Here is a 69,896-nt window from a genome sequence, read left to right as displayed (position 1 = left end):
CTGCAGTGGAGTGAGAGGATAAATACCCCTTCTTGCCTGTGGGGCTCAAAGGAGCAGAGTGTGTGGGGCTGGGGAATGAGCTGACTGTCCCTTCAGGACACCCCTCCTTTAAGACCCTTGACCCTCCCTGGGCTGTGCTGCTGGACTGTGCGCTGCTGTGTCCTGCTGGAGGACATGTGTGATAGCTGAATGTCCCATGCAGAAGCCCCAGAGGTGCTAAGGAACTGGAACTGCTGCTGGCGGTGGCTGTGTGTGGGCAGCTGAAATAAGCCCTGTGTGTCTTTGGCTACAAGCTGAGTGTTGAGAGCTCCCTCTGTCTCAGAGCCACATCACCAAGTCCTTCTTCTGATCATCAGAGCCATGAGCTTTGTCACACCCTCTCCATCACTCTCAGAACATGTGAGCTGAGAAAGGGAGGTGAGTTTGGAGGTGTGCGCTGTGCAAGGGGACACCACTGTCAGCACAGGCCACTTTCCTTTCAGGGTAAGTTGTGGCTGAGATTGTCCTCTGGCTGAGCGAGGTGCACGCCCAAGGCAGCAGTTTTTCTGTAAGGAGATGTTTTAGTTCCAGAAAAGGTATAAAAGGGGATTTTTTTTTTCCAACGCTTTAACCATGTGAGTTAGACAGCAGTATATTTTAGTGAGTATTTGACAAAGGGCACTTTGGACACATAGCGACATTAAGATTTAATCCCGAGATATCACAGCACAGACTGGAAAAATCATAACTTTCTCGGTTTGCATGTTCGGCTCAGCTTGAGAGCCACCAGTGTAGCCTTGCTAAATAATTCCCTCTTTATAAATACTGATAGACATCAGCATTATCAGCCTTTGAATCTTATGTCTGTTTATTTCTTACAAATGCAAAACAGATTCATGAGACTTCTTACTCTTTTCCTCTTTACATGGTAGAGATCCCCACTCCTGGGCTCTTCCTACCACTAACCACCGTCATTCACACAGACGTGAGGCCAGTGGCAGGACTCCCCTTGACTCTAGAAGGGCCAGGGCTGCAAGTCTGGCCTCTTTCTTGTGAGGAACAGGAACAAAGTATTCACTGCACTGGTTAAACATTATTGGCTGATGGTTCCTGTCTTAAGGTCGTATCGCTTCTACATTTGATAAGATGAAGATAAAGCTCTGCCAGATTCTCTCCAGCCTCGGTTAGGGACTGATTGCCATCTTCCCCACAAGATGGTGAACATTATCATGTCAATGGCATTCAGAGGTCTCCGACTAACTGAAGTAAGAGAGATCAGGTTGTTATGGCTCTGTGGCTTCTTCATCCTCCTTGGGCTTGAAGAGTTGATTCTGGTATGTTTAAAGAATTTTGCCAACTCACAGCAATGTTAAGGGTGCATATTCCTACCCTGCAGAGCAGACCAACAAGCAAGATCCCTCCCCCACTTACCCCCCCAAAGTGGCGCTGTTACTTGGGTGGTCAACATGCCTCTGAACTGGATGTGGCTGAACAGCCCTCCTACATCATAGCAGGACTGATGCCTCTGGAGCCGTTGGGCAGAGGTCCCTGCTCCTCATGGCACGCTCAGCCAGCACAGACTGGAGCTCTGGACAGGGAGTGGAACAAAGGTGCTGCTGAGAAGGAGAAAAGCAATGTGTGTGCGGAAGTGAGTGGGGGGGAATGTCTGTAAGAAAGGGAAAGAATTTTGTCCAGAGAGGGTCTTTCCTGACTTGTCACTGTCTTTTTTCTCCTTGGACAGTCCTACATGCCTGGAGAGAGCAAAATGTCCAACAGCAGCTCCCTCAATGAGTTCCTCCTCCTGGCCTTTGCAGACACACGGGAGCTGCAGCTCTTGCACTTCTCGCTCTTCCTGGGCACCTACCTGGCTGCCCTCCTGGCCAACGGCCTCATCATCACAGCCGTAGCCTGCGACCACCGCCTCCACACCCCCATGTACTTCTTCCTCCTCCACCTCGCCCTCCTCGACCTGGGCACTGTCTCCTCCACTGTCCCCAAATCCATGGTCAACTCTCTGAGGGACACCAGGGCCATTTCCTACTCAGGATGTGCTGCCCAGCTCTTTTTCTTTGTCTTCTTTTTTTCAGCCGAGTATTCTCTCCTCACTGTCATGGCCTATGACCGCTATGTTGCCATCTGCAGACCCCTGCACTACGGGACCCTCCTGGGCACCAGAGCTTGTGTCAGGATGGCAGCCGCTGCCTGGGCCGGTGGTTTTCTCAATGCTCTCCTGCACACTGCCAACACATTTTCCATTCCTCTCTGCCAAGGCAATGACATGGACCAGTTCTTCTGTGAGATTCCCCAACTCCTCAAGCTCTCCTGCTCACAATCCTACCTCCGGGAAGTGTGGGCGCTTGTGTTTAGTGTTTGTTCAGGCTTTGGGTGTTTCGTTTTCATTGTGCTGTCCTACGTGCAGATCTTCAGAGCTGTGCTGAGGATGCCCTCTGAGCAGGGAAGGCACAAAGCCTTCTCCATGTGCCTCCCTCACCTGGCTGTCGTCTCCCTCTTTGTCAGTACCATCATGTTTGCCTACCTGAAGCCCCCCTCCATGTCCTCCCCAGCTGTGGATCTGGTGGTAGCTGTTGTGTACTCGGTGGTGCCTCCAGCAGTGAACCCCCTCCTCTACAGCATGAGGAACAAGGAGCTCAAGGATGCCCTGGAGAAACTCTTGCAATCAGTGCAATGTTAGCACCGATAACTGTCCCATGTGCACCATCTCATCAATCCCAGGATACTTTTGGTCACAGCTATGACTTGTTCACTTCTGTCTGTCTTACTTTTCTGCATTATATTCATTTCTAGAGGAAAATGTTTGGGTTCATCCTGCTTCTTCTCCTCTTCTCCTCTCCTGAATCTGACCCAGAGACCATGTTGAAGCTGGAAGTCAGGCTTCCCCTTCTTCAGCTGAGATGGGGGAACCTCAGAGCCTACTAGTCTGAGCTCCCTCGGATGCCCCCAGTGCAATGAGGGGAGTTTCCCTTTGCAGGGTCTCTTTTGCCACTGACACCACAGGAGCTCCCAGGCACAGAGTTAGGCTCAGACGGGTACAGGTCGGGTGAGACCATGGGTCCCGTGTCCAGTAGGAGAGCTCAGCTCCAATGGCCACAGTCAGGCTGTGATCTCACACCCCTCTCCTGCAAGGGTGGCAGCTGGCTGTCATCATGGGCTGATCCCTTCCCTCTACAGAGCTCCAACACTCAAAGCAGAGTAGGAGTGGAGGGGAGGAGATTCGAGACAAAACTTGTGGGGATGGACCCTCTGCTGCACAGGACCGTCCCCACACCACCACAGCAGGCATTTGCTGGCTGCAGCCTTCCCTTGGGGGCTGCAGCTTTCCTGCAGACGTGGCCACCCACAGCAGCAGATCCTTCTCTTTTCACAACTGCTTCGTCTCATTTCCACACTGACCTAACGTGCTCTGATGTGTGTTTATGGTCCAGGAGTTCTCGTAACCTGGGAGTGGTAGAGTTGTATTTTGATGTTCAGGTGTCCTGTGACTACAGGCAGGACCAGGCCATGGGCACCTTTGTGCCAGACCTGGCTTCCAAAATTGATTCTGGAATAAAAGGGATCTCCCTTGTGCCGTGCCTGAAGTCTGGCCTTTCTTCAGAAGATGGAGTCAAAAATATGCCCAAGGGATTGCACCATGAAAGGGCCTGCTGCTCTGCTTTTGAATTCCATGGGATCTAGGGGATGAGCTCAGAGGCCCTGGGTGATCTTTTGGGCACTGAGGACTGGATTCAGGGCTCATCTCTTGGTGTTTAGCAGAGACAGTGAATGGTCTCTGAATTACCTGCCTGGGGCTGTCCCACAGGTGACAGTGCTGATGAGAGCTGCCCACTGTTGTGGAGGGGAATCTCCAGGAGATCCCCAGAAGAGCTCAGGGGATGTCCAGGGACAGCGTGTGCCTGGGGTGGGCAGTGGGTGGAGCCTCCAAAAATCAAGAATGGTCCACAGTGGAGTAACCAGAAGGTAAAGCACTAGATCCAGGTATGCTTGGGGAAACAAGGGCTCTGCAGTCCCCAGAGAGACAGAGGGGACCCAGGAGGGGCAGGGAAGGGGGACAGGAGAGTGATTCCTGCACCTCCAGTGAAACACCACAGGCTGGAGCTATGGCACACCCAAACACATCTCCTGCCTTGGGCAACACCCTGGGCATCACTCTGAGCACTGTCCACAAGAACAGCCACATGCCAGCAGTATCAGTGGTGGTGATCCCTGTGCAGCTGGGTCTGCTTCCCACCCCAGCCAGCACGGCCAGAGCTGAGTCAGGAGTCGCCTGATGGCCCTTTGGCCCTACAGCCGCTCACTCTACAGAGCAGCACCACCAGCCCATGGCCCTGCGGGTATCACAGGGGAGGGGATGCAAGAACAGCCAGGCCAGCAGGGACACACTGGCCTGGAGAAAGGCTCTCTGAGGAGCAGGGATGTCCCAGGAGAAAAGCAGGGCAGCAGGCAGAGAGAGAAAATGAGAACGAGAAACAGGTTTCTCTGGGCACCAGCTCGGGGCAGGTGGCTCTGTCCCCGGGGCAGCAGGAGGTGCTGGAGGGGCTGCAGGGCCAGGGCTGTCGTGGTGTGCTGGGCAGCAGGGTGGGCATGGAGGGGCTGGAGACAGCCAGGGAGGGGGATCTCATGGGCACAAGATCAGGGGAGACAGAGTGACCAGCCTCACTGTGGGGCCTCGTCCCCTTTGCCGGGGAGCTGCTCCCCTTGTCCTTGGGCCGTGTCGGAGTTATGCTGTTGTGGCGGCCCATGCCAGTAGTGCACGTGCACCACGAAAAGGGCATGTTGGATAGCAGTATGTGCCACTCAGAGATTCTTTAGCTGACCTGGGGGTTGCCTTCTTGAGGTGTGAGGGGGTTTACAAGAGCCAGCGCACACAACACTTAACAGTAAACAAACTTTATTCCTCCTCTCATAACAGTAACTGTATATATATGTGTGTGTATATATATGCATATATACATAGACACACTATTTATATACTAGTACAGAAATGAAAATTGACAATAATGACATTATTTCATATCAAAGTGTGCAGCAACAATAAAGAAACAACCTTTAGAAAGGGGAACAAGGTCGTGGAAGGGGATTGATGCCCAAGCTACTAGATGGCTGCGGCTAGAGCTGAACCGACAATGAACACGGCTGGGGGGCAATAGCCCCAGAGGGAAGAAGGGACACCTGCATGCAGGGCCTGCTGCAATTATCCCTCCGGACGGGGTATTCTCCGTTCCCGGGGACGGAGCAGCAGCTCCCTAGCAGGACTGGGACACACGGCTCTTGCCGGAAGAAGCAGCACTCAGAGACCTCCTGGAAGACCCTCCGGATGGGGTGACACCTCATTGTAGGAGTCGGAGAGGGAAAGGTCAGGCTTCCTCTCCACGTAGTGTGGTGCCCTCGCACGGCGCCCCGGTTGAGGGGGTGTTGGTGACGAAGTCCCGTGGAGCATCGTTTCCACCGCTCTGACGGTGGCCAGCTGCAGCAGCTCGGCGTCTTCAGCCGGGGAAATGTGCCTGTAGGAGGCGGCTGGGCGACTCGAGAGCTCTGACAAGAGCTGCCGCAGCCTCTTCTTCCCCGGCTACATCGACCTTCGGCGAGTGTCCACCTGCCTTCGCGAGTTCAAGCTCTAGGTCTCCAACACGCACACATGTGCTTTTATCCGGGGGGTTTTATAACTAGACTTATCCAGTATGTAGTCACCCAGGAGGACTAACCTGACCAATCAAAACATGCACTTTCAATCCGGCCATTTGCATACCCGCTGCCTTGCCAGCCTCCCAGAAGGTTCCTTTGGTCGACAGCCCAGACCACCTGATCTGGGATGCCCAATCAACTTAAAAGGAAAGTAGTGGGGACCTTTTGGTGCGGTATCGGTCCCGCTCCAGGTTATAGATAGGGCACGGTGATTGGTAGTTCATCTTCTAGTATGTTCCTATGGTGGGGAGGGGAGATAATTCACCACAGCATCCCATCACTCCATCCCATCCTCTGCATCACTCATAAAGGCAAACAGCATTGGCTCCAGTACTGGCCTCTGAAGAACATCACTGGTAGCCATTAGTCCGTTGGACTTTGCACCACTGTTCTCCACCTTTGGAGCCAGGTGGCCTCCTGGTAATTTCCTGCATACTCCAGTGCATATGGCTCCATCCCACATCTGCCCACTTTGGCGACAAAGGTGCTAGGGAAGACCATGTCAAAGGCCTTCCTCCATTCAAGCTATACACAAGCTATGCACAGCACTCCCCTTGTCCACACAGCCAGTCATCCCATTACAGGAGGCAATCTTGGGGGGTCGGGCACAAGTTGCCCTCCATGACTTCATGCTGGCTGATCCCAATCCCTTCCTGGGGCTGGAAATCACTCCCACGAAGATTTGCTTTGCAGGGCCTGAGGTGACAAGGAGCAGTCTGTCCTTTCCCAGAGGCTTTTTCTTGTCCTTCTGGAAGGTGGATGTCATGTTTGGGGGGAAGGTGGGGAGGGCTGGGACTGGAGAGCAGCCCCATGGCCCCGCTGTGCAGGCACCGGCCAGGGCAGGGTGTGTTCAGGGCTGGGGACACGTCCCCCCAGCACGGTCCCCACCACAGCCCTCGGTGCCCCGTCCCCTCACAGCCCTCCTGCTCTGGCACCCTCCCCCAGCACCCGGACCCTGCCCAGCCCCAGCCGTGTCACACGCGGGGTCAGCGCACAGCCATGGCCCAGGGTCTGCCGGGGTTGGGGCTGGGAGAGAGGCCGGGCAGGGCCAGCCGTTCCCCTCCATACAGGCACTGAGACCAGCAGGACAGAGCAGCAAACCGGACGCACCCCGAAACCTGGGATGGGCGACCAGGGTAGGGGGGATGTGTGTCTGCCGCCCCACCAGCCTCCCAGCTGGAACTGGCCCCAGTAGCACCAGGAGGCAGGCCACAGGGACACTCTGGGTCCCTCCTTCTGGTGTCCAGGAGATCCCCTACCCCCAGCCTGCCTGCAGCCCCCCGGGCCAGCCCCTCTCTCCACGACACACCAAGACCCCCTGCCCTGGGGCTCCTCCGGCCACTCCTGCTGCCCCAGGGGCACAGCACCCTGCCCTTCCTGGACACACAGAGAAACACGTTCCTGTTTCTCCTCTATTCCTCCTTGCCAGTGCACAATTGCTCCTTTCCTCTTCTCCACGGACCTCCCTGCTCCCCACAGAGCCTTTCCCCACCTCAGTGTGTCCAGGCTGGCCCGCCCATCTGTTCCCGGACCCTTCCCTGTGCTCCCCGCAGGGCCCCAGGCTGGTGGTGCTATTTGGCAGAACAAGTGGGCTGTGGGGCCACGGGGCTGTGGGGTGACTCCACACTGGCTGAGGTGGTCACGATGGGAAGCAGACCCAGGTGGATGGCCATCATTGCACCTGACAACCTCCACCAAGGGGTCTGTGGCCATGGACAATGCTCTGGGCAATCACAGGCTATCTCCAATGGCTCAGGCTGTGTTCAGATGTTTCCCGAGATGTGTCCCATGGTTTTTCATTGAAGGTGATGTGAAGGACTCTTTAGGCTCCCTTCCTGTGCCTCCTGGGTCCCCACTGGCTGTGGTGCGATTTCAGAGCTCTCACTCACCTGTACATTCATTGGGTTTGCCCTTTAAGTGTGGGTGACTGCACTTGATTTTGTGAAGCTCCATTCACTGCCCACCCCAGGGCACATGGTGCCCTTGGAGATGCCCTGGGCTCTCCTGGAGGCTCCATACTGCCTTAGAGAAGGACAGGCATCCGTCTCCAGCCCTGTCGGATGGGAGATACCACCTGACCATCCACCACCTCCAGGAGCCCTGGGCACCCACAAGTGACAGCTGAATCCAGCCCTCCTTCCCTAATGCATCACACATTGAGCTCATCACCTTAAGCCCTTGGAGAGCCCTTGAAAAGCAACAGGGCCTCTCAGGGTGGAAGTCTTCAGGCACATTTTTGACTCCAACTTTGGAAGGAGAGCCCAACCTGAAAGCATTGCACACAGGAAATCCTCTTTTATTAGAGCTAAGCCAGCTCTGGTACAGTGAAAGACACAGGTTCACAGCAGGTGTCTCAGCAAAAACATGGGGTTCGTGCTGCTGGAGAAGTGGGATGAATTCAAACTTTCTGTACAAACATGATTATCACAGACAGAAAGCATAAGAGTTTTGTGAGATTAATTAGTTACTGCTTGTGAGGAGAGATGGGCACCTTATTTGTGCTGAACTAGAACCAGTTGAATCAGTTTCCTCAGAGCATCTTTGAGATCCTGGTTCCTCATGCTGTAGATAAGTGGGTTCACTTCTGGAGGCACCACCGAGTACACAACAGCCACCACCAGATCCAGAGCTGGGGAGGACATGGAGGGGGGCTTCAGGGAGGCAAACAGGACAGTGGTAATATACAGGGAGACGACAGCCAGGTGAGGGAGGCACATGGAGAAGGCTTTGTGCCTTCCCTGCTCAGATGGCATCCTCAGCACAGCTCTGAAGATCTGCACATAGGACAGCACAACGAAAATGAAACACCCAAACATTGAAAAGACACTAACCACATTAAGCCCCACTTCCCTGAGGTAGGAATGTGAGCAGGAGAGCTTGAGGATCTTGGGAACCTCACAGAAGAACTGGTCCACGACATTGCCTTGGCAGAGAGGGATGGAAAATGTGTTGGCAGTGTGCAGGAGAGCATTGAGAAAACCAGTGGCCCAGGCAGCTGCTGCCATCTTGACACAAGCTCTGCTGTCCATGAGGGTCCCATAGTGCAGGGGTCTGCAGATGACAACGTAGCGGTCATAGGCCATGACAGTGAGGAGAGAATACTCTGCTGTAAATAAGAAGACAAAGCAAAAGACCTGGGCAGCACATCCTGCATAGGAAATGGTCCTGGTGTCCCTCAGGGAGTTGGCCATGGATTTGGGGACAGTGGAGGAGACAGTGCCCAGGTCGAGGAGGGCGAGGTGGAGGAGGAAGAAGTACATGGGGGTGTGGAGGCGGTGGTCGCAGGCTATGGCGGTGATGATGAGGCCGTTGGCCAGGAGGGCAGCCAGGTAGATGCCCAGGAAGAGCGAGAAGTGCAAGAGCTGCAGCTCCCGTGTGTCTGCAAAGGCCAGGAGGAGGAACTGGTTGAAGGAGCTGCTGTTGGACATTTTGCTCCCCCTGGGCATGGGGACCTTTCCAAGGAAGAAAGGACAATGACAAGTTAGAAAAGACTTTTAAAAATAATCAATTAAAGAAATAAAATGTTCCATTTCTCATTAAAAACACCACATTGCCTCTCTCCTTTATTGGGAGGATCTCTGTGCAGCTCCTTACCATGAGCTCTGCTTTAGGCTGGCAGAGTGTGTCGGGAGGAGCAGGGACCTGTGCCCATGGGCTCCGCAGGAGTCTACCTGGCTGTGCCGTAGGGGGTACATGGCAATGGGGGGAACCATTTCTGTCGAATGAAATCTGTTGTCTGAGTTTTGCAGAAATTACTTTCAGGGATTTTTAAAATATTTTTTATTTTATTTGAGATGTCAGCATCGGTGTCTGAAGTGCACCTGTAACCCCCCAGTTGCAGAGATCCTGAGAGCAGGAGGAGCCCCATGGAGAGGAGAGGAAACAGGGGGCAACACCATGATCCTGCTTCCGAGGGAGCAAGGAGAGAGACAGACGGGCATTCACAAAAGCCTTCACCTTGCCCACCTGGGCATGCTGCCTCGCAGAGAGCGAACTTGCAGAGCAGTCGCTCGCAGCCCCTTTTTTGGGGAGCACGAAATGAACCCGTGGCAGAAGAGATGCCCCTCTCCTCTGCTGGAGGTCTGGCTGCAGAGGAGGCAGCTTGTGCCCTGTTCCCCTTGGCTGTCAGGGCAGAGGCTCTGCTGGGTGGGAGAGGAGACATGGGGAGCTTGCTCAGAGGAAGCTGTTTGTGTTAGAAGGACTGACCATGACTTGCTCAAATCCATCCTCCCATGATGATTCTGCTAGCAGTTCCCTCTCATTCCCTGCCCATCTCTGCTGCCTGCAGCTGCCCCTGCTGGGAGCTGTCTCTGTCCCTACATCTTTTCCCTCTCAGTGATCACAGACCCCATCCTACCTGCTGTGGGCTCAGTGCTGCCCTACAGAAATGTTCCGGGAGTGAGAAATGGGCAGGGGCATCTCTGTGCTTGCAGGTCCTAAGGAGCAGGTCACATAAACCTTAAGGAAGTCCATAAAGGTGATGCTGGTTCTGTTGTAGGTTGAGGCTGAGGTGAAGCTGAGCTTTCTCACAGACCTCCTGATCTCTGAGGGAGAAAGTGTGAGTCCCAGTTCCTTGTCAGACCAGAAAACCCTTTCTTTTTTTCTCCCTGCCCAAATTAGGAAAAGGAAAGCCCTGGGAGGAAAGATCTTTGCCTTTCAAGTAGCCCTCTTTTTTCACCTTCCTCTGCAGGGCAGGGACACTGCTCTGAATCACCATGCAGACCTGTGTGCACATCCTGACTTCACAGCCCTGCAGCCTTCTTTGGCAGAAGGTAGCAGCATGCCCTGTCCCTGTGATGGGGTGCCAGGGAACCTCTGCTCTAAAGCATCTCCTCCTCCCCTGCACAGTGCAGAAGCAAGGAGGACGACACTTAAAAAAAAATCAGTTGTGGGATGGAAAGGGTTTAGAAGACCCCTCCAGGAACCTCAGTAGTGTTGTCCTTCAGCCAGAGACTTACCGTGTCAAGCCTGTGAAGATGTCTTCCACAATGAACTGTCAGCTGTCCTCCCACTCCACACTGCCTTTCACTTCTCTCTGCCTTCTCGCAGCTCCTCTCAGCAGCAGCAGGCAGTGCCCACAGCCCTGCTGCTCTTGGCAGAGGAGCTGCTCCTGCACACAGCTGGGCACATGGGCACTGCTGCCACGGTGCCACCAGCTCCCTCTGTCCCAGGAGCCTGGCCCTGGTTACGAGCAGAGGCCCAGCTGAAGGCATGAATTTCTCTGTCCCTTGTGCTCCCTCCTCCTCCTCCTGGGAAATGTTGACTGAAGTAGACCAAAATAATCACCTTTGCTCTCTCTCTGAACAATACAGGGAGACCAGTTACAGCAGTGTCATTTGTCTCATCAGAAGATGGTTATCTGCTAGAGGGGGAAACATCCTACCTAGGAAACCCATTTTCCCATGTCTTAACTAGGCAGGACACCTAGAAGGGGACAAGAAAGGAGTTCATTTTCCCATGGTTCGGGTGTTGATTCAGATGAGTCAATCTAGGTTTCTCATGCCTGTTTAGAAGACCATGCGCTGGAGTGGGGTTCAGATCCCTCCTGTGAACTCCACAAACATGCAGAAGGTGGGATTCCCCTTGCCCAAGCTGGTGTACACAACAGAGAGGTCTGCATGCGAGCTCCTTGTCTAGGCTAGCATTATAATCCCTGGAGATGGAGAGTGGGAGTCAGTTGCTCACACACCAACACCTGGGGACATTGGAAGAGACAGAGGTGGTCCAAGGCATGTGCCAGTGTCTGCTTGCTCTGATGGAGCAACTGGGGCCCCTGTATCCTTCTGGAGCATCAGGTGGCTCTCTGGTGGGAATTTCTTTGGCCATCAGAAATGACACTAGATGCCTAGGACAACTAGAGCTCCACTCAGGAGGAAGCTGAGACATATGAAGATCCCTGCATTGCAAAACAGCTGATGTAATTCCATGCAGACACTTGAGGCAGTGACACAGAAATAGGCTGGCAGGGCCATGTCAGATGCCTGGGCTGTGCAGCACAACTGCATGCTTCTAGCAGGTACTCCATGGCCCCTGCAGGAAAGCCATGCTCCTTTGGAGTGCTTGCTGGCCAAACACCTCAGGGCATCTCATGTTTTCTGCCTGTGCCCAGACTACTGAATCCCTCCACAGCCTTTAGGGAAAGTCCATCCCATCTGCATTCAAGCGTGCTGTATAAACACCCCAAGGTCTCCCCTCTAGTCTCTGCACTCTCCAACCCTTTTAGCTCTCCTGTCCCTGAACCTCTTCTCACCCCCGCACTTGAAACGACCAGGCACTGGGCTAATGGTGACCTCAGGGTGGCTGGATCACAGGCTGCCCAGGCCCAGGGACTTCTTCACTGGCATCTTGTCCTGCCTGGATTGTTTAACATCTATCACAGGCTCCAAAGAGTCAGCTCACGCAGCAAACCTCTCTCCTGCCGTTCCTGCACAGCCCAGCTTTGTTTCTCCCTGTCTTTGGGCACTGCAGGGTTTGCTCTCTGCGTGGGAATCTCCTTTCACCATTACATTGCCACTTGCTTTTTATGCCCACATGTCTCTATTCTGAAGTGGGGCCATTGCACACACAGTGCCCTTGGTTCTTGGTAAAATCTTTCATCATGACCAGTTTGTTCTCTCTGCCACAGTGGAGGCTCTTCAGGCCAAAGATATGCAAATGCATGCAGCCTGGGGCACAGCCAGGAGCAGATGGAGATACGCAAGCTGTCACAAGACTGAAACATGGTTGGAATAGCTGAGATGTGGTAGGATCACTCACATGCCTGGAGGGCTGTGCTGGTAGGGTACTAGCTCTTCAGGAGAAACAGTCAGGGAAGAGGAGGTGGGAGGATGCCCTTTGTGTGAAGGAGCAGCTCAGAGCTCTTCCATGGGAGAGGCAAGGGGGTGGGTGAGAGCTTGTGGGTGAGCATTAGAAGAACGGTGACATTGTGATGGGAGCTGCAGACCACCGAGTCAGGGTGAGGAGGTGCATGCAGTCTCCTTTAAGGAATGTGGTCAAATCTGTGAATCACAGGCCCTGGTTCTTATGGCGGGGTGGAGGGGGTGGTGGGGGGTGAAAAAAGGGAGTCCCAGATGCTGAGGGGAATGAGGAAGGATAGTCATGGAGCACAGACTCTGGCCTTCAGAGGAGCAGACTTCGACCTCTTCTGGGGAGTGGTCAGGGAACCCATGGGAAGCAGCTTGGAAAGGTGCAGGAGCTCAGGAAAGCCGGCAGATCTTTGAGGACAGCACCTGCCAGGGACAAAAATGAACCATCCTGACACTAAAGAAAACTAGCAGATACTGCAGGGGTATATACCAACTTGGGTAATCAGGGACCTCACACCTTAGCTCCAGGGCAGTCAGGCAGCATCCTGGAAGCAGGAGGAGGGAGAAGCTTCAATACAAGAATATAGAAATATTGTCCAGGATCACAGGCAGGGTGTTAGGGAAGTAAAAGCTCCCGTAGGATTGACACTTGCAGGAGATGTGAAGGGCCTGAAGAAGAGCTGCTACTGCCTGAGTGAGAATCAAAGAATCCAAAGGAGAAGGCTGGCTCACTGCTACATGGGGCAGGGAACCTTGTAGCAGCAGATGCAGAGAGGTGTGAGGAACTCAAACCCTTGTTAGCTTGAGTTTTCCCAAGCAAGGTCTCCCAGGCTGTTGTGCCTTGGCTCAAGACTCCAGAGGACAAAAACCACCAACAGTGGATGAGGCTAGTGAGGGATGACTTGGGAGAACTCAAACCATGCACGCCAATGGGGTTGGATGGGCTGCAGACGAGGATGCTGTGAGAGCTGACTGCTGTCACAGCAAGGCCACTCACTATCATCTTGGAAAGGTTGTGGAGCTGGGGTGAAGTCCCACTGACTGGAGAAAGGCAAGTGTTACCTCCATCTTCAAGAAAGGCCACAAGGACAAGCTGGGGAGCTGCAGACAGTTCAGCTTCCCTTTGGTGAGGAGCGTGTCATGCAGCGAATCTTCTCGGATCACATTTCTGGGCGCATGAAGGAGAAGAATGCGACAGGGAACTGTTTGCATGGATTTACACAGGGTAAACTGTGCTTCGCCCACCTGATTGCTTTCTCTGATTCCATAACTGTGTTTGTGGATGGAGAAGAGGGAATGTCTTTCACCTAGATTTCAACAAGGTGTTGGACACTGTCTCCCACAATAGTCTTGCATGCATGTTAGAAGAGTAGACAACTGTATGGGTAAAAAGCTGCTTGGCTGATCAGGCTCAGAGGGCAGTGGTGAATGTGTAGTCCTATTCCTGGAGGCCAGGGAGAAGGGGAGCACCACTGATCTCTCCAGGAACTTGTCCTATTTAACTTCTTGATTAGTGACACAGAGGAGGCAACACTCCTCACGCTTGTAGATGACCCCAGGCGGGAGGTGGGGGAGCCCAGTCCTTTGCTGGAGGGCTGCCATTCAGAGGGCCCTAGACAGGCAGGAGGCATGGGCTGTCAGGAACCTCCAGAAATTCAGCCAGGACAAATGTCAGCTCTTGCCCCTGCAGTAAACCAGCACCCCGCAGTGCTACAGGCTGGGGTCAGAGGGCCTGGGGAGTGGCTGTGTGGAAAAGGACCTGAGGGTCCTAGTGGACAGGAGGCCAAAGATGAGGCAGCAGCGTTCCCTGGCAGCAAAGAGAGCCAGAAGTATGGTGGGCTGTAGGACCAGGAGCATAGCCAGGAGGTCAAGGGAAATGATCACTTTCTAGGCAGTATGCATTAGACCCCAGATAGAACGCTGTATCCAGGTTTGGGTCCCCAGAAAAAGAACGAGGTTGATAACTGGGAGCAAGTTCAGCCAAGGGCCCTCACAAGAGTCGGGGAGCTGGAGGACTTGCTGTGTGAGGAAATGGGGCTTGTTCCACTTGGAGAAGAGATGGCTTTGGAGGGATCTTACAGGCAGCCTTCCAATGGCTACAAGAAGGTCCTCAAGAAGATGGAGGCCGGCTCTTCACCAGGGTGCATGGTGAGAAGACAAGAGACAATGGGTCTAAGTGGAAAGAAGAGACATTTGTGCAGGAGGCAAGGAAAAGCTTTTCCACTACGCGGATGGTCAAGCATTGCAAGTGGTTGCCCAGACAGGCTATGCAGTCTCCTCCCTTGGAGGCTTCTCAGACTAGCCTGAAGGAAGCCCAGAGCAACCTGCTCTCACCCCAGATCTGGCCCTGCTGGGAGCAAGGAGATTGCACTAGAGACGTCCTGAGCTCCTTTCCACCCGGAAGGAGTTTGTAATTCTTCCCATTCTCAATCTTCTCTTGCTGATGGCAGGGAAAGCACGCATGTTCCCTGTGAGAGTGGAGGTAGGCCAGCTTTCTTGTCCTCCTCCACTCAGAAGTATTCAGATGCAGGGCTTCTTGGCAGGAATCCCCAGAACAGCCCTCATCAATCCTTTCCTTCACTTTTAGTTTCCCTTTTTTTTTCTTTCCTCTCTTCTGAGTTTGTTTCTTTTACCAACCGGATCCCTTCCCAATATACAATTGGCCCTCCCCTGCTTGCCCTTAACCCATTGGTGCTGTTTTGGTTTTTGGTTGTTTTGGTTTGATTTTTTGTTTGTCTGGACACAGAAGAGCTTCAGTCCAGAAGGAACCTGAGAAACAAAGGTGATTCAGAGAAACAGACACCTCATGAAGATTTACTAGAGAAGTGTCAAGTCCTGCACCTAGGTGGGAATAACCTCACCCGTGAGGAGAGGTAGAGGGACCTGGGCTTCTTTATCCTGCTGAAGCAGAGAAGAAGACCAGGAGAGTAGTAGACTGTGACTGCCTGAAGAGATGACAGAGCTTTTCTTGGTAGTGGGAAACAGCATGAGAAAGAGAAAAAGCCACACACAGCAGCTTGTGGGGTTTAGATGTGACATTAGGAAAAGAAAATGTCACTTGAAGGGTAGTGCTGTGGTGCTACAGGCCACCCAGAGGGACCATTTGGGAAAAGCAGTAGTTTGGATAGGAGACATGTATGGACAACCTTCCTCCCCACCTCCCCAGCCCTGACATTTCTCTCCTCAGCCCCTGGGGACTTCCCTCACTCGGCTTAACATCTAGCCTTTTCCCACTCAAGCCTGTAGCTGAATGTTACAGCTCCTGGGCACCAATTCCCACCTGCTTTCCTTAGAAAATCAGCTGCAAACAGACACAGAAGGATTTGTCTCAATTCTGATCAGACCAATATAAACATGATGCAGTGTCCTAAGAAATAACATACAATCCTCAAGTGTATGTCAAGGGCAAGTTGCCTCCAGGGAGGTCCACAGTCTGCAAGGAATAGCCTTCCTTGACATGTTCTTGACAAATAGATGGGGGAGGCTAGTTAGAAACACAGTGAAGGAGTTGGTTGACGAGACAATGAGAGTGCTGAAAGACGAGACAAGCTTCAGACTCCCTGAAGCTCAGAGCAGCGACTAGGGAGTTGAGAGGTGCCTGAATGATACAGAGGAAGGGGAGGAGGAAAACTGGGAAACTATGGGAAGGGCATAAGCCCAGATCGTCTGATGCAAAGTTGACCCCAGAAGTGATCAATGTAGGCAGGACATGTGAAAACGTGGGAGATGACTGAGATGCCATCCACAGCCTAATACACCGAGCAGTGGAAACACAAGGTCGAGGGCAGATCAGTATTTCTTCTCCTGAGATTAATATCCTTCCTGAAGATTTCCACTCTTTCATCACACAAAATCATTGACATTAGAATCAATCAATCATTGGAGCTAATAAAAGTGTGTTCATATTCCTGAATCTTTCAAACCAAGTCTTCCCCTTTCCAGGCAGATCTCAGGTGCTGAACCACAAACACCCAATGGCACTTAGAGAGGCCACCAGATGTCCACCACACACACACACACACACACACACACACACACTCCCCCTAAAAGACCACTACATTGAAAAAGAAATCAAGAAAGACAATAGGAACACAAAAAAATTTAAAGCTGGAAAGTATAACAAAACATTTCCTTGCTTCCAATCTTTTTCTTTCTGGTTTCATTTTTCATGCCATTTTCCAAACATTTCTGTTATAATCGGGCCTAAACCATTAACAAAGAACTTTTTGTGTCTCGCACAGAGCCCACTGCTCAGAAAACCTCCCCCTGACCACAGCTGTCCCTGCCACCCCTCACTCTTTGCACAGAGCGAGTCACCCTCTGACATGCCGAGCTCTCTCACCTGATAGAGGAAAGCAGGCTGACCAGCTTCAAGAAAACACTGTATTCTTGGAAGGCCACATCTGCACAAATCTCCACATATCTGTGTCACAGTGACGTCCTACAGATGTCCCAATGAGTCTAGCCACACTCCCTTCTCCTTCCCTGCACGGTCAATGAAGTGTGACTCCATCTGAGGTGACAACAGGGCTGAGACTGATCTCACCCCATGCCTGACCCCCCCCAGGGCAGGTGTCTCTGCCTAACCCAGGTGTCTGCCCTTCCCTTTCTAGTCATGGGAATTCAGCGACCCCAGGGCATCTCAGGCAGCAACAGTCTCTATACGAGGGCAAACAAATAAAGGCCTGAATGAAAATGTTTAGCCATAAATTGCAACCTATGCAAAAAACAACTCTATGCCAAAACTGAAAAGAACACACAGCCATTTCCAGAAGGTCAAGTATGTTTTACCAGTTCTAATGAATCTTGTCTTTCTTTCTTTCTTTCTTATTAGCAGCACCAAGTGCATGCAGTGCAGTATTTCCTCCTTCTAGTGGAGTATAGATATTTGTGTCCAGTTATTCAGCCCAATACCTTTTCTACCAACCCTCTGAATGCAGAAGCTTTGTTCTGAAGAACTATGTCCTCCTTGTCCTTTCTGCTTCCTCTCACTGTTCTGTCTTTCCAGAGCTCTTCAGGGAAAGATTCACTGAATCACAGCACTTAGGGTGGACGAGACCTCTGGACCCACCCCCCGCTCACTCCGAGGGAACTAGACAAGTTTACTCAGAGTCCTGCCCCAATTGTACCTAGTCCACAAACATACATAGAGTGCGCTCCATCCCATGGTCCAGGACGTTAACGAAGACATTAAACAGTGCTGCTCGACATGTTGATGCCTGAGGGATGCTGCATGTAACCAGCCACCAGTTGGACCTTGTGCCACTGGTCACAGCATTTTGGCCCAGTGGTCCAGCCCATTTTCCACCTGCCTTAGGGTCCATTTGTGCCGTGCTTTGGACTGGCTGGTCACCAGCTCTAGGGCAAAGCTCTGTGCACTCCAGCCACCCCTTTGCTCAGAGCACACCTCCACTTCCTTGCTATCCGAGCCTGCCTTTCCCAGGAGCCCATTTTCATCTTGCCATGCAAGTTGTCCCACCACACGGGTGTAATCCCATAGGGACAGGGGAGAGGGAGGTGCCGGGTGACACAGCTGTGATGTTGATGGTGAGGTCACTTCTTGTACAGGAACCTCATTGGCCTGCATCTGGAAGAAGCCATTCTGAGGACAAGAAGCATATCACACCACTACTCATCCCAGCCATGTGCCTGCTCCTTGCCCATCACCGGCAGAGACAAGAGTGACCTCACAGTCAGGCACTCAAACAGAAAGGATTTCATAGTTTCCAACCCATGTGCTTGCTCCTGGCCCATCACCTGCAGACACACAAAGTGACCTCACAGTCATCTGCATGGTCCTGGGTCTCCTAAGGCCCTACAAGATTCTGAGACACAATCCTTTCCTAAAACACAAACATAATACAAATAGATGTTTGCCCTGTCAGTGAGAAGGACCTCTGCAGGCTGGAGATATGGGCAGGGAGGAACCTCAGGAAGTTGCACAAAGAGAAATTCAAGGTCTTGAACCTGAGGAAAAGAACCCCATGCACCAGGTCACTCTGGGTGCCAACTGGCTGGAAAGCAGCTTGGCAGAGAAGGGCCTGGGGGTCCTGGTAGACAACATGAAGCAGCAGGAGCCAGACAAGTGTTTTTGGTATTCAAAGGCTGCATCAGTTTCCTGGGCTGCAGTGGGAAGAGCGTTGCAGCAGGGCGAGGGCTCTGTGCCTGCAGGCTCTGGGTCAGCAGGCTCTGCGCCTGCTGTCTAACCACATCCTCAGGCAGAAGTGACCTCACAAACACCTGCCTTAGGTCAGATCCAAACGCTCACCTCTCAGCTGCTCACATAGAAGTCACCTCACAATCATCCACCAAGCCAAGGGGCCTACTGCTGGCCCTCCAGCTTCTCTCATGCACGTGACCAGCTATGTGCCTGCTGCTCTCCAGTCAGGTCCTAAGGCAGAGGAGGCTTCACAACCAACATCCAAGCCGTGTGCCTGCTGCTGGCCTATCACCTGCAAAGACAGGAGACACCACAAAATCAGCACCCTAGCCCTGTGCCTGTGGGTAGCCTATTGGGTACTCAGGCAGCAGTGACCTCACCATGAGCATCCAAGGAAATGAGCTGCTGACACATCCCATCCATGGGCCTCCTAATGGTCTACCAGATGCTTGCACAGAAGTGATCTCACAGCCACTTTCCCAGCAATGTGCTTGCTGCTGGCCCATCACCTGCAGAGACAGAAGGGACATCACTTTCACCTTTACAGCCATGTGCCTCCTACCATCCAAGGAGCTTCTGAGAAACAATGGCTCTCACCACAATGTCCCCTCCGGTTAGACTTTTGGCCTACCAGCTGACCCTTTACCAGTAACCTCACAGTCTCTTCCAAGCCCACCTGCCTGCAGGAGGTCTGCTGTGTTGAGGGGGATAATGGCTCCCCTTGTGTGGGTGGCCACGCTCCTCCTAAGGCAGCCCGTGGTCATCTGGCCTTCTTCACAATGAGTGTGCCCCACTGGCTCATATGGCATTTCTCACAGTGCCCACACCCTTCTCCTCAGGGTCACACCGCAGCCGGTAAGGTCCCAACCTGCCCTGATGCATGGGAGTTACCCTTCCCCAGGGGCAGGACTTGCCCCTTCTCCATGTAAAACTTCATGAGGTTCCTGTTCCACAAGTTTCTAAAGGTCCCCTAGACTCAAGCTCTCTTGTGTCAGCTGTTACTGTGTGTGTGCAGATGGCTCCCCCTGCCTTGTGGTGCCTCTGAGAAGATCAGAGCATGAGGAATCAGTCAGGGGGGAATCAGTCTGCTGCCTTTCAGGAACTGTGAGCCCTGGAGCCCTGGAACCATCTTGAGGGCGCACAGGGGACAGAGAAAGTCACGTCTTCAGCTGGGCCTCTGCTCCTGAGCTGGGCCTGGCTCCTGGGACTGCCGGAGCCCAGGGCAACCTGGCAGGCGCTGCAGAGAGACAGCTCTGTCCAGGTGCAGCTCCTTTGAATGGAGCAGCAAGACTCAGGGCACTGCCTGCAGGGGCCAGGAGGAGATGAGCGACTCAGAAGTTAAAGGCAGTTGGGAACGGGAGGACGGCTGAGAGCTCACTGCAGGGAGGAACCTTCACAGCCCCTAACACAGTAAGTCTCTGGCTGCAGGGCACCGCTGCTGTGGTTCCCGGAGGGCTCTTCTGCAGCTGGCACCTTCCACAGCTGAGAGCGTCTGTCCGGGTGGCTCTCCCAGCTTCTGCTGTTTGGAGCAGGAGGTGCTTGAGAGCAGGGATGCGCTGCCGCACGGTCAGAGGGACAGGGCATGAGGGCTACCTGCTTGCAGGGACAGGGCATGAGGGCTACCTGCTTGCAGGGCTGGTGCAGGGCTGTGAAGCCAGGGAGTGCCCCCAGGTGTGCGCAGGGCTGTAATTCAGAGCAGAGCCCTGCACCCCAGGGTGCTGTGTGCCCGGGGCAGTGACTCTGCTGCCTGCGTGAGTAAGCCCTCAGCCTGCCCGGGGAGCTCCCCACAGCGCTGTGGGGAGAAGGTCTGGGTGGAAGGAGCGACCGCCTTCAGAGCAGGTTCATTCTGCTATCGAGAGGGTGCTGTGTGGGTCAGGGCTGCTCTCAGCTCCAGCTCACCCCCACGGTATTTCCAAGGGACCTTTGCAGGAGGTCACTCATGGCAGGGGTTGCCTTGAAGATCAGGAGCTTTCCTGAGTCTCTGCTTTCCGATTCCTGCTTTCTGCAGGTGGGAGGGTTGGAAAAGGAGCTGCCAGGTTTGGACAACAGACTGATGTTCCTAGACTTGACAGAGAGAGATCAAGAGGTCTGCGAGGAACCTCCGAAAACTCTTTCCCCACTCTGCATGGGGTCTGTGAGCGCTGACAGGGAGAAGACGAGGGATAGAGAAGCAGCTCCCATTTCCCAGGAGGAAAAGCTCTGAGCAGGGAAGATCTGATCAGTGAAAGAGAGGAAGCTGGAAACATGAATGCTGTGGGAGGGGGAATGTGGAGACCTCCCCGTGAACCTCTTCCGTGCAGACATGTTCCTCTAAGGAAGCCCCTCTGTGTCTCCTCTCCCACCCAGCAGAGCCTCTGCCCTCCAGGCCAGGGGGTGCAGGGCATGAGCCCCCTCCTCAGCAGCCCGACCTCCAGCAGAGCTTTGTTTCTCACTGTGGGACAAAGGGGCTGAGAGTGACTGTCCTGCTCTGGTTGCTGTCTGGGAGGTGGTGAGCACAGCTGGGTGAGCTGAAGGCTTTCCTGAGAGCCCGTCTGTGTCTTGCTCCTTGCTTTCCTTGTGGTCGGAGTGTCACAGTAGTCCTCACAGTTTCCTCACCTCTTTGTGCTGCTCTGGTTCTTGCTCTCACGCTCGGTGGGGTTAAGGAGGGGGTTCAGCTGCAGCGGAGGCAGGAACTTCCCACTCCCCTGACAGTGCCTGAAGAAAGAGTGCAGAGGGTGAACTGATGTGAGGGCAGGGTCCATGTCAGTGGGGCAGAGAGGTTGAGGAAGGGTTGGGTCAGCCCCTGCCTTCACTGCACTGTTTCTCTCCCATGCTGGAGTGGGAGCTGGTGTGACTGGTTCAGATACAGGCAGCTCTGATCAAGAGGGCAAGGTTGGGAGAGATGCGTCCCCCGCAGGGACCTTCTCTTCCAGACACAGCTGGCATGAGCGCTGTATTCATCTCTCCCAATGAGAAAAACAGAATATTCCCCTTGCTTCCCAGACCAAATCCCCTTCACCCCGCTCAGGGTGCCCATCCCCAGGTATCTCCACCAACTGCACAGGACAGTCTGACACCTCCATTTACAGGCCCAGGTGGAGCAGGGCTGACTCCTCTGTAGCCCATGGGCAGAGGTCCCTGCTCTGCACCACACACTCAGCCCAAAGCAGAGGTGAGGGAAGGGAGTGGAACAAGGTAAAGGAGAGAGGCAATGTGGGGGTTGCTCTGAGGAGGGGAATAGGTTTGGCTCAGAGAAGCCTGTTCCTAACTTGTCAATGCCTTTTCCTCCTTGGACAATGTCCTGAAGCAAGGGCACAGCAAATGTCCAACAGCAGCTCCCTGAAGGAGTTCCTCCTCCTGGTGTTTGCAGACACACGGGAGCTACAGCTCTTGCACTCCTCGCTCTTCCTGGGCATCTACCTGCCTGCCCTCCTGGCCAACAGCCTCATCATCACTGCCGTAGCCTGCCACCACCGCCTCCACACCCCCATGTACTTCTTCCTCCTCCACCTCTCCCTCCTCGACCTGGGCTCCATCTCTTCCATGATCCCCAAATCCATGGCCAGTTCCCTGAGGGACACTAGGGCCATTTCCTACTCAGGATGTGCTGCCCAGATATTTTTCTTTGCCTTATTCATGTCAGGTGAGTGTTCTCTTCTCACAGTCATGGCCTATGACCGCTACGTTGCCATCTGCAGACCCCTGCACTATGCTATGCTCATGGACACCAGAGCTTGTGTTAAAATGGCAGCAGCTGCCTGGGCCAGTGGTTTTCTCAATGCTCTCCTGCACACTGCCAACACATTTTCCATTCCTCTCTGCCAAGGCAATGTCCTGGACCAGTTCTTCTGTGAGATTCCTCATGTCCTCAAGCTCTCCTGCTCACACTCCTACCTCCGGGAAGTGGGGCTTATTGTGGTTAGTGCCTGTTTATGCTTTGGGTGTTTCATTTTCATTGTGCTGTCCTATGTGCAGATCTTCAGAGCTGTGCTGAGGATGCCCTCTGAGCAGGGAAGGCACAAAGCCTTCTCCATGTGCCTCCCTCACCTGGCTGTCGTCTCCCTGTATATTACCACTGGCATGTTTGCCTACCTGAAGCCTCCCTCCATCTCTTCCGCAGCTCTGGATCTGGTGCTGGCCGTTCTGTACTCGGTGGTACCTCCAGCAGTGAACCCCCTCCTCTACAGCATGAGGAACAAGGAGCTCAAAGGTGCCCTTGAACAAACTGATTCAGCTGCTTCTAGTTCAGCAGCACTAAGCTGCCTATCTCTCCTCACAAGCAATTTCCAGTTTGTCTCAGACACCTTTTGTGCATTGGGCATTGTCTCTCTGATAATCATGTTTGTACAGAAGGATTTGAATTCATCCCACTTCTCCAGCAGCCCGAACCCATCCTGTTTGACACAGAGGAATCTGTGAATGTCTGTCACAGGGTCAGAGCTGGCTTAGGTCTAATAAAAGAGGATTTCCTCTATGCAATGCTTTCAGGTTGGGCTCTCATTCCAAAGTTGGAGTCAAAAATGTGCCTGAAGACTTCCACCCTGAGAGGCCCTGTTGCTTTTCAAGGGCTCTCCAAGGGCTTAAGGTGATGAGCTCAATGTGTGATGCATTAGGGAAGGAGGGCTGGATTCAGCTGTCACTTGTGGGTGCCCAGGGCTCCTGGAGGTGGTGGATGGTCAGGTGGTATCTCCCATCCGACAGGGCTGGAGACGGATGCCTGTCCTTCTCTAAGGCAGTATGGAGCCTCCAGGAGAGCCCAGGGCATCTCCAAGGGCACCATGTGCCCTGGGGTGGGCAGTGAATGGAGCTTCACAAAATCAAGTGCAGTCACCCACACTTAAAGGGCAAACCCAATGAATGTACAGGTGAGTGAGAGCTCTGAAATCGCACCACAGCCAGTGGGGACCCAGGAGGCACAGGAAGGGAGCCTGGAGAGTCCTTCATGTCACCTTCAATGAAAAAGCACGGGCTGGATCTTGGGACGCACCTGAACACAGCCTGAGCCATTGGAAATGCCCTGTGATTGCTCAGAGTGTTGTCCATGGCCACAGACCCCTTGGTGGGGGTTGTCAGGTGCAATGAGGCCCGTCCAGCTGGGTCTGCTTCCCACCATGACCACCCCAGCCAGCGTGGAGTCACCCCATGGCCCCGTGGCCCCACAGCCCACTCCCTCTGCACAGCAGCACCGCCAGCCCGGGGCCCTGCGGGGAGCTCAGGGAAGGGTCCAGGAAGGGCCGGGCAGGCCAGCCTGGACACACGGACGTGGGGAAAGGCTCTGCGGGGAGCAGGGAGGTCCGTGGAGAAGAGGAAAGGAGCAATTGTGCACTGGCAAGGAGGAATAGAGGAGAAACAGGAACGTGTTTCTCTGTGTGTCCAGGAAGGGCAGGGTGCTGTGCCCGTGGGGCAGCAGGAGTGGCCAGAGGAGCCCCAGGGCAGGGGGTCTTGGTGTGTCGTGGAGAGAGGGGCTGGCCCGGGGGGCTGCAGGCAGGCTGGGGGTAGGGGATCTCCTGGACACCAGAAGGAGGGACCCAGAGTGTCCCTGTGGCCTGCCTCCTGGTGCCACTGGGGCCAGTTCCAGCTGGGAGGCTGGTGGGGCGGAAGACACACACCCCCCTGCCCTGGTCGCCCACCCCAGGTTTCAGGGTGCGTTTTGCTGCTCCGTCCTGCTGGGTTCAGTGCCTGCATGGAGGGGAACGACCAGCCCTGCCCGGCCTCTCTCCCAGCCCCGACCCCAGCAGACCCCGGGCCATGGCTGTGTGCTGACCCCCGCGTGGGACACGGTCGGGGCTGGGCAGGGTCTGGGTGCTGGGGGAGGGTGCCAGAGCAGGAGGGCTGTGGGGGGACGGGGCACCGACGGCTGTGGTGGGGACCGTGCCAGGGGGACGTGTCCCCAGCCCTGAACACACCCTGCCCTGGCCGGTGCCTGCACAGCGGGGCCATGGGGCCATGCACAGGTGCAGGGACAGGGTGCGACTGGGAGCCCCAATGCTCCTCACGGCTCCCCTGCAAAAAAGAAACCACCAGGAGAGCTCTCCCAGCCCTGCCCCACGAGCTCTTGTCCCTGCCCCAGCCACGGCAGAGCAGAGGCTGAGCACCAAGAGGCCCCTCAGGCAAAGCTGGGCCGGCCTTGGGGAGCAGGTCCTGAGCACTGGGACAGGCAGAGCGCCCTCCTCCTATGTCCCTGTCCTGCTGGGAGGGTGCCACCGGGCACCAGGGAAGTGGCCTGTTTCTGCCTGGGGTCAGTGCGGGACTTTCACATGTGAGATGAACGCGCCAGCCTCTGTGCTGCAGAAGCACTGTCCATGACCCCTTGCTGCAGCCCCTACTGCTCCCTGCCCTTCCTCTGCTGACCATGCCACCACCCCCGTGCTGCCCCATCTCCCCTCTCCCCAAACCGCAGGGACCAGCGGTGTGGTAGGAGCTGGCACAGCCCCACAGCTGCTCTCCAGTCCCAACCCTCCCCACCTTCCCCCCAAACATTGCATCCACCTTCCAGAAGGACAAGAAAAAGCCTCTGGGAAAGGACAGACTGCTCCGTGTCACCTCAGCCCCTGCAAATCAAATCTTCCTGGGAGTGATTTCCAGCCCCAGGAAGGGATTGGGATCAGCCAGCATGAAGTCATGGAGGGCAACTTGTGCCCGACCCACCAGATTGCCTCCTGTGATGGGATGACTGGCTGTGTGGACAAGGGGAGTGCTGTGCATAGCTTGTGTATAGCTTGAATGGAGGAAGGCCTTTGACATGGTCTTCCCTAGCACCTTTGTCACCAAAGTGGGGAGATGTGGGATGGAGCAGTAAGCACTGGAGTATGCAGGAATTTAGCTGGAGGCCACCTGGCTCCAAAGACGGAGAACAGTGGTGCAAAGTCCAACGGACTAATGGCTACCAGTGATGTTCTTCAGAGGTCACTACTGGAGCCAATGCTGTTTGCCTTTGTGAGTGATGCAGATGATGGGATGGAGTGATGGGATGCCTTTATGGTGAATTATCTCCCCTCCCCACCATAGGAACATACTAGAAGACGAACGGCCAATCACCGTGCCCTATCTATAACCTGGAGCAGGATCGATACTGCGCCACAAGGTCCCCGCAACTTTCCTTTTAAGTTGATTGGGCATCCCAGATCAGGTGGTCTGGGCTGTCGACCAAAGGAACCTTCTGGGAGGCTGGCAAGGCAGCGGGTATGCAAATGGCCGGATTGAAAGTGCATGATTTGATTGGTCAGGTTAGTCCTCCTGGGTGACTACATACTGGAGTAGTCTGGTTATAAGAACCCCTGGATAAAAGCACATGTGTGCATGTTGGAGATCTAGAGCTTGAACTTGCAAAGGCAGGTGGACACTCGCCGAAGGTCGATGCGGCCGGGGAAGAAGAGGCTGTGGCAGCTCTTGTCAGAGCTCTCGAGTTGCCCAGTCGCCTCCTACAGGCACATTTCCCCAGCTGAAGACGCCGAGCAGCTGCAGCGGCTGGCCACCGTCGGAGCAGCGGAAGCGATGCTCCATGGGACTTCGTCACCAACACCCACTCGACCGGAGCGCCGTGCGAGGGCACCACACTACGTGGAGAGGAAACCTGACCTTTCCCTCTCCGACTCCTACAATGAGGTGTCACCCCGTCCGGAGGGTCTTCCAGGAGGCCTCTAACTGAGTGCCACTTCTTCAGGCAAGAGCCGTGTGTCCCAGTCCCAGTAGGGAGCTGCTGCTCCGTCCCCGGGGACGGAGAATACCCCGTCCGGAGGGATAATTGCAGCAGGCCCTGCACGCAGGTGTCCCTTCTTCCCTCTGGGGCTCTTGCCCCCCAGCCGTGTTCATTGTCAGTTCAGCTCTAGCCACAGCCGTCTAGTAGCTTGGGCATCAATCCCCTTCCACGACCTTGTTCCCCTTTCTAAAGGATGTTTCTTTATTGTTGCTGCACACTTTGATATGAAATAATGTCATTATTGTCAATTTTCATTTCTGTACTAGTATATAAATATTGTGTCTATGTATATATGCATATCTATATATACAGATATATATATATAGTTACTGTTGTTAGAGGAGGAATAAAGTTTGTTTACTGTTAAGTGTTGTGTGCGCTGGCTCTTGTAAACCCCCTCACACCTCAAGAAGGCAACCCCCAGGTCAGCTAAAGAATCTCTAAGTGGCACATACGGCTATCTAACATGCCCTTTTCGTGGTGCACGTGCACTACTGGCATGGGCTGCCACAACAGCATAACTCCGACACGGCCCAAGGACAAGGGGAGCAGCTCCCCGCAAGGGGAACAAGGTCTTGCAATGAGGCTGGTCGCTCTTTGTCTCCCCTGCTCTTGTGCCCACGAGATCCCCCTCCCTGGCTGCCTGCAACCCCTCCATGCCCACCCCACTGCCCAGCACACCACGACAGCCCTGGCCCTGCAGCCCCTCCGGCACCTCCTGCTGCCCCAGGGACAGAGCCACCTGCCCCGAGCTGGTGCCCAGAGGAACCTGTTTCTCGTTCTCACTTTCTGTCTCTGCCTGCTGCCCTGCTTTTCTCCTGGGACATCTCTGCTCCCCAGAGAGCCTTTCCCCAGGTCAGTGTGTCCATGCTGGCCTAGCTGATCCTACATCCCTCCCCTGTGCTCCCTGCAGGGCCCCAGGCTGGCGGTGCTGCTCTGCAGAGTGAGTGGCTGTGGGGCCACGGGGCCATGGGGTGACTCCTGACTCAGCCCTGGCCATGCTGGCTGGGGTGGGAAGCAACTCCCATCTCTGGGGGATAAAAGGGGAAGCCTGGCTTAGTGCTTCTTCATGGTGTCTGTGTTATATTCAAATGAGAGACTTCTGAGGAGAATTGGCATGAATCAAAACTTTTTATTCTTTTTGCAAGAATGGATCAGAGAAAGTAAGGGGAAAAATAGAAAAAAAAAAAAAAACACCATGTAGCCTTGATGCCAGATGCCCTGGGAATGAGGAGGAGATGCACGTGGGACAGTTACTGGTGCTGACACTGTACCCATTGAAAGAGTTTCCTCAGTGCATTCTTGAGCTCCTTGTTCCTCATGCTGTAGAGGAGGGGGTTCACTGCTGGAGGCACCACCGAGTACACAACAGCCACCACCAGATCCAGAGCTGGGGAGGACATGGAGGGGGGCTTCAGGTAGGCAAACAGGACAGTACTGACAAAGAGGGAGACCACGGCCAGGTGCGGGAGGCACATGGAGAAGGCTTTGTGCCTTCCCTGCTCAGAGGGCATCCTCAGCACAGCTCTGAAGATCTGCACATAGGACAGCACAATGAAAATGAAACACCCAAAGAATAACAAAAGACTAACCACAATAAGCCCCACTTCCCTGAGGTAGGAGTGTGAGCAGGAGAGCTTGAGGATCTTGGGAACCTCACAGAAGAACTGGTCCAGGACATTGCCTTGGCAGAGAGGTATGGAAAATGTGTTGGCAGTGTGCAGGAGAGCATGGAGAAAACCACTGGCCCAGGCAGCTGCTGCCATCCTGACACAAGCTCTGCTGCCCATGAGGGTCCCGTAGTGCAGGGGTCTGCAGATGGCAACAAAGCGGTCATAGGCCATGACTGTGAGAAGAGAATATTCAGTTGACATGAGAAAGATAAAATGAAAGACCTGGGCAGCACATCCCGAGTAGGAAATGGCCCTGGTGTCCCTCAGGGAGTTGGCCATGGATTTGGGGACAGTGGTGGAGATGGAGCCCAGGTCGAGGAGGGCGAGGTGGAGGAGGAAGAAGTACATGGGGGTGTGGAGGCGCTGGTGGCAGGCTACGGCGGTGATGATGAGTCCGTTGGCCAGGAGGGCAGGCAGGTAGATGCCCAGGAAGAGCGAGAAGTGCAAGAGCTGCAGCTCTCGTGTGTCTGCAAAGGCCAGGAGGAGGAACTGGTTGAAGGAGCTGCTGTTGGACATTTTGCTCTCTCCATGCATGTAGGACTGTCCAAGGAGGAAAAGACAGTGACAAGTCAGGAGAGACCCTCTCTGAACAAAATTCTTTCCTTGCACACAGACATTCCCCACCAACACACACACACACACACACACACACACACACACACACACATTACTTTTCTCCTTCTTAGCAGCACCTTTGTTCCACTGCATGTCCAGAGCTCCAGTTTGTGCTGGCTGAGTGTGCCATGAGGAGCAGGGACCTCTGCCCGACGGCTCCAGAGGCATCAGTCCTGCTCCAATGTAGAAGGGTTTTTCAGCATGTTCCCATCGAGTTTTGACCACAAAAGTAACAGCTTCACTTTTGGGCAGCTTGTTTGTTTGCTTGTCTGCTCTGCAGGGTAGGAATATGCACCCTCTACACTGCTCTCAGTGTGAAGATGAGAGAGTCACAAGAGGCCAAAGCTCTCCCAGTGCCGCACAACAAAGCCAGCGCACTGGTCTCCCCAGCAGTCCCAGTCCCAGATGCCTTGGGCATTCACCTCTCTCAGCCACAGGACAATCTCAGCCACAACTTACCCTGAAAGGAAACTGGCCTGTGCTGATAGGGGTGTCCACTTGCACAGCGCACATCTCCAAACTCTCCTCCCTTTCTCAGCTCACATGTTGTGAGAGTGATGGAGAGGGTGTGACATAGTGCATGGCTCTGATGATCAGAAGAAGGACTTGGTGATGTGGCTCTGAGATGGAGGGAGGTCTCAACACTCAGCTTCTAGCCAAAGATACACAGCGCTTATTTCAGCTGCCCACATACAGCCACCGCCAGCAGCAGTTCCAGCTCCTTAGCACCTCTGGGGCTTCTGCATGGGACATTCAGCTATCACGCACGTCCTCCAGAAGAGCTGTGCCCTTCTTGAGGGCAGCACATAGCCAAGCAGCACAGCCCAGGGAGGGTCAAGGGTCTTAAAGGTGGAGGTGTCCTGAAGGGACAGTCAGCTCATTCCCCAGCCCCACACTGTGCTCCTTTGAGCCCCTGAGGCAAGAACGAGAACTCCTCCTCTCACTCCATCCACAGAAACAGCTCTGCAGCAGGCAAGTTTGTTTTAGACTCTGCAGCTGCAAATGTCATCCCCAGAAAGCCCCAGAGCAAGAACAAGAGCAGCCCGGACAGGGGGAGAAGCAAGGAGCAACACCTTGATGCTTCTGCCTAGGGTGGCAAAGACAGAAAGAGACAGAGATACTGGGCAAGGTCTTGCCCTAACCCAGCTGTGCACACCACCTCCCAGATGCAGACATCATGGGGCAGTTGTCCTCAGTCCCTCGATCACGGTTTAGGAAATGGGCACTCAGCAGGAGAGCTGCTCCTCTCCTCTTCTGGGGCTCTGGGTGCCGAAAAAGCTATTTTGGTCCTAGATCCCTTGACCTTGAGGGCAGAGGGCTCTGCTGGGTGGCAGAGGACAGATGCAGGGGGCTTGCGGAGGGAAAAGCATCTGCACTGCCAGAGCTGGCAGAGCATTTCCTGCACCCCAACCTCGCATGAGGTTTCTGGTAGCAGTTTCCCCTCCCTCTTGGATTATTTCTCTGCTGCTTGGAGATGTCCTTGCTGGGAGCTCTTCCTCTGTCCCCACACAGACCCCATCCCACCCACTGTGATCCCAGCTCTGCACTACAGAAATCTCCAAGCAGCAGGAAGCTGCCCAGCAGCATCTCCCTGTGTGCAGGAGCTAAACAGCAGACCAGAAGATCTCCCATGAGACTGGCAAGGTGATGTTGGTGGTGCCTGTAGGCTGAGGGGTGGTGAAGGCACTTGCTGAGGTGCCTTGCAGGTGTTGTCACCCTTCAGTGTGCTGGTGAAGAGGCTTAGCCCCTGGATTAAACCTGACTGCTGCATTTCCATTCCCACCAGGCAGAGACAAGTCCTCTGGAAAAATCCACTCTCCAAATATCCTCATGGTGAGCGAGAGCTGTGGGCAGCCCTGACCCACGCAGCACCCTCTCAGCAGGACAATGAACCTGCCCTGCTGGGGGGTCGCTCCTCCCACCCAGACCTTCTCCCTGCAGCACCGCAGGTTGCTGCCCAGGCAGGCTGAGTGCTGACCCACGCAGGCAGCAGAGTCACTGCCCTGGGCACACAACACCCCGCGGTGGCAGGGACACTGCACCTGGGACTATACCCCAGCTTCACACCCCTGCACCAGCTTCGGCACAAGGAAGCAGCACGCCCTGTCCCGGGGACAGTGGGGCAGGACATCCCTGCTCTGAAGCCTCTCTCCCTCTTCTGCCCTGCAGGAGCCGGGAGAGCGATCCTCACAACCCTATTGCCCTGCAGCCAGACACTCACCATGCAAACGGCTGGGAAAATGTCTCCCACAAGGAGCTCTCCTCTCTCCTCCCACTACACACTGCCTTCCACTTCTCTCTGCCTTCTCGCAGCTCCTCTCAGCAGCAGCAGGCAGTGCCCACAGCCCTGCTGCTCTTGGCAGAGGAGCTGCTCCTGCACACAGCTGGGCACATGGGCACTGCTGCCACGGTGCCACCAGCTCCCTCTCTCCCAGGACCCTGGCCCCACTCAGGAGCAGGGACACAGCTGCAGGCATGACTTGCTCTGCCCCTCGGGCTCCCTCAAGATTGTCCTGGGGCTCCAAGGCTGACAGCTCCAGAGCGGCAGCACGGTCCCCTCTGGGAAATGCTCTTGCAAGTGTGCTCATCACCTCCAGTCCCTCTCTGGACTGTGGAGGGAGACTGATTTCAGCAGCGTGCTTGATCCCATCAGGGGACAGAGGTGGAGAGAGATGGACATGTTCCCCTCTCTCAAGCCCTATTCCTGTCCCCGTACCAGGCAGGAGACCTGGGCAGGGAGAGGGAGAGGGAGAGGGAGAGGGAGAGGGAGAGGGAGGGGGTCATTTCCCCTGCACAGGGCAGGGATTCAGAGGAGCAAATGCAGGTGGTACATGTCAGCTTGGCAGGCCTTGGGCAGCAGGGGGATTCAGCTCCCTCCCAGGCAGCCCACAACCCCCTAGCAGGTGGGATCCCTCTGGCCTCAGCTCAGCTGTGCCCAAAACAGGTGCCTGCATGCAAGCCCTTGTCTGAGCTGCCACCATGAGCAATAGGGGTGGAGAGGGGAGTCAGTAGCTCGCACCCACAGACCTGGTGATGGCTGAGACTCCAGGCTTGGTCCAAGTCCTGTGTGTGTGTGTGTGACAGCTGTGATGGAGCAATTCTGAGACACCCACATCCTGCCTGAGCCTCAGCTGTGGGCCGGAGGGGTCGTGGGGTGGGTTCCCTTGGCCACCTGAAACTACACCAAATATTTTCAGTGTCTGAACCTTCCTTAGCCATGTGTTTCTATGGAGTCCACAGAGCTGTTCAGCTGACCAAAAGGAGGACTTCACAGTAAGGACAGCCAGGTCACTCTCCAGGCTCCACCAGCTGTATATACTGCAGCTCAAGTCACCACAAAGCCAAGACACAGGCACATCCCAGCTTTGCAGATACTCTAGTTAATTTGGGGCTCTCATTTTCAGGCAATAAAAAGAGCCTCTAGCACCATGCCAGGTGCCTGGGGTGCCCAGCAGGAACCGCAACTGGCTGATGCATACCACACAGGACCTCCAGGGAAGCCATGGGCTGGTGGAGTGGGTTCAGGGCAGACCCCACAGGGTCTCTCAAAGGGGTTTGGGGCCTGTGTGCCAGCAAGTGAACACCAACACCATGGCATGGAGGCAAGGTCCTTCCCAGCTACAGCCAGGGGTGCTGCAGGACTGGGAGGCACATCACAGCAGAGTCTACACTCAGGTCTCTGCACTCTCCAACCCTCCTAGCTCTTCTCCCCCTGAACCTCTTCTCACCCCCTCACATGATATGAACAGGGACTGGGCTAAGGATGTCCTCGGGATGTCTGGATCAAAGGCTGCCCAGGCCTAGGGACTTCTTTAGTGGCACCTTGTCCTTCCTGGAGATTGGTTCACCTCTGTCACAGGCCCCAAGGTGCTGCAGAATCAGCTCAGGCAGCAAACCCCTCTCCTGCTCAGCTCAGCACTGTTTCTTGCCGGCCTTAGGCCCTCAGTAAAACTAATAGGCAGCTTGAAAGATTGGCTTGGCCGCACTGGGAAATCAGGACTGAACTCCAGGGCAATCAGGCAGCATACTGGAAGCAGAAGGAGGGAGGGACTGCAACGGAGGAATTCAAAAATATTGTCCAGCGAAGCAGGGATGGTGTTAGGGAAGCCAAAGCTCCCCAAGGGTAAACACTTGAAGGGGATGACAAGGGCATGAAGAAGAGCTGCTACTGCTTCAGTTTCAATAAAAGAGTAAAAAGGAAAATGTTGGCTCACTGCTGGATCGAGCAGAGGAAAACAACCAACAGTGAGTGATGACGGAGTGAGGGATGACTTGAAAGAACTCAACCCATATAAGTGCAGGATTCAGTGGGCTGCATCTGAGGACATTGAGAGAGCTGGCCATTCTCACAACAAGACTGCTGTCTGTCACCTTTGAAAGGCTATGGAGATCAGGAGAGGTCCCAATGAGCTGAAAAAGGAATATATTGTGCCCATCTTCAAAATAGGCCACAAGGACAAATCAGGGAGCTGCAGGCCATTCATCCGCACTTTGGTGAGGAGTGTGTCATGGAATGAGTCCTCTTGCATCACCTTTCTGGGCATAGGAAGAAGGTGACTGTGAACAGTCCGCATGGATTTCCTGGAGGTAAAGCCTTCCTGATCAACTTGATTACCTTCTGTGATAAAAGGCCTGTCCTTGTGGAGGAGAGGAGAGTAGTGGATGTCATTTACCACAGTTTTAGCAAGGGGTTTGACATTGTCTCACATTTTGTTGAGGCATGCATTGTCAGGACCTTTATGGAATTCACAGATGAAACAAATGTCAAGTCCTGCACCTGGGGTACACAAAACACCCTGCAGTGATCTGGGCTGGGGAGTGCCCAGCTGGGCAGCAGCTCTGCAGAGAAGGACCTGGACGTCTTTGTGGCAGCAAAGTGAGCGAGAGCCAGCAGCATGTCCTGGCATCAACGGAGGCCATAGTGTCCTGGGCTGCCTGAACAAGAGCACAGTTGGGAAATTGAGGGAAGGGATTATCCCCCTCTACTGAACACCTGTTAGAGCACATCCAGATACCACAAGCATTTGGGGTCCTGTGTAGAAGAACACTGTTGATGACATGGAGTGAGTTTGGTGGCACACCCCCAAGGAGCCCAGGCACCAGAGCACTTGTCCTGTGAGGAGTGGCTGAGGGAGATGGGTTTGTTCAGCCTGGAGTAGAGAAGGCTTTGCGCAGACCTAATCACAGCCTCCCCATACCTTCCAGGATGTCACCAAGAAGATGCAGTCAGGCTCTTCACCATTGTGCACAATGGGAGGATGAGGCCCCAATGGGCATTAGCTGAAACTAGAGAGCTTCAGGCTGAGGATAAGGAGAAACTTTTGACCCATCCAGACAGTCAAGCACTGGGGAAGGCTTTCCAGAGAGGTGGTGCCATCTCCACCCTTAGAGGTTTGCAAGTCCTAAAGGAGTAAAGCCTTGATCAACCTGGATGGAGCTGATCGCTGACCCTGCTATGGGAAGGAGGCTGGACTACAGACCTCCGCAGGCCCCTCCCAACCTGCCTGAATGATTCAGCATTTCCTTCCACCTCAGGTCTTCCCTTGCTGACCCTAGGGAAAACCTTCAGCTTCCTCGTGACTATGGAAGTAGGTCTCCCAAAAGGATCACCAGATCAGCTGCATGTTCCTTGTCCCGCTCTGGTCAGAGTCATTCAGATTGAGGGCTGCTTGGCAGCCACCCCCAAATCACCTTCAGTTTTCTTTTCCTTCACCTTTTATTGCATTTTTTCCCTCTTTTCTCCCTTCCAATCTCTTCTTTTACTCTCCTGATCCCCTCCCATGCAGTCAGCCAACCTCTGTTTCCCCATTGGCCCTGGGTTTCCTTTCTTTGTGCATTCATTTGGCTTGTCTGAGATGGTTGCCATGGTGATTTCTACTTTTACCACTAGGGCCTTGAAACTGGTACTGCCTTTTATTATGTGTAGTGTCCTGCAGGTCCTCACGCTGTTACCCTGCCAGAGGCACTGCAAGATAGGATGAGCCATCAGTACGCATACATTAACAGCTGACCCAGAGGAGCCTGAGTCCAGAGGGGCCTTGAGAAGCTTGGGGTTTTGACCAACAAAAACTTCATGACGTTGTGCAAGGAGAAGTGTCAGATCTTGCCTCAGGGGGCAGAACAGGCTGGTGCATCAGGACAGGCTGAGACCTGACCAGGAGAAGAGTGACCCTGAGGAGAAGGGCCTAGATGTTACACGAGGGATGCCCTATGAGCCAGTGCTGCCTGCTCACCACAAAGGAGGCCAGCTGCATAGAGGGCTGCATTAGGAAGTGCATAGCCATCGAGACAAGGGCAGTTCTTATCCCCCTCAACTCAGCACTGGTGTAGCCACATGTGGAATAGTGTGTCCCAGTGTGGGCTGCCCAGTGCTGGAGGAATGGGGAGGAACATGGAGAGGGTCCAGAGGAGGTCTGCCAAGATGGGGTTGGGGGCCTGAAGGCCATGGCCTGTATGGAGAGGCAGAGGGACCTCGACTTCTTCAGCCTGGTGAAGTATTAAAGACAAATGGAATATAGTAGTAGCCTGGGACTGCTTGAAGGGTGGTTCCAGAGGGGATGGAGCTTTTGTTGGTAGTAGGAAAGAGCACGAAGAGGGGAAAGGGTCACAAACTGCATCTTGAGAGGTACAGCCTGGGCTTCACGAAAAAGACATGTCACTTGAAGAGTAGTGGTGTGGTGCAACAGGTCACCCAGAGGCCTCTGAGGTCACTCCATGCCTTTGTGTTTAAAAGAACACCAGCAAGGATAGAGAGACCTCAGTAAGTATGGAGAGATCCCGGGGATAGAGCAAGGGGAGGAAGCATGTTGGGTGTCTACAGGGTTCAGGGATGCAGGCACAGGCATGGGACAGTGTAGGACAGCCTGTGGTGGAGACGGCTGAGGGCACTGCCATGGCTGAAAGCCTCCAACAGAACCGAGGTCTCTAGCCTCTTGGCTATGGTTGCTGTCTCTGCTCCTAAGGCCTCTGGGAAGAAGTTTCCTTAAACCACTGGGACCTTAAACCACTGGGACCTCCTTGTCCACGGGGAACCAAGAGATGCCATATTGTTGTCCTGCAGTTGGAGCTGCACATGCCCACCTTCACACTGACCCCCAGAAAGAGCCCCGAACAACGCGTGAGGGAAGTCACCACCCTTCACAAGGACTGGGTGTCAGGGCCTGGTTGCTGTGATTCATAACACACACCAAGGCTGACTTGGCATCACAGCCACCTGCACATTGTCTTGGCCTACCTGCAATCAGAGCCTCCAGCTTTCTGCTCTAATCAGCCCCCTGGGGAGGCTTTGTCAGTAATGGCCCTCAGTGGGACTCGTTAACACTCCAAGAAACTTTGAGATTTACTTCTCCCTTCAACTTCTGGAGAGGTTTGCTCACCCTTCTCAGCATCTGAGGCCCATGGGCTCAGCACAAATACACCTGAGGGGTCATTAAAATGCAAAAAGCCTTAACAACCCAGGTCTCTTTCCATCATTTTCTTCAGTTCTTCTGTGGCTAATTGGCAAGTGTTCAGGAGGGTATTGAAAAGAGAAGGATTTCAAGGAGCACCTGAGAGATGTCTGCTTTTTAAGCTTTCTTTAGTCTTCAGGTTTCAGAGTAAATGATGCCCACCTTCTCCAATTCACACTGACCCACAGGGTCCCTTGATGAAGCCTGGACCTTTGGGAAAAGCAGTAGTTTGGATAGGAGACATGTATGGACAACCTTCCTCTCCACCTCCCCAGCCCTGACATTTCTCTCCTCAGCCCCTGGGGACTTCCCTCACTCGGCTTAACATCTAGCCTTTTCCCACTCAAGCCTGTAGCTGAATGTTGCAGCTCCTGGGCACCAATTCCCACCTGCTTTCCTTAGAAAATCAGCTGCAAACAGACACAGAAGGATTTGTCTCAATTCTGATTACACAAAAATAAACATGATGCAGTGTCCTAAGAAATACAATACAATCCTCAAGTGTATGTCAAGGGCAAGTTGCCTCCAGGGAGGTGCACAGTCTGCAAGGAATAGCCTTCCTTGACATGTTCTTGACAAATAGATGGGGGAGGCTAGTTAGAAACACAGTGAAGGAGTTGGTTGAAGAGACAATGAGAGTGCTGAAAGACGAGACAAGCTTCCGACTCCCTGAAGCTCAGAGCAGCGACTAGGGAGTTGAGAGGTGCCTGAATGATACAGAGGAAGGGGAGGAGGAAAACTGGGAAACTATGGGAAGTGCATAAGCCCAGATCGTCTGATGCAAAGTTGACCTCAGAAGTGATCAATGTAGGCAGGACATGTGGAAATATGTGGGAGATGACAGAGATGCCATCCACAGCCTAATACACCGAGCAGTGGAAACATAAGGTCGAGGGCAGATCAGTATTTCTTCTCCTGAGATTAATATCCTTCCTGAAGATTTCCACTATTTCATCATACGAAATCATTGACATTAAAATTATTCAATCATTTCAGCCTATCAAAGCGTGTTCATATTTTTGAAACGTCAAAACCAAGTCTTCCCCTTTCCAGGCAGAGCTCAGGTGTCAAACCAGAAGCAGCCAGTGGTGCTTGGAGAGGCCCCGGTGACTCTGATACACCTTCATAGACCTGGCAGCTCTCCCAGGGGACCTGTGGGAAACCGAAGCCCCTCAGAGCTGCAGAGGGAGGCTGGGCAGAGGGGACTAGGGCACCTGCAATGGCACCAAGTGTCCGTGACCCTGTGACAGCATCCTACCCCAGTTCTGAAAATCTTTCCTTAAATAATAATAATAAAAAAAAAATTATAAGACCACTAAATCATACTAACAGAACACTAAATTAAAAAGAAAAAGAAATTAAGAAAGACAATAAGAACACACACACAGACAAAATTTGAAGCTGGAAAGTATAACAAAACACTTCTTTGCTTTAAATCTTGTTCTTAATTTCTTTCTTGTTTCATTTTTAATGTAGTTTTCCTAACAGTTCTCTTATAATCAGGCCTACACCATTAAAAAAGAACTTTTTGTGTCTCGCACAGAGCCCAGTGCTCATAAAACCTCCCCCTGACCACAGCTGTCCCTGCCACCCCTCACTCTTTGCACAGAGCGAGTCACCCTCTGACATGCCGAGCTCTCTCGCCTGATAGAGGAAAGCAGGCTGACCAGCTTCAAGAAAACGCTGTATTCTTGGATGGCCACATCTGCACAAATCTCCACGTACCTGTGTCACAGTGACGTCCTACAGGTGTCCCAATGAGTCTAGCCACACTCCCTTCTCCTTCCCTGCACGGTCAGTGAAGTGCGACCCCATCTGAGGTGACAACAGGGCTGAGACTGATCTCACCCCATGCCTGACCCCTCCAGGGCAGATGTCTCTGCCTAACCCAGGTGTCTGCCCTTCCCTTTCTAGTCATGGGAACTCAGTGACCCCAGGGCATCTCAGGCAGCAACAGCCTCTATACGAGGGCAAACAAATAAAGGCCTGAATGAAAATGTTTAGCTGTAACTTGAAGCCTATCCAAAAAACAACTCTATGCCCAAACTGAAAAGAACACACAGCCATTTCCAGAAGGTCAAGTATGTTTTACCAGTTCTAATGAATCTTGTCTTTCTTTCTTTCTTTTTAGCAGCACCAAGTGCATGCAGTGCAGTATTTCCTCCTTCTAGTGGAGTATAGATATTTGTGACCAGTTATTCAGCCCAATACCTTTTCTACTAACACTCTGAATGGAGAAACTATGTTCTGAGCAACTACTTTATTCAGAGGGACCTATTTCCTCTGCTGCCTTCTGCCTCCCTGTCCTTTCTGCTTCCTCTCACTGTTCTGTCTTTCCAGAGCTCTTCAGGGAATGAATCACAGCACTTAGGGTGGACAAGACCTCTGGACGTCATCTAATACCATCCCCCACTCACTCCAAGGGAACTAGATGAGCTTGCTCAGAGGCTTGCCCCCGTTGCACCTAGTCCACAAACACACGGAGAGTGCGCTCCATCCTAATGTCCAGGATGTTAACGAAAACATTAAACAGTGCTGCCTAAAATGTAGATCCCTGAGGGATGCTGCAAGTAACCAGCCACCAGTTGGACCTTGTGCCACTGGTCACAGCATTTTGGCCCAGTGGTCCAGCCCATTTTCCACCTGCCTTAGGGTCCATTTGTGCCGTGCTTTGGACTGGCTCGTCACCTTCTCTAGGGCAAAGCCCTGTGCACTCCAGCCACCCTCTTGCACAGAGCACATCTCCACCTCCTCACTGTCCCAGCCTGCCTTCCCCAGGAGCCCATTTTCATCTTGCCATGTGAGCTGCCCACCACATGTGTGAAATCCCATGGGGACAGGGGAGAGGAAGGTGCCAGTAAAGGGGCGATGGCTGGGAGAGAGGAGGAGAAGCGGAAGGGGGAAGGCAGAGGTCAGAAGAGGGGAGTGGAAGAGGAAGGCAGAGGTGACACAGCTGTGGTGTTGATAGTGAGGTCGCTTCCTTTACAGGATGGGGAGAGGCAGGCAAAGGGGACACGGCTGCAGTGTTGATTGTGAGGTCCCACCCATGTGCCTTCTCCTTGCCCATCACTGGCAGAGACAGGAGTGACCTGACTTTCCACTTTACGGCCATGTGCCTCCTACCATCCAAGGAGCTTCTGAGAAACAATGGCTCTCACTACAATGACTCCACCTCCTAAGACAATGGCTCTCATCACAATGTCCCCACCTGTTAAGACTTTTGGCCTACCAGCTGATCCTTTACCCGTAACCTCACAGTCCTCTTCCAAGACCACCTGCCCGCAGTGAGCCTTTCAGCCATGTGCCTGCTGCTATCCCAACAGGTACTCAGGCAGGAACGTCATCACAATCAGCATCCAAACCATCGGCCTGCAAGTGGCCTATCAGGTACTCAGACAGAAGCAGTCGCACAAGCACCTCCTCTGCTCGGGAGCCAATGGCTGCCCTATCACGTGCCGAGACAAAAATGACCTCACAACCAAAATCCAAGCCATGTGCCTGCTGCTGGCCTATCAGGTACTGAGACACAAGTCACCTCACAAACAGTTTCCCACCCACAAGCTTCTTCCTGGCCCATCACCTACAGACACAGAAGGGACCACACAGTCACCTGCATGGGCCTGTGCCTCCTAAGGGCCTGCAAGTTTCTGATTGCACTGCCATTCGGAGGGATTGTGACAGGCTGGAGAAATGGGCAGAGAGGAACGGTCAGGAAGTTTCACAAAAGGAAATGCAATGTCTTGAACCAGGACATGCTGACTGCCGACCAGCTGGAAAGCAGCTTGGCCGAGAAGGGCCTGGGGGCGTCCAGGGAGGCAGCATGTAGCAGCATAAGCCAGCAACACGTCCTCAGGGTGAAGGCAGGCCATAGCTTCCTGGGCTGCCTTGGGGAGAGAGCGCTGGCAGCAGGGCGAGGGCTCTGGGCCTGCAGGCTCTGTGTCAGCAGGAGATGGGCCTGCTAGCTGGTCTGCTACTCATCAGATACTGGCCCATCAGATGGGGAGGCAGAAATAACCTCACAATCACCTTCCAAGCTCTGTGCCACCTGCTGGCCTTTCCCCTTCCTGTTGGACATGATGATCCAGCTATGGGGGTCTCTTTTCTCTCTCTCTCTAGCAGAAAGGAGACACACTGGGATTGAGTCAGCTTTCCAGCTGGAGATCCTGGCAAGAGCTTCCGAAACTGCAGGCCTCAGTGACCAGCTCAGTGACACTCTGCCAAATGTGCTCACTTGGACACCTGAAGGGTCAGCTCCCAAATGACCCCCTTAGGGCAGAGAGGAGCATGTGGAAAGGGGAGGAACCTAATTCTGAGGCGGTTATTTGCATCAAACAACTCCAGCTTGGCACGCTGATTCTCAGCTCGGACCCAGGAAGTGTTTCCTGCTGACTTGCAGGAAAGTGCCTGAGCATCAGCTGATGTTTCTTCCAGTCCAAAAGCAATGGGCTCATTTGCTTAGTCTTCAGCACAGAAAGTAAGCTCTGGGCAGCTGAGATTCCTACTCACTGCTGACTTCTACTTTCTGAAGAAATACTTGGTCTTTGGAAGTTTCCCTTATTTGGCCCATTTGAAAAGCTAAGGACTGTGCCACTGCCACTGGAAAGAGCACCTCTGAGTGCTCCACTGTGGAGAGACCATTTCCATGTGAACTGTGTGGGTGGAAGAAGTCCCACATGATCTGCTGGATGTCAGCATATGGATTTCTGATTTCAGAGCCCGGGGCAGGGTGCAGGGTGTAAGGTGCAGCAAAGAGCCCCAAAACAGTGAGGCCATCGATAGGAAAAAATCAAGACTCTCTCCCCCGACCTGCCATATTTCACTGGATTGAAGGGGGGTTGATTGAATAGTTAATTGAGGGCTAATTGAAGGATACTACTGCAATATAAGGAAAGAGTTTCTAGGACCCTGCCACATCACAGGAAAACAGTGCCTACCTTTGTACATAATTGGTGCAGTAGCCTCACTTAGCCTTTGCTTATAGGGGAGAGAGGAAACTGCTTACGCTGCTAGTGTAATAACACATCTAGTTAGACAGATGTCTAACCAGAGGTGCAAATTTCAAGAATCTCCAGCAAGGAACCCTTTCTGAAAGATGACCTCTTCTACTCCAAATTCTCTCAGCTGCATATTTATATGTATCTCACAGTCTCTGTGGGATACCTGGCTGCAGAGCCTGGCAAGAGCGGAGGAAACTCCAGGCGTGAAGCTGAGCGGGCAGAAGGCAGCCAGCTGCCAGCGTGCCTGGCTCATGGGGCCACCAGGGCAGCCGGGGCCCCAGTAGCCAAGGCACCTGCTCACCTCGCAGCACTCCCCACCTCCCCAGCCTCATGGCACTCCCCACGCACAGCACTGCTCTCTCCACACGTCTCCTCCCGCACCCAGAACCAACACCCTGGGGCCACCGCCTCTCCCCACCACACGCCACCCAACTTCTGGCACACACCTCACCCCCACCCAGCGCCTCACACACGGTGGACAGCCAGCACGCCCCTCTGCAGCAGGGACACACAGAAGAACACATGGCAGCAGCGAGGTGACTCACAAGGGACCCAAAACACACCAAGACCCACTCTCCAACCCTTCACAGGGACCTCCTCTGAACATCCACTCCCACCTCTGCTCCTGCTCCCTTCCCGCCTCCACGAAGCACCGAGCAAGTGCTCTCCCAGGAGGCGCATCACGCCAGCTCTTGCCTCTCTCTTGTGCTTCCCGTGCCCTCAAGGCCCTCACCCCACAGGCCTCCCTACTGAGGGACCCTTTGGGGCTTCAAGGAAGGAGGACAAAACTCTTTGGCACCACTCCCCCTCTCTCGGGCCGTGCTCAGAGAGCTCACCAATGACCACATGGCAGCACACGGACACACTCAGCAGCACGGACAGGGCCAGCGCACCAGCCTTAGACAAGCACACTTCCAACCAGGGAAACGGCACAAGGCTTCCGCTGCTCTCAAGCCTTTGCCTTGCCCCGTCTCAGCAAGGCCTGGGATTTCTCTGCCAAGCAAAGCCTCGAGCCAAGCCAGCAGCTTTCAGCAGGGCGGCTGCCACATGGAAAAGCCAGCGCAGGCTCTGCCTCCAGGGTCCCCCCGGGCATGGCCCAGGCAGAGCCCGAGAGCACCAGCTAAGCCACCCACTGAAGGAGCTGGGCGTGTGGCAGGGCCAAGCTGGTTTGTCCTCACGTCTGGTGCCAGGAGCTCTCCTTCAAAGCAGCACCAGGCAGCAGCCTGCAGCAAGGACCACTTCCCTCTCTTCCCTTAGCAAGCACTTGAGCCCCTAGTGCTCCACTCTTTGGCCCCTGCATTTCTCAGGCCTGCAAGGACACGACCCCATCACGGTGTCAGCCGGGAGCAGTCCGAAAAACAAGAGTGGTCACAATGCAAAGGCTCCAGGACTCTCCCCACCTCCCAAAAAAGGAGTGGCAACTCTCAAAGCGCTCAGGGAGAAAACCCCAAGGGGAAAGGGCTTCCAGCGCTCAGCGTTCACAATGCCTGCCCCCAAGCCGGCAGGCTGCTGGGAGGACGGCTGTGCTCACCACCACTCCCTTGGCTCCAGAGACTCGCAGCAATGCACCTAGAGCTCCGTGGGGCTCCTTACTCCCACCCAAACCTCAGGCCAACACCACCACCTTCCCCGCATCAGCACCTCACAACACCACACCTCACACACTCCTGCCTGCCCATGGGGGCTCTCTCGCTGCCCTGCTGCAGCACACAAAGCTCACCCTGCAGCAGGACGGTGCAGGAACTTGCCGAGACGGCAGCTGGAAGGAAGAGAGGCCGGGGCTGCGCATCCCTTGCAGGCCACCCTTGCCTTGCCTTCCCTCCTCCAAGGCACTCCTTGTCCAGGGAGATGTGGCACAGGAAGGAATCAGCCCTCCTCGAGAGTCCTCTCCCAAGAACACACCTGCCCCTCTCCCAAGAACACCTCTCCACAAGGCCTTCACTCCTCCAAACACCTTCCAGCACGCTAACGCCCAGCCGGGAGCGAGCACCTCCCCCGGCCTCCTGCTCCTTCAGCCAACACTGCTGCAAGACCAAAGCTCTCCCCACAAAAAGCAACCGAGAGGAAAGGAGGGAAAAGCATGCCTCGTACAGCTCTCAGAGCAAGGAGAAGCGCTCCCTGCACTTTCGGGTGGGTGCTGGCTGCAGAGCCTGGCAAGAGCGGAGGAAACTCCAGGCCTGAAGCTGAGCGGGCAGAAGGCAGCCGGCTGCCAGCGCGCCTGGCTCATGGGGCCACCAGGGCAGCCAGGGCCCCAGGAGCCAAGGCACCTGCTCACCTCGCAGCGCTCCCCACCTCCCCAGCCTCATGGCACTGCCCACGCACACCACTGCTCTCTCCACACGCCTCCTCCCGCACCCAGAACCAACACCCTGGGGCCACCGCCTCTCCCCACCACACGCCACCCAACTTCTGGCACACACCTCACCCCCACCCCTCCCCTCACACACGGTGGACAGCCAGCACGCCCCTCTGCAGCAGGCACACACAGGCCACACCACCACACAGGCCAGCAGCCAGGAAACCACCCCCAAATGCCCCAAATCACACCCAGGACAACTCTCCAGCCCTTCCGTTTCCTTCCAGTCCTCCAAGAGGCAGCAACAAGCACTTCCTCTGAACATCCACTTACACCTCTGCTCCTGCTCCCTTCCCACCTCCACCAACCCAAGGGCAGAAAGAGCATTCCCATCTTGCAGACAAAGCTCACCAGGCCCCTCTCTTTTCATGGGGCTCAATTTCAACACCACACACACACTGGCAAGCCTAGATTTCACCTCCAATGTCTAAGCCACGCTGCAGGCCTACATACTGTGGGGACAGGCGGGACCTCCGAGTCACTTCCCAGCCATGGGCAACCGGGGCTGCTCTCTCTGCAGTCACCTCACAAGCACCTTCCCAGCCACCTGCCTCCTGCTGCCCTATCAGCCACTCCAAAAGACAGGACCTCACGGCCACCTTCCCAGCCGTCTGCCTGCCACTGCCCTACAAGCCCCTGACACACAAGTGACCTCACAATAACTTCCTCAGCCATCAGCCAAACGCTGACCTCCCAGCTGCTCAGGCTGACGTCACCTCCAAAGTCCGTGTCCCAGCTGTGCACCTGCTGCTGCCCCAGCAACTGCTCAGCCAGAAGACACCTCACAAGCACCTTCCCAGCCACACGCCTCCTGCTAGCCAATCACGTAACCCTTGCAGAAGGGACCTTACAGACAACACGCCAGCCTTGTTCCTGCAGCTGGCCTCTCAGCTCCTCAGCCCCAAGGGACCTCAGAATCAGCAGCCGAGCCACATGGCCCCTGCTGGCCTCTCAGCTACCGACAAAGAACTGATTGGGCAGTGGTGATTTGCTGGCACAGCTCTCACAGACACTAGGGACCTCGTGGCTGTTGCCCCCTGCAGCTGCCCCTGCTCTCCCCAAGGCTGAGCCAGATCCTGAACGGCCTCCCTCACTCACCCTGGTGCCTCACACTGCTCCTAGTGCAGCAAAACACCCAGGACGGGCCAGTTCCTGCCCCAAGAGAAGATCACCTTCTTCCCAGTCAGTACCCACACTGAGCCTGTGAAGCTTACGAACCGGAGAAAGGCCTGCAAGGGATTCGTGGCAACATCTCCTAAGGGGCCAATTGCGTGGGAGCAGTGACCATGAAGCAGAAGACAGCGGGGCCTTGTGTCCCAGTCAGAGCAAGAAGCCTTCCCGCAACTCCAAAGGCCACTTCCTGCCCCAAGGAAGGACTGAACCAAGCCAGCACATCCCCTACACATCAAGGACAACAAGCACTCTCTGATTTGGTGCCCTGACAGTTTGGGACATGGGGAAGGACTGAAGGCGAGGGCATCTCAGCTGGGGACACCAGCAGAGGCAGCACTCAGCAGCTCTTCCCCCATTATCCCCGACAGCAGGGCTAATGACAACGGCAAGGGGAGGACGGGCCCTTCCCCAGCCTCCAAGGCCCTGCAAAAGCACAACAGCTGCCACGCTCAGAGCTGCTCTGCCAACACCCTTCAGGCTGCTTCCAGGGCCACAGGTCTCAGGGCCCAGCAAGAGGCATGGAGCACCACCAACGGCCAGGCCACGGCATGACGCGTGGGCACAGCCTCTCTCGGGGCCCTCCGACATGCAGTTTTTCCGAGCAGAAGGGACCATGGGGAAGGGCCCCAAAACACACCAAGACCCATTCTCCAACCCTTCCGCTTGCTTCTAGTACTCCAGAGCCTTTCCACAGGCACTTCCTCTGAACATCCCGGCTCACCCCAGAGCCTGCTCCCTTCCCACCTCCACAAAGCACAGAGTAAGTGCTCTCCCAGGAGGTGCATCACGCCAGCTCTTGCCTCTCTCTTGTGCCTCACGTGCCCTCAAGGCCCTCACCCCACAGGCCTCCCTACTGAGGGGCCCTTTGGGGCTTCAAGGAAGGAGGACAAAACTCTTTGGCACCACTCCCCCTCTCTCGGGCCGTGCTCAGGGAGCTCACCAATGACCTCATGGCAGCACACAGACACACTCAGCAGTACGGACAGGGCCAGTGCACCAGCCTTAGACAAGCACACTTCCAACCAGGGAAACAGCACAAGGCTTCCGCTGCTCTCAAGCCTTTGCCTTGCCCTGCCTCAGCAAGGCTGGGGATTTCTCTCGCAAGCCAAGCCTCGAGCCAAGCCAGCAGCTTTCAGCAGGGCGGCTGCCACATGGAAAAGCCAGCACAGGCTCTGCCTCCAGGGTCCCCCCTGGCATGGCCCAGGCAGAGCCCGAGAGCACCAGCTAAGCCACCCACTGAAGGAGCTGGGCGTGTGGCAGGGCCAAGCTGGTTTGTCCTCACGTCTGGTGCCAGGAGCTCTCCTTCAAAGCAGCACCAGGCAGCAGCCTGCAGCAAGGACCACTTCCCTCTCTTCTCTTAGCAAGCTCTTGACCGCCTAGTGCTCCACTCTTTGGCCCCTGCATTTCTCAGGCCTGCAAGGACACGACCCCATCACGGCGTCAGCAGGGAGCAGTCCGAAAAACAAGAGTGGTCACAATGCAAAGGCTCTAGGACTCTCCCCACCTCCCAAAAAAGGAGTGGCAACTCTCAAAGCGCTCAGGGAGAAAACGCCAAGGGGAAAGGGCTTCCAGCGCTCAGCGTCCACAATGCCTGCCCACAAGCCGCCAGGCTGCTTGGGGGACGGCTGTGCTCACCACCACTCCCTTGGCTCCAGAGACTCGCAGCAATGCCCCTAGGGCTCTGTGGGGCTCCTCACTCCCACCCAAACCTCAGGCCAACACCACCACCTTCCCCGGCTCAGCAGTGTCAGCACCTCACAACACCACACCTCGCACTCTCATGCCTGCCCATGGGGGCTCTCTCGTTGCCCTGCTGCAGCACACAAAGCTCACCCTGCAGCAGGACAGTACAGGAACTTGCCGAGACAGCAGCTGGAAGGAAGAGAGACCTGGGCTGCGCATCCCTTGCAGGCCACCTTTGCCTTGCCTTCCCTCCTCCAAGGGACTCCTTGTCCAGGGAGATTGGGCACAGGAAGGAATCAGCCACCCTCGAGAGTCCTCTCCCAAGAACACACCTGCCCCTCTCCCAAGAACACCTCTCCACAAGGCCTTCACTCCTCCAAACACCTTCCAGCACGCTAACGCCCAGCTGGGAACGAGCACCTCCCATAACCTCCTGCTCCTTCAGCCAACACTGCTGCAAGACCAAAGCTCTCCCCACAAAAAGCAACCGAGAGGAAAGGAGGGAAAAGCATGCCTCGTACAGCTCTCAGAGCAAGCAGAAGCGCTCCCTGCACTTTCGGGTGGGTGCTGGCTGCAGAGCCTGGCAAGAGCGGAGGAAACTCCAGGCGTGAAGCTGAGCGGGCAGAAGGCAGCCGGCTGCCAGCGTGCCTGGCTCATGGGGCCACCAGGGCAGCCGGGGCCCCAGCAGCCAAGGCACCTGCTCACCTCGCAGCGCTCCCCACCTCCCCAGCCTCATGGCACTCTCCACGCACAGCACTGCTCTCTCCACATGTCTCCTCCCATGCTGAGCACCAACACCCTGGGGCCACCGCCTCTCCCCACCACACGCCACCCAACTTCTGCGACACACCTCACCCCCACCCAGCGCCTCACACATGGTGGACAGCCAGCACACCCCGCTGCAGCAGGCACACACAGGCCACACCACCACACAGGGCAGCAGCCAGGAAACCACCCCCAAATGCCCCCAAAACACACCCAGGCCCACTCTCCAGCCCTCCCGTTTGCTTCTAGTCCTCCAAGAGGCAGCAACAAGCACTTCCTCTGAACATCCACTCCCACCTCTGCTCCTGCTCCCTTCCCACCTCCACCAATCCAAGGGCAGAAAGAGCATTCCCATCTTGGAGAAAAACCTCACCCAGCCCTACTGCGCTGCCCCGGCGCAGGTGCTCATGGCCAGCCAGCATGTCTGGCTTGCAGGGCAGTTCGCCTGGGGCCCAGGCCACTCTGTCCCGTGGTCCTAACTCCGCTGGCAGCTCCTGGAGGAAAGGAGCCTTGCTGTCAGCACCACTGCCCCTGTTCTGGGGCCAGGACCAGGACCGGGGTCGGGGCCGGGGCCGGGGCTGGGGCCGGTATGGGAACAGACCTACAGACCCACTCACTCCCACTTCTACTCTCCTGCTTTGCTCCCACTGCACTTATAACTCTCTTTAACCCACATGCTGGACTGTGATTGGCTGATAGAGACATCAGGCAACCCAACCCTACCCTCCTCCTCTTGTCAGCCAGTAGCAGGGCAGCACTGGGGGCAATGCCATGGCAACATTGCAGACACATGACCCAGCAGGCAGCTCCTTCCTCCCACCATCGTTGGTGGTGGGTCAGGCACCATGTTGAGGGCTGTTACAAGGGGAAGGTTTCATGTCCTCTGTGGGCATTTCCAGCAGGCTCTTGAGATCCCCATGGGATCTGGTGGACATTGCAGCCTCTGGGACACAGGACCTCTTTCCTGCCAGAGCCAGACCCCAAGGGGGGACCCACTTCCAGGGAAACTTGGGCCTGAATTTCCTCCCACCCTACCAGGAGGGGATGGAGCCAGCCCCACAGGAGCCTCGGGGCTCAGGACAGCCCCAGCCCCAGGACCCAGCACTCCTGCCTGCCCCATTGTGCCCTGAGCCAGACGGGACCCTCCAGCAGGGCTCTTGTGGCCGCCCCCAGCCCTGTCCAGACACCCCCACAGCCCAGGACCCACAGCTGTTTTTGCATTTCACAGTCTCTGTGCGACACCTCAAGAAGGAGCTCCTGAATCCCTTACCCTTGGTGGAGAGCTGCAGGAGCACTGGAAAACAAGTACCTGTGGTCTGGGCTAATGTTCTTGGTCCAGCAGTCTCCATCTCGTTTGGCCCCTTTCCTTCGGCTCGCCTCTCCCTCCAGGGAAAAAGGACTCTCTTCCTGCCTCGTCACCCACAATTCCTCTCCAATGTGTCCCTGCTCTTGTGTCTGTTGGTGAGGAGCCCCACAGTGCAGCCCCACTGCCTCCTGTCCTCCCTCCTTGCTGGGGAGCAGCTCTGAAGGGCAGCAGTGGGGAGTGTGTGAGCTGTGCCCTGGCCTTGCAGGGAAGTGAGGGCTCTCCCATGGCACCGGGGAGAGACCTCTCTGTGATGCGGCACGTCCCACTGTGACCTCAGCCCGTGTCATCTCTGGGCTCAGTAGGTCACCGCCATGGAGATGGCACAGCCAGGGAGAGAGCAGAGAGATTTTCCTCCATGTTCTGCAAAGCAATCACCTGCCCTCACCCCAGTTAGTTTCCAAAACTGGCTGATAAATCCTTCAGGAACGTGACCAGATGGTGACAAAGGCTGTGAAAAATCTAAGATGGGTCACGGCAGAGGTCACTTCTGTGCCCCTGCACCAACAGGTCTCTGCACAGGGCAGACCTGTGCGGGAAGCGGGGGTTTGGGGCTATGTTTAGGGTTTGCCACTTGTTAAAGATGGGATCAAAATCATGTGAGGTCAAACAGCACAAAGGGTGGCCATGGGCTGCGATGCTTTGGTGAGCATCAAGACTGGTTTCTCCTGTGGGTCACTCTTCTTATCAAAGGAGGATGTAGGACAGCATGGGACAGGACGCAGCCTTCCTCCTTCAGGCACCAAAGCAGGCTCTTTGTTTTGAAAAGGCCTCAGCAAGGTTTCTCAGTCTGCGGTGCTTAGGAGAGAGATGAGATGCCAGAAAAGAGCAACTAGGCCCTTAACACGCATCATCCAGAGGGCTTTACGTGGGACCCTGGTGCTTCCCATGTTCCATAACCATGGGCAAGGCTGGGGAGCAAATCTGGGGAAGTGTTCTGATTTCCCATGAATGTTGCCCGGGCTGAGACAACTCTCACCAGGTCCCTCTCTTTTCTTGGGGCACAATTTCCACACCACGCACACACTGGCAAGCCTAGATTTCACCTCCAATGTCTAAGCCACGCTGCAGGTCTACATACTGTGGGGACAGGCGGGACCTCCGAGTCACTTCCCAGCCATGGGCAACCGGGGCTGCTCTCTCTGCACTCACCTCACAAGCACCTTCCCAGCCAGCTGCCTCCTGCTGCCCTATCAGCAACTCCAAAAGACAGGACCTCACTGCCACCTTCCCAGCCGCCTGCCCGCCACTGACCTACAAGCCTCTGACACACAAGTGACCTCACAATAACGCCCAGCCGGGAACGAGCAACTCCCCCGGCCTCCTGCTCCTTCAGCCAACACTGCTGCAAGACCAAAGCTCTCCCCACAAAAAGCAACCGAGAGGAAAGGAGGACAAAGCATGCCTCGTACAGCTCTCAGAGCAAGGAGAAGCGCTCCCTGCACTTTCGTGTGGGTCCTGGCTGCAGAGCCTGGCAAGAGCGGAGGAAACTCCAGGCCTGAAGCTGAGCGGGCAGAAGGCAGCCGGCTGCCAGCGTGCCTGGCTCACGGGGCCACCAGGGCAGCCGGGGCCCCAGCAGCCAAGGCACCTGCTCACCTCGCAGCGCTCCCCACCTCCACAGCCTCATGGCACTGCCCACGCACACCACTGCTCTCTCCACACGCCTCCTCCTGCACACTGAGCACCAACACCCTGGGGCCACCGCCTCTCCCCACCACACGCCACCCAACTTCTGGCACACACCTCACCCCCACCCCTCCCCTCACACAGCGTGGACAGTCAGCACACCCCTCTGCAGCAGGCACACACAGGCCACACCACCACACAGGCCAGCAGCCAGGACACCACCCCCAAAATGCCCCCAAAACACACCCAGGCCCACTCTCCAGCCCTTCTGTTTCCTTCTAGTCCTCCAAGAGGCAGCAACAAGCACTTCCTCTGAACATCCACTCCCACCTCTGCTCCTGCTCCCTTCCCACCTCCACCAATCCAAGGGCAGAAAGAGCATTCCCATCTTGCAGACCAATCTCGGCCAAACCACACTGTACCGCCCAGCGCAGCTGCTTGGGGCCGGCCAGCACATCTGGATTGCAGGACAGCTCCCCTGGGGCCCAGGCACCTCTGTCCTATGGTCCTAACCCCGTGGCAGCTCCTGGAGGAGAGCAGCCCCACACGGCCAGGGCCAGCATGGGAACACACCTACAGACCCACTCACTCCCACTCCTGCTCTCCTGCTTTGCTCCCGCTGCACTTATAAGTGTCTTTAACCCACGTGCTGGACTGTGATGGGCTGATAGAGACATCAGGCAACCCAACCCTACCCTCCTCCTCTTGTCAGCCAGTAGCAGGGCAGCACTGGGGGCGATGCCATGGCAACATTGCAGACACATGACCCAGCAGGCAGCTCCTTCCTCCCACCATCGTTGGTGGTGGGTCAGGCACCATGTTGAGGGCTGTTACAAGGGGAAGGTTTCATGTCCTCTGTGGGCATTTCCAGCAGGCTCTTGAGATCCCCATGGGATCTGGTGGACATTGCAGCCTCTGGGAGCCAGGACCCCTTTCCTGCCAGAGCCAGACCCCAAGGGGGGACCCACTTCCAGGGAAACTTGGGCCTGAATTTCCTCCCACCCCACCAGGAGGGGATGGAGCCAGCCCCACAGGAGCCTCGGGGCTCAGGACAGCCCCAGCCCCAGGACCCAGCACTCCTGCCTGCCCCATTGTGCCCTGAGCCAGATGGGACCCTCCAGCAGGGCTCTTGTGGCTGCCCCCAGACCTGTCCAGACAGCCCCACAGCCCAGGTCCAACAACTGTTTTTGCATTTCACAGTCTCTGTGCGACACCTCAGGAAGGAGTTCCTCAATCCCTTACCCTTGGTGGAGAGCTGCAGGAGCACTGGAAAGCAAGTACCTGTGGTCTGGGCTAATGTTCTTGGTCCAGCAGTCTCCATCTCGTTTGGTCCCTTTCCTTCGGCTCGCCTCTCCCTCCAGGGAAAAAGGACTTACTTCCCCCACAATTCCTCTCCAATGTGTCCCTGCTCTTGTGCCTGTTGGTGAGGAGCCCCACAGTGCAGCCCCACTGCCTCCTGTCCTCCCTCCTTGCTGGGGAGCAGCTCTGAAGGGCAGCAGTGGGGAGTGTGTGAGCTGTGCCCTGGCCTTGCAGGGAAGTGAGGGCTCTCCCATGGCACCGGGGAGAGACCTCTCTGTGATGCGGCACATCCCACTGTGACCTCAGCCCGTGTCATCTCTGGGCTCAGTAGGTCACCGCCATGGAGATGGCACAGCCAGGGAGAGAGCAGAGAGACTTCCCCTCACGTCCTGGAAAGCAATCACCTGCCTACATCCCAGTTAGTTTCCAAAACTTGCTGATAACTCCTTCACGAATGTGACCAGAGGGTGACAAAGGTTGTGAAAAATCTAAGATGGGTCACGGGAGAGGTCACTTCTTTGCCCCTGCACCAACCAGGCAGACCTGTGTGGGAAGCTGGGTTTTGGTGCTATGTTAGGGGCTTGACACTTGTTAAAGATGGGATCAAAATCATGTGAGGTCAAACAGCACAAAGGGTGGCAATGGGCTGCGATGCTTTGGTGAGACTGGTGAGACAGGTTTCTCCTGTGGGTCACTCTTCTTGTCAAAGGAGGATGTAGGACAGGAAGGGACAGGACGCAGCCTTCCTCCTTCAGGCACCAAAGCAGGCTCTTTGTTTTGAAAAGGCCTCAGCAAGGTTTCTCAGTCTGCGGTGCTTAGGAGAGAGATGAGATGCCAGAAAAGAGCAAATAGGCCCTTAACACGCATCATCCAGAGGGCTTTACGTGGGACCCTGGTGCTTCCCATGTTCCATAACCATGGGCAAGGCTGGGGAGCAAATTTGGGGCAGTGTTCTCATTTCCCATGACTGTTGCCCAGGCTGAGCCTGGGGAAAGCCATTTCCCACCTCTGGAGCTCAGCTGATCCTTGGGCTTTTCAGCATCACCTCAGGGCAGGGCTTCTTGCTTCTCCCCTGGCTACAGTCCCTGGCCCCCTGGTTCCCCCCCCCCCCAGCACCCTGGCTTTCCCGGGAGGCTGTACAGCACCTAGTGCCCTGGATCTCCCACAGTTTTGCTCCTGGGCTTCTCAGGACGTGCACACACACTGCAGGGCTGCTGTCCAGGCTGCAGTGCAGAGCCTGGAAGGCAGTGCAATGCCTCAGGACCTGCACCTTGGCTCATTCAGAAGTGTGTGAAGTGACCATCTCCCAGCTGTGCAGCTGCTGGAGTTTGAGAATGTCCCTACAACCACCGTTCCTTGTCTCTGAATAGTCTCAGGGTGACTCTTGCAGAAGGGAGGCTCCATCCCCCTTGAAGACTGTCAGAGAGGTGGCTTTCCAAGTCCCTGCCAAAAGGAGGCCAGACCACAGAGAACAGAGGCAGCAAACAGAGGCAGCAGCTGGTGCAGCAGTGTGTGGGCTCTGCTTAGAACTTTTGAGGACCTTGTTGGAAGTTGTAGGGGGAGAGGGCTTTCTGTGGACCCCAAGGAACTAGAAGGTGATTGCTGGAAACAGGAAAGGAGAGCTAGGCAAGGACAACTACAGGAGGCCTTAACTTCTCCTGGGAGCAGCTCTAGCTAGGTGGAGCTGCCGCTAAGGAGCTCTGTTGGTTGCCCCTGAGGAGAGGGAGTTGGGGCCTTTGCTCCTTGATTCGGGTGAGTCAAGCACCCTGTGAGTCAGTGCTAGGCCTATAGAAGAGCCAGGCCTAGAGTGCAGCTCCTGGAGTGCAGTGAAGAGAGGCCGCAGTCTGCACAGCAGGGTGCAAAAAGGCACCTTTGTTTCCAATCGTAGTAGTGTATGCTTGCTCAGATATGGTCATGTCATGCTGGAGAGGACATTCCCCAGTAGCTGTTGGAGTCGCTGCCTCAGCTGTGTCAGAAGCTTGGACGCAGAGAGACCCTCTGCCAGCAGATGCAGCTCTACAGGGGTGAGGGTGCAGGGGGTGCTTGGGGCCTCTTGGTGAGGCCTGGGCTGGCAGTCAGCTCTCCTGCAGCAGGTGTGCTGTTGTGGACAATTTGTGTCATCAGGGGAAGTTCCACCTGAATCTGAGGGAAACCTTCTTGCCTGTGAGAGTGACAGAGCCCTGGAAGAGGTTGCCCAGAGAGGTTGTGGAGTCTTCTTGCCTGGAGAGATTGAAAACCCACCTGGACACGATGCTGTGCAATGTGCCCTTCCCACACAGGGCCTCCTCCTCCTCCTCATCTTCCCTGGTGGAGTTTCCTGAAGACCTTGTACTCTGCCATTGGAGGACTCCAGTCATGCAAGTGACCCCACCCCATCTCAGTTATTCCAAGCATGTGGCAGTGCTGTGACAGCTTGGGCATCTCCGTTTGCTCCTGGCTGTGCCCCAGGCTGCATATGTCTGCATATATGTGGAGTTCAGCACCTCAGCTGTGGCACGGACAGAAGATTTGTCACAGGGAAACATGTTCCCAAGGACCTTCTGTAGGCAAAGGCTTTGACTGCAAGGGGTGACATGTTGGCATGCCTAGCAGGTAGCAATGTGATGGTGGAAGGAGGTTCTCACTAACAGAGTGGAAACCCTGCAGTGTCCAAGGCCAGGGAGAAACAGAGCTAGGCTGTGCAGGAATGGCAGGAGAGGGGTTTGCTTCCTGAGCTGATTCTGCAGCACCTTGGGGGCCTGTGACAGAGGTGAAGCGATCTCCAGGAAGGACAAGATGCCACTAAAGAAGTCCCTGGGTCTGGGCAGCCTGCGATGCAGCCACCCAGAGGACATCACTAGCCCAGTGGCTGTTCATATCATGTGGAAGGGTGAGAAGAGGTTCAGGGACAGGAGAGCCAGAAGGGTTGGAGAGTGCAGAGACTAGAGTGGAGACCTTGGTGTGATGTGCCTCCCATTTATGCAGCACGCTTGAATGCAGGCAGGATGGATGTGGCCTAAGGGTCGTGGTGGGATTCCGTTGTGTGGACACAGGTAGGAAACGTGAGATGCCCTGGGGCACTTGCCCAGCAAGCACTGAAAAAGGGGCCATGGTTTCCCTGTAGGTGCCATGGTGTATCTGCTAGAAGCATGCAGTTGTGCTGCACACCCCAAGCATCTGACATGGCCCTGTGAGGCTATTTCTAGGTCATGAAATCAAGTGTCTGCACTGAATGACATGAGCTGTTGGTAACAGATCTGGATATGTCTCATCTTCCTCGTGAGTGGGTGCCTAGCAGTATTAGGCATCTGGGGTCATTTCAGATGGCCAAGGAAATTCCCCACCTCACCCCCACCTGATGCTCCAGAAGGATGTGAGTCTCAGAGTGGCTCCATCAGAGCAAGCAGACACTGGCACATGCCTTGGACCACCTCTGTCTCCTCCAATGTCCCCAGGTGTTTGTGTGTGAGCAGCTGACTCCCACTCTCCACCTCCAGGGATTACAACAGGAGCTGAGACAAGGAGCTCCCATGCAGACATCTCTGCTGGGCACACTTCAGGTTGGACAAGGGGAATCCCACCTCCTGTGTGTTTCTGGAGTTCAGGTGAATGATCTGAATGCCACTGCCGCCCCAGGACTTCTAAACTGGCATGAGATTCCCAGATGGACTCATCTGAATGAAAACCTGAACCATGGGGAAATGAACTTCCTTCTTGCCCCTCTCTAGGAGTCCTGCCTAGGTAAGAAGCAGAAAGAAGGGCTTCCAGAGGGAGATGTTTCCCCCTTTAGCAGGTGACCTTCCTCTGAGGAGATAGATTGTAATGCTGGAATCAGTCTTCCTTCAGTGTTCAGAGAGGGACCATCGGTGATTATTTTAGTCTACTTCAGGGAACGTTTCCCAGAAGGAGGGAGCACAAGGGACAGAGAACTTCTGCCTTTAATTGGGCCACTGTTGCTGAAGGGGTCCAGGCTTGTGAGATTGAAGGAGGTCATGGCACCGTGGCAGCAGTGCCCATGTGTCCCGCTGTGTGCAGGAGCAGCTCCTCTGCCAAGAGCAGCAGGGCTGTGGGCACTGCCTGCTGCTGCTGAGAGGAGCTGAGAGAAGGCAGAGAGAAGTGAAGGGCAGTGTGGAGTGGGAGGACGGCTGACAGTTCACTGTAGAAGACTGTCCCAGCTCTTGACACAGTAAGTCTCTGGCTGAAGGACAACGCTACTGAGGCTCCTGGAGGGGTTCCTCTGAACCCAGCTCACCCCATGACAAGCTTTTTAAAGATCACTCTCGTGGCTTTTCCAGTGTATGGGAGGAGGAGATGCTTTAGAGCAGAGATTCCCTGGCACACTGTCACAGGGACGGGGCATTCTGCTACCCTCTCCCAGGGATGGCTGCAGGGCTGTAAGGGTGGGACATGCACACAAGTCTGCCCAAGGCTGTGATTCAGAGCAGTGTCCCTGCCCTGCAGAGGAAGGTGAAAAAACAGGCTGCTTGAAATGGAAGGAGCTTTCCTTCCAGGGCTTTCTGTTTCCTAATTCGGGCAGGGAGAAAAAAGGAAAGAGTTTTCTGGTTTTGCAAGGACTTGGGACTCACAGACGTTCGCACTCCGAGATCAGGAGGTCTGTGAGAAAGCTCAGCAAACCCCTTCAACCCCATCTCAAACTACCACAGCACCAGCATCACCTTTATGGGATTCCTCAGGGTTTATGTGACCTGCTCCTTAGGACCTGCAAGCACAGAGATTCCCCTGGCCAAGTCCCAGACCTGGAAGATTTCTGTACGGCTACACTGAGCCCACAGAGGGTGGGATGGGGACGATGAGCACTGAGAGGGAAAAGGTGTTGGGACAGAGAAAGCTGCCAGCAGGGATAGCTGCAGGTAGCAGAGATGGGCAGGGAGTGAGAAGGAACTGCTAGCAGAATCATCATGGGAGGATGGATTTGTGCAAGTCATGGTCAGGCCCTCCAATACAAACACCTTCCTCTGAGCAAGCTCCCCGTGTCTCCTCTCCCGCCCAGCAGAGCCTCTGCCCTGACAGCCATGGAGTCCAGGGCATGAGCTGCCTCCTCTGCAGCCAGACCTCCGGCAGAGGAGAGGGGCCTCTCTCCTGCCACGAGTTAATTTTGTGCTGCCCAACAAAAGGGCTGAGAGTGACTGCTCTGCAAGTTCACTGTCTGTGAGGCAGCATGGCCAGGTGGGCAAGGTGAAGGCTTTTGTGAGTGCCCGTCTGTCTCTCTCCTTGCCTCCCTCGGCAGCAGGATCCTTGTGCTGCCCCTTGTTTCCCCTCCTCTCCATGCTGCTCCTCTTCTTGCTCTTGGGCTCTTTGGTGGGGGGGGGGTTCAGGTGCACTTCAGACACCGATGCTGGAAGCTGTGCAACAGAGGGGTGTGCATGGCAGGGTTGGAGGGTTCCAGCCTCCTCCTGACCTGTGGAGCTCCAGGAAATGCAGTCCGTGGGACTGGGAAATGAGCTGGCTCTCCCTGAAGGAGAGCCCGTCTTCAGTCCTAACAGTCCTTTGTTTCCCTGTGGTGTCCTGTCAGGCTGCGAGCTGCCCTCTAGAAAGGCACCGCTGTCTCTCAGCTTCTCTCTGATAGCTGACAGACCTATCAAGAAGGTTCAGAGATGCAGAGAGTGTGGAGAAGGTGTTGGGAGGCTGTAGATGGGCAGCTGCAAAGAGCGCTGAGTGTCCTTGGCCAGAAGGGGAGTGTGGAGAGCTGCCTGAGGTGCCTGGAGAAAGGGTGAGGAGTTTGGAGATCTGCCCTTTGAAAGTGCACTGCTCTGCTCTCAGCAGGGGCTGGTTTCTTTTAAGGGTAACATCATCCTCCAGGTGAAAGAGGTGCGAGCACAGGACAGCCTGGGAACAAGGCTAACAGACAGACGAAACCTCTTTACCAAGTGACAGTGGATGCTTTCCTCTCAGGACTCAAGAAATGCTGAGGATTTCTACCTTGAAAAAACACTCCCCAAGGGTGACAGGGGCATCTCAGAGAAAATGAACAATATTAAAAAAGTTATTTAAATCTCTACTTCTCAATAGTCATTCTTTAGAATTGGGAATGAAGATGCTGTAAAGCCCTTCCACAAGACGATGGATTTCACCTTTCAGAAACTGGGAATGTTAGAGCTGGTCACCCTGTTCCCCCGTTCCCCCTACTGTACAGCAGGACTGTGTCCTCTGAAGCCCATGGGCAGAGGTCCCTGCTCCTCACAGCAGCACACTCAACCACTGCAATGTGGAATTCACACAAGGGAGCTGCCCAGTGGTTGCCTCAGTAAGGTGAGGCAATGTGTGGGGTTGCATGAGGACTAGAACATTCTGGGAGTGAGGGAATAGTTTGTTTGGAAGTTCTCTCCTAACTGCTCAATGTCTTTTCTTCTTTTGACAGTCCCCCATGTCCGGAGAAAGTAAAAAGTCCAATGACAGCTCCTTCAACGAGTTCCTCCTCCTGGCATTTGCAGACACACGGGAGCTGCAGCTCTTGCACTTCTCGCTCTTCCTGGGCACCTACCTGGCTGCCCTCCTGGCCAACGGCCTCATCATCACAGCCGTAGCCTGCGACCACCGCCTCCACACCCCCATGTACTTCTTCCTCCTCCACCTCGCCCTCCTCGACCTGGCCTCCATCTCCACCACTGTCCCCAAATCCATGGCCAATTCTCTGTGGGACACCAGGACCATTTCCTACTCAGCATGTGCTGCCCAGGTCTTCCTGGTTGCCTTCTTGTTTTCAGCCGAGTATTCTCTCCTCACAGTCATGGCCTATGACCGCTACGTTGCCATCTGCAGACCCCTGCACTATGGGACCCTCATGGGCACAAGAGCTTGTGTCAGAATGGCAGCAGCTGCCTGGGCCAGTGGTTTCCTCTGTGCTCTCCTGCACACTGCAAACACATTTTCCATTCCTCTCTGCCAAGGCAATGTCCTGGACCAGTTCTTTTGTGAGATTCCCCAGATCCTCAAGCTCTCCTGCTCACACTCCTACCTCAGGGAAATTTGGCTTAATGTGGTTAGTGCCTGTTTATTCCTTGGGTGTTTTGTTTTCATTGTGCTGTCCTACGTGCAGATCTTCAGAGCTGTGCTGAGGATGCCCTCTGAGCAGGGAAGGCACAAAGCCTTCTCCATGTGCCTCCCGCACCTGGCCGTGGTCTCCCTCTTTATCAGCACCTCATTTTTTGCCTACCTGAAGCCCCCCTCCATGTCCTCTCCAGCTCTTGATCTGGTGGTGGCTGTTGTGTACGCGGTGGTGCCTCCAGCAGTGAACCCCCTCCTCTACAGCATGAGGAACAAGGAGCTCAAGGAGGCCCTGAAGAAATTGATTCAGCTCGTTCTAGTTCAGCAGCACTAAGCTGCCCAGCTCTCCTCACAAGTTTTTTTCAGTTTTTCTGAGGCCACTCCTGTGCTTTGGGAGTTCTCTCTCATAGACATGTTTGTGAACAAATGTTTGAATTCATCCCACTTCTCCAGAGGCACAAACCCTGTCTGTGTGACCCAGAGGCCTTCTGTATATCTACCTATCAGTGTGTCAGAGATGACCTCCCAGGTAGCATCTCTGTAATAAAAGGGGATCTCCTGAGTACTGTGCCTGAAGGCTGGGCTCCTCTTCCAAAACTTGTGCCAAGAATGCACTCAGGGAATTGCACCCTACAAAGTCCTGTTGCTGTGATGGGTTTTGCGTGAGCTAAGGGGGATGCGCTCATAGGGTGATGTGTGAGGGAACAAGGTCTGGATTCAGCTGCCACTTGTGGATGCCCAGGGCCCCTGAAAGGATAAGTCTCCAAGAGGTATCTGCCGGGGACTGTCCCACATATTGCTGGGAAGGTGAGAGATGCCCGTCCTTCTGGAAGGGGATATGCAGCAACACGGGGAGCAGAGGGGATCTGCAGGGGCAGCATGTGCCTGGTCTGGGCAGTGAGTGGAGACTCACAAAACCAAGGGGTGATGGAGGGTCTGGGGAGAGGGCAGGGGAGGTGGGGAGAGCCGGGGAGGGGCTGGGCTGGGCTGGGAAGGGCCCCAGAGAGGACAAAGGCCAGTGGGCAGCTACTGCGGGTGAGCAGCAGTGTGGGAGCACAGAGCCGTGGGCTTGCAGGGCACCCGCAGGTGTCCTGGGAAAGGCAGCAGGACCCGGAAGGAGCAGGAGAGAAGAGCCCAGGTTGGTGCCTGCATTGCCTGCCCACCCTGGGGAAGCTGCCCCAGGCCCATCGTCCCGCAGCAGCAACTCGCATCACCCCTCCCAGCGCTGGCTGCTCCCCCAGCGGTGGGGTGGTGCATGGCCAGCTGCGTCCTCCTGCAGCTCTGCGCATCCCCACGGAGGGGACAAGGCCAGCCTTGCACGGCCTCTCTCCTGCACCAGACCCCGGCAGGTCCTGGAGCACGGCTGTCTGCTGAGCACAGCCTGGGCTGGGCAGGGGCTGGCTGCCCCCATCCCCAAGTCTCTGGGGGATCATTTAATGGTTATTTAATAGTACTCCAGCCCTTGCCATGTGCGAGGGGTCTGGTTCCAGCTCCAGCTGAGCTCTGGCTTTCCTCGCTCCAGCCCTGCTTGCACGGACAAGGTCTCGGGGCTCCCCCCGGGCAGCCCCTGCCCCTGCCCCCATCTGGGCACGTCCCCTCCAGCACCCTGAGCGCTGGTGCTGCTGCCGGGGCAGAGCTGGAGGATCCCGCGCAGCGGCTCCTCCGGGAGCTGTCCAGGGAAAAGCTGGCCCCAGCCCCAGCCCTGGCCCCAGCCCCAGCCGCAGCGGGGCCCAGGGCAGCTGCCCTCTCCCCACCCACCCTGGCGCTGCCAGCCCCACCGCAGCCCGCTCCTCACCGGCTCCAGTGCAGCCCGGGAGGCAGCTGGAGCTGCCTCGCGCCCTGGGGCCGTCTGGTGGCAGCAGGCTTTGACCTGGCCACAGCAGCAGCGGTGCCGGCAGCAGGGCAGGAGCAGGGGACTTGGGGCGAAGACCCCTGCCCTCGGCTGCACGGCCGGGGCACTGGCCGGGCGATGCCTTTGTGGGTGGCCGGGCTCCAGGTTCGGGGTGGACGGCAGCTCGAGGGTGGGAGCGCCGGGATGTGGATGGGCTTCCAGTGCAGCTGGGAGTGTGGGGAAGGCAAGTGGGCAGAGCCAGGCACACACAGGTGCCAAGGCCACGGGTGGAAAGGGCAGTGTGGGGCTGGTGAAGGCCCTCCCTCTCCTTCTCATCCCCGTGGGGAAGAGAGTCCCCAGGCCATGCTGGACTCCACTTGGGCTGATGGGAAAGGGCAGAGGGCAGGGGGGAAGAGGCATTCAGAGCCTCTTGGGGTGCGTGATGGAGTTTTCCAAGCCCAGGGCTGAGCCAGGCACCTTTGGATCTTTCCCTTCATGCTCTCCCAGACAGGTCTTGCCCTAGGTGCTCTCATCCCCATGTCAGGTGTGCTGGAGCAGAGGCTGAGGAGCAAGAATTCATGGCCTCACAGAGGAGTTGTGGTGGGAAGGGACCTCTGGAGGTCTCCAGTGCAGCCTCCCACACAAAGCAGGGCTGGTTGGAGCCCTCCACTCTTGTCCGGCCATCGCTGGACTGTGCCTGATTATAGTTACCATCCCCAAACCTGCTCTGCTCCTCCTGTCTAGGCACTGTGGGACGGCACCTCTCATTGGTGGGGCACTGCCCTGCCGGCCTTGCTGGCACCCTCGGCTCCTGGCTGCCCTTCCCACCCACTCTTGCTGCCCCACTCTTGCTGATCCCCACAACATACTCTTTGGAGCAGCAGTCCCATCACCAATGGTGCAGAAGCACTCGAGCTGTGGCACAGGAAATCCTCTTCTCCCAAATAGGCAGCATAGTATCAGACCCCCAAGTGGCTGAGCTCCCTTTTTCATCCAGCTCTGACTCTGCATGCAGCGTTCCCTGGCTAAGGGACCAGATCCAAAGCTCTCCTCACACCTTCCCATTGGCTGTCAGGAAAGAGGTTCTGCTGAGGTGATACCGTCACCTTTTGTACCTACAAGCTCCTGGGGATCTGCTTGGGTCCCCTCATCCCTTACCAAGGCTTTCTTGGCTGTAGTCAGGGGTTAAGTCCCAGGTAGAGATGGGCAGTCAGGTCAGCAGGATGGGGACAGGGTCAGGTGAGGACCCCAGAGGTGCAGGGCCAGGCACAGGCATGTCCACAGTGTAATGCAGGCACGGCCCAAGGACAAGGGGAGCAGCTCCCCGGGAAGGGGGACGAGCTCTCGCGATGAGGCTGGTCACTCTGTCTCCCCTGCTCTTGTGCCCACGAGATCTCCCTCCCTGGCTGCCTGCAGCCCCTCCATGCCCACACCAATGCCCAGCACACCACGACTGCCCTGGCCCTGCAGCCCCTCCGGCACCTTCTGCTGCCCCGGGGACAGAGGCACCTGCCCTGAGCTGGTGCCCAGAGAAACCTGTTTCTCGTTCTCACTTTCTGTCTCTGCCTGCTGCCCTGCTTTTCTCCTGGGACATCCCTGCTCCCCAGAGAGCCTTTCCCCAGGTCACTGTGTCCGTTCTGGCCTGGCTGATCCTACACCCCCACCCTGTGCACCCCACAGGGCCCCAGGCTGGCGGTGCTTCTCCTCAGGGTGAGCAGGCTGTGGGGCCATGGGGCCATCAAGTGACTCCTGACTTGGCCCTGGCAGAGCTGGTCGGGGTGGGAAGCAAACCCCATTGGACAGGGATCATCACCACTGACTGGTGCCCTGTGTCTGTGCTCATGGATGGTGCTCAGAGTGACCCCCAGGGTGTTGCCCAAGGCAGGAGATGTGTTTGGGTGTGCACTGTGGTGTCCGGCCTGTGGTGTTTCACTGGAGGTGCAGGAATCACTCTCCCGTCCCCCTTCCTTGCACCTCCTGGGTCCCCACTGCCTCTCTGGGGACTGCAGAGCCCTCGGTTCCCTATGCATACCTGGATCTAGTGTTCTACCTTCTGGTTACTCCACCATGGACCCTCCCTCACTCCAATCACTGCCCACCCCAGGCACACACTGTGCCTCGACATCCCCTGAGCTCTTCTAGGGATTGCCTGGAGATTCCCCTCCACAAGGATAGGCATCTCTCATCAGCACTGTCACCTGTGGGAAGAGCCCTGGGAAGGTAATTCAGAGATCATTCCCCATCTCCGATGGTCACTGACAGATGAACCCTGAATCCAGCCCACAGTCCTGAACAGATGACCCGGGGACTCTGAGCTCATCCCCTGGATCCCACAAAGTTCACAAGTAGAGCAGCAGGCTTTTTCATGGTGCAATCCCTTGGGCATATTTTTGACTCCAGCTTCTATAGAAAGGCCAGACTTCAGGCATGTCACAGGGGAGATCTCTTTTCATTATCGGAATGTTATCCTGGAAGCCAGGTCTGGTAGAAGGGTGTCCAGTGCCTGGTGCTGCCTCAGCTCATAGAAATGCACATGGGGAAACACCATGTCACAAGAGCACTGAGGCCATCTACGCACATGAGAGCAGAGCAGGACGGGGTGGAAATGAGGAGAGCAACCCTGACAAGAGCAATTCCTGCTCCTGTTGGTGGACATGTCGGCAGGAAGTCTGCAGCCTCCACTTGAAGGCAGCAGTGAGGAAATGTGCGCTGTGGTAGTGGGAAGATGGTCCTTCGGAGCAGAGGCTTTGTCCAGACCCTCCTCTCCCTCCATTCTGACTCCACTGTGAGTGTTGGAGCTCTGTAGAGGGAAGGGACCAGCCCACGGTGACAGCTGGCTGTCACCCTTGCAGGAGAGGGGTAGAAGATCACTCCCTGACTGCAGCTGGGGCCAGCGGAGCTCTCCTAATGCACACAGGACCCAAGGCCTCACCCTGCCTGTACTCGTCTGAGCCTGACTCTGTGCCCCTGAGCTCCCTTGGCATCACAAAAGAGACCTCACAAAGGGAAACTCCCCTCATTGCACTGGGGGCATCCGAGGGAGCTGAGACTAGCCGGCTCTGAGGTTCCCCCATCTCTGGGGGATGAAGGGGGAAGCCTGGCTTCCTGATTCATCATGGTCTCTGGGTTATATTCAAATGAGAGACTTCTGAGGAGAATTGACATGAACCAAAACTCTTTATTCTTTTTCCAAGAATGGTTCAGAGAAAGAAAAAAAAAAAAAAAGAGCACCATGTAGCCTTGATGCCAGATGCCCTGGGAATGAGGAGTAGATTGCAGATGGGACAGTTACTGGTGCTGACACTGTACCCATTGAAAGAGTTTCCTCAGTGCCTCCTTGAGCTCCTTGTTCCTCATGCTGTAGATGAGCGGGTTCACTGCTGGAGGCACCACTGAGTACAGAACGGCCAGCACCACATCCAGAGCTGGGGAGGACATGGAGGACGGCTTCAGGTGGGCAAACATGACAGTGCTGACAAACAGGGAGACCACGGCCAGGTGAGGGAGGCACATGGAGAAGGCTTTGTGCCTTCCCTGCTCAGAGGGCATCCTCAGCACAGCTCTGAAGATCTGCACATAGGACAGCACAATGAAAATGAAACACCCAAAGAATAAACAGGCACTAACTGCAATAAGCCCCACTTCCCGGAGGTAGGATTGTGAGCAGGAGAGCTTGAGGATCTGGGGAACCTCACAGAAGAACTGGTCCAGGACATTGCCTTGGCAGAGAGGAATGGAAAATGTGTTGGCAGTGTGCAGCAGAGCATTGAGAAAACCAGTAGCCCAGGCAGCTGCTGCCATCCTGACACAAGCTCTGCTGCCCAGGAGGGTCCCGTAGTGCAGGGGTCTGCAGATGGCAACGTAGCGGTCATAGGCCATGACAGTGAGGAGACAATACTCTGCTGTAAATAAGAAGACAAAGAAAAAGACCTGGGCAGCACATCCCGAGTAGGAAATGGCCCTGGTGTCCCTCAGGGAGTTGGCCATGGATTTGGGGACAGTGGTGGAGATGGAGGCCAGGTCGAGGAGGGCGAGGTGGAGGAGGAGGAAGCACATGGGGGTGTGGAGGCAGTGGTGGCAGGCTACGGCTGTGATGATGAGTCCGTTGGCCAGGAGGGCAGCCAGGTAGGTGCCCAGGAAGAGTGAGAAGTGCAAGAGCTGCAGCTCCCGTGTGTCTGCAAACGCCAGGAGGAGGAAGTGGTTGAAGGATTTTGCTCTCTCCAGGCATGTAGGACTGTCCAAGGAGGAAAAGACAGTGGCAAGTCAGGAGAGACCCTCTCTGATCAAAACTCTTTCCCTTTCTCACAGACGTCCCTGTGTCTGTGAGACAGAGCGAATCAGTCCTGCTCTGATGTAGGAGGGCTGTTCAGCCACATCCAGTTCAGAGGCATGTTGACCACCCAAGTAACAGCTTCACTTTGGGGGGGTAAGTGGGGGAGGGATCTTGCTTGTTGGTCTGCTCTGCAGGGTAGGAATATGCACCCTTAAAATTGCTGTGAGTTGGCAAAGTTCTTTAAACATAGCAGAATCAATTCTTGAAGCGCAAGGACAATGAAGAAGCCACAGAGCCATAACAACCTGATCTCTCTTACTTTCAGCTATCACACATAAGCTGCAGAAGGACACAGCAGCGCACAGTCCAGCAGCTTATCCCAGGGAGGGTCAAGGGTCTTAAAGGAGGGGTGTCCTGAAGGGACAGTCAGCTCATTCCCCAGCCCCACACACTCTGCTCCTTTGAGCCCCACAGGCAAGAAGGAGACCTCCTCCTCTTGCTCCATCTGCAGAGACAGCTCTATGGCTAGGACCACAGGGTCTGTGTCAGAGTCTGCAGCTGCAAATGTCATCCCCAGAAAGCCCTCGAGCAAGAACAAGAGCGGCCCGGACAGGGGAAGAAGCAAGGAGCAACACCTTGTTGCTTCTGCCTAGGGTGGCAAAGACAGAAGGAGAGGGACACTGAGCAAGGTCTTGCCCTAACCCAGCTGTGCACACCACCTCCCAGATGCAGACATCACAGGGCAGTTGTCCTCAGTCCCTTAGTCACGGTTTAGGAAACGGGCACTCAGCAGGAGAGCTGCTCCTCTCGTCTTCTCGGGCTCTGGCTACCAAAAAGACTATTTGGGTGCTAGATCCCTCGACCTTGAGGGCAGAGAGCTCTGCTGGGTGGCAGAGGACAGATGCAGGGGACTTGCGGAGGGGAAAGCATCTGCACTGCTGGGGCTGGCAGACCCTTTCCTGCACCCCAACCTCGCATGGGGTTTCAGGTAGCAGTTTCCTCTCCCTCTCGGACCATCTCTCTGCTGCTTGGAGGTGTCCTTGCTGGGAGCTCTTCCTCTGTCCCCACACAGACCCCATCCCACCCACTGTGATCCCAGCTCTGCCCTACAGAAACCTCCAAGCAGCAGGAAGCTGCCCAGCAGCATCTCCCTGTGTGCAGGAGCTAAACAGCAGACCAGAAGATCTCCCATGAGACTGGCAAGGTGATGTTGGTGGTGCCTGTAGGCTGAGGGGTGGTGAAGGCACTTGCTGAGCTTCCTTGCAAGTGTTGTCACCCTTCAGTGTGCTGGTGAAGAGGCTCAGCCCCTGGATTAAACCTGACTGCTGCATTTCCATTCCCACCAGGCAGAGACAAGTCCTCTGGAAAACTCCACTCTCCAAATATCCTCATGGTGAGCAAGAGCTGTGGGCAGCCCTGACTCACGCAGCACCCTCTCAGCACGACAATGAACCTGCCCTGCTGGGGGGTCGCTCCTCCCACCCAGACCTTCTCCCTGCAGCACTGTAGGCTGCTGCCCAGGCAGGCTGAGTGCTGACCCACGCAGGCAGCAGAGTCACTGCCCCGGGCACACAACACCCCGCGGTGGCAGGGACACTGCACCTGGGACTATACCCCAGCTTCACACCCCTGCACCAGCTTCGGCACAAGGAAGCAGGCTGCCTTGTCCCGGTGACAGTGGGGCAGGACATCCCTGCTCTGAAGCCTCTCTCCCTCTTCTGCCCTGCAGGAGCCGGGAGAGCGATCCTCACAACCCCATTGCCCTGCAGCCAGACACTCACCATGCAAAGGGCTGGGAAGATGTCTCCCACAAGGAGCTCTCCTCCCTCCTCCCACTCCACACTGCCTTCCACTTCTCTCTGCCTTCTCGCAGCTCCTCTCAGCAGCAGCAGGCAGTGCCCACAGCCCTGCTGCTCTTGGCAGAGGAGCTGCTCCTGCACACAGCTGGGCACATGGGCACTGCTGCCACGGTGCCACCAGCTCCCTCTCTCCCAGGAGCCTGGCCCCACTCAGGAGCAGGGACACAGCTGCAGGCGTGACTTCCTCTGCCCCTCGAGCTCCCTCAAGATTGTCCTGGGGCTCCAAGGCTGACAGCTCCTGAGCGGCAGCACGGTCCCCTCTGGGAAATGCTCTTGCAAGTGTGCTCATCACCTCCAGTCCCTCTCTGGGCTGTGGAGGGAGACTGATTTCAGCAGTGTGCTTGATCCCATCAGGGGACAGAGGTGGAGAGAGGGGGACATGTTCCCCTCTCTCAAGCCCTATTCCTGGCCCAGCACCAGGCAGGAGACCTGGGCAGGGAGAGGGAGAGGGAGAGGGAGAGGGAGAGGGAGGGGGTCATTTCCCCTGCACAGGGCAGGGATTCAGAGGAGCAAATGCAGGTGGTTCATGTCAGCTTGGCAGGCCTTGGGCAGCAGGGGGATTCAGCTCCCTCCCAGGCAGCCCACAGCCCCCTAGCAGGTGGGATCCCTCTGGCCTCAGCTCAGCTGTGCCCAAAACAGGTGCCTGCATGCAAGCCCTTGTCTGAGCTGCCACCATGAGCAATAGGGGTGGAGAGGGGAGTCAGCAGAGCAATAGGGATGGAGAGGGGAGTCAGCAGCTCGCACCCAAAGCCCTGTGATGGCTGAGCTTCCAGGCTTGGTCCATGTCCTGTGTCTGTGTGTGTGACAGCTGTGATGGAGCAATTCTGAGACACCCACATCCTGCCTGAGCCTCAGCTGTGGGCCGGAGGGGTGGTGGGGTGGATTCCCTTGGCCACCTGAAACTACACGAAATATTTTCAGTGTCTGAACCTTCCTTAGCCATGTGTTTCCACTGCACATGCAGTGCTGTTCAGCTGAATAAAAGGAGGTGTTCACCAGAAGGAGAGTTAGGTTGCTCTCTAGGCTCCACCAACTGTATACACTGCAGCTCAAGTCACCACAAAGACATATGCATGTCCCGGCTTTGCAGGCACTTCCATTAATTCAGGGCTCTCATTTTCAGGCAATAAAAAAGGCCTCTAGTGCTGTGCCAGGGGCCTGGGGTGCCCAGCAGGAACTGCAAGTGGCTGGCTCATACCACACAGGACCTCCAGGGAAGCCATGTGCTGGAGGAGTGGGTTCGAGGCAGGCCCCAGAGAGTCTCTGAAAGGGGTTTGGGGCCTGTGTGCCAGCAAGTGAACACCAACACCATGGCATGGACACACGGTCCTTCCCAGCTACATTCAGAGGTGCTGCAGGACTGGGGGGCACATCACAGCAGAGTCTACACTCAGGTCTCTGCACTTTCAAGTCCTTCCAGCTCTCCTGTCCCTGAACCTCTTCTCACCCCCTCACATGATATGAACAGGGACAGTGCTAATGATGTCCTCGGGATGTCTGGATCAAAGGCGGCCCAGACCTAGGGACTTCTTCAGTGGCACTTGGTCCTTCCTGGAGATTGGTTCACCTCTGTCACAGGTCTCAAGGTGCTGCAGAATCAGCTCAGGCAGCAAACCCCTCTCCTGCCATTCCTGCACAGCTCAGCACTGTTTCTTCCTGGCCTTGGGCCCTCAGTAAAACTAATAGACAGCTTGAGAGATTGGCTTGGCCGCACTGGGAAGTCAGGACTGAACTCCAGGGCAATCAGGCAGCATACTGGAAGCAGAAGGAGGTGGGGGCTGCAACAGAGGAATTCAGAAATATTGTCCAGGGAAGTAGGGATGGTGTTAGGGAAGTCAAAGCTCCCCAAGGGTAGACACTTGAAGGGGATGACAAGGGCATGAAGAAAAGCTGCTACTGCTTCAGGGTCAGTAAAAGAGTAAAAAGGAAAATGTTGGCTCACTCCTGGATCAGGCAGAGGAAAACAACCAACAGTGAGTGATGACGGAGTGAGGGATGACTTGCAAGAACTCAACCCATATAAGTGCAGGACTGGTTGGGCTGCATCTGAGGGCATTGAGAGAGCTGGCCACTCTCACAACAAGACTGCTGTCTGTCACCTTTGAAAGGCTATGGAGATCAGGAGAGGTCCCAACGAGCTGAAAAAAGCATATGCTGTGCCCATCTTCAAAAAAGGCCACAAGGACAAATCAGGGAGCTGCAGGCCATTCATCCGCACTTTGGTGAGGAGTGTGTCATGGAATGATTCCTCTTGCATCACCTTTCTGGGCATAGGAAGAAGGTGACTGTGAACAGTCCACAGGAATTTACTGGAGGTAAAGCCTTCCTGATCAACTTGATTACCTTCTGTGATAAAAGGCCTGTCCTTGTGGAGGAGAGGAGAGTAGTGGATGTCATTTACCACAGTTTTAGCAAGGGGTTTGACATCATTGTCTCACACTAGATGGTTGAGGGCTGCCATCCAGATGGACCCCTGCAGGAAGGAGGAATGGGTTGCCAGGAAGTTTATGGAATTCACAAATGGAACAAATGCCAGGTCCTGCACCTGGGGCAGACAAACACCCTGCAGTGATCTGGGCTGGGGAGTGGCCAGATGGGCAGCAGCTCTGCAGAGAAGGACCTGGGAGTCTTTGTGGGCAGCAAAGTGAGCGAGAGCCAGCAGCACGCCCTGGCATCAACGGAGGCCACAGTGTCCTGGGCTGCCTGAACAAGAGCACAGCTGGGAGATTGAGGGAAGGGATTATCCCCCTCTACTCCACACCTGTTAGAGCACATCCAGATACTACAGCCATTTGGGGCGCTGTGTAGAAGAACACTGTTGATGACATGGAGTGAGTTTGGTGGCACACCCCCAAGGAGCCCAGGCACCAGAGCGCTTGTCCTGTGAGGAGAGGCTGAGGGAATGGGCCTTGCTCAGCCTGAAGAAGGGAAGGCTTTGCGCAGACCTAATCACAGCCTCCTCATACCTACCAGGATGTCACCAAGAAGATGGAGCCAGGCTCTTCACCAGTGTGCACAATGGGAGGATAAGGCCCCAATGGGCATTAGCTGAAACTAGAGAGAGCTTGAAGCTGGGGATAAGGGGAAACTTTTGACCCATCCAGACAGTCAAGCACTGGGGCAGGTTTTCCAGAGAGGTGCTGCCATCTCCACCCTTAGAGGTTTGCAAGTCCTAAAGGAGTAAAGCCTTGAGCAACCTGGATGGAGCTGATCACTGACCCTGCTGTGGGAAGGAGGTTGGAGTAGAGACCGCCTCAGCCCCCTCCCAGCCAGAATGATTCAGCATTTCCTTCCACCCTGGGTCTTCCCTTGCTGACCCTAGGGAAAACCTTCAGCTTCCTCGTGACTATGGAAGTAGATCTCCCAAAAGGATCACCAGATCAGCTGCATGTTCCTTGTCCCACTCTGGTCAGAGGCATTCAGATTGAGGGCTGCTTGGCAGCCACCCCCAAATCACCTTCAGTTTTCTTTTCCTTCACCTTTTATTGCATTTTGTCCCTCTTTTCTCCCTTCCAAACTCTTCTTTTACTCTCCTGATCCCCTCCCATGCAGTCAGCCAAACTCTGTTTACCCATTGGCCCTGGGTTTCCTTTCTTTGTGCATTCATTTGGCTTGTCTGAGATGGTTG

General features: G+C 55.4%; 2 protein-coding genes across 2 annotated transcripts in view; both read left to right on the top strand.

The window, feature by feature from the left end:
• Nucleotides 1–3,672, top strand: part of LOC138062745 (olfactory receptor 14J1-like) — a 9,368-nt gene extending 5,696 nt beyond the window's left edge. The window contains exons 2-3 of the mRNA XM_068921752.1: nucleotides 1,741–2,661; nucleotides 3,423–3,672. Of these exons, the coding sequence (XP_068777853.1) occupies nucleotides 1,741–2,661; nucleotides 3,423–3,672 (1,171 nt within the window). The remainder of the gene's footprint in view (nucleotides 1–1,740; nucleotides 2,662–3,422) is intronic.
• An 18,273-nt stretch (nucleotides 3,673–21,945) lies between these two features.
• On the top strand, nucleotides 21,946–58,639 carry LOC138062744 (olfactory receptor 14I1-like). Its single transcript, XM_068921751.1, has 5 exons — nucleotides 21,946–22,267; nucleotides 22,745–22,834; nucleotides 22,975–23,057; nucleotides 57,680–57,794; nucleotides 58,503–58,639. The coding sequence occupies exons 1-5, from the start codon at nucleotides 21,946–21,948 to the stop codon at nucleotides 58,637–58,639; spliced, it is 747 nt and encodes a 248-aa protein (XP_068777852.1).
• Nucleotides 58,640–69,896: the final 11,257 nt, after the last annotated feature.

Source organism: Struthio camelus, chromosome 29, assembly GCF_040807025.1.
Source record: "Struthio camelus isolate bStrCam1 chromosome 29, bStrCam1.hap1, whole genome shotgun sequence".
Classification (NCBI taxonomy): Eukaryota; Metazoa; Chordata; class Aves; order Struthioniformes; family Struthionidae; genus Struthio; species Struthio camelus.
This window is presented reverse-complemented; position numbering and strand designations above follow the sequence as displayed.

Bases quoted from the DNA above. Each gene is read 5' to 3' on its own strand.
- LOC138062744 (XM_068921751.1), top strand. From the start codon at position 21,946: ATGTCCAACAGCAGCTCCCTGAAGGAGTTCCTCCTCCTGGTGTTTGCA. The intron at 22,268-22,744 runs GTGAGTGTTCTC...TCTCTTCCGCAG, and splicing joins CTTTGCCTTATTCATGTCAG to CTCTGGATCTGGTGCTGGCC. The intron at 57,795-58,502 runs GCACCTACCTGG...TGTCCTCTCCAG, and splicing joins GCACTTCTCGCTCTTCCTGG to CTCTTGATCTGGTGGTGGCT.